At 42.0% G+C, this 72,089-nt stretch overlaps 1 protein-coding gene and 2 pseudogenes across 1 annotated transcript; 2 read left to right on the top strand and 1 right to left on the bottom strand.

The window, feature by feature from the left end:
• Window positions 1–31,847: 31,847 nt before the first annotated feature.
• LOC147419011 (uncharacterized) lies at window positions 31,848–32,981 on the top strand (annotated as a pseudogene).
• A 3,077-nt stretch (window positions 32,982–36,058) lies between these two features.
• Window positions 36,059–36,673, bottom strand: LOC147419012 (uncharacterized; annotated as a pseudogene).
• Window positions 36,674–39,348: 2,675 nt separating this feature from the next.
• On the top strand, window positions 39,349–41,382 carry LOC147419013 (trans-cinnamate 4-monooxygenase-like). Its single transcript, XM_086505399.1, has 3 exons — window positions 39,349–40,262; window positions 40,381–40,511; window positions 40,645–41,382. The coding sequence occupies exons 1-3, from the start codon at window positions 39,355–39,357 to the stop codon at window positions 41,235–41,237; spliced, it is 1,632 nt and encodes a 543-aa protein (XP_086361525.1). The 5' UTR covers window positions 39,349–39,354; the 3' UTR covers window positions 41,238–41,382.
• The last annotated feature ends 30,707 nt before the right edge of the window (window positions 41,383–72,089 follow it).

Here is a 72,089-nt window from a genome sequence, read left to right on the forward strand (position 1 = left end):
GAAATAAAATCATAACTGATGAGCTTGTGCAGGGTTGACGTTATGCCATGGGCTAGCATAGAGTCCCTACGATGCCATGCGGCAAGCCATTCAGTATGTCCAGAAACCTGCGCAACCGCACGGGCATCCAGATGATTGCCTTCTACGAGCTGCGGGCTCACAAATGCCAAAAGTGCGGCATCAAAACCTATGATGGTGGCTACCAGTTTAAGGCTGACTACGTCACACACCTGCTGTAACTACATTGTATATATGGATAATAAGCCACGGATTTTTCTTGCTCAGCCTAATCTAAATCTTAATCCTCTTATGAAGACCTTGCTCAAAATGTGACTTCTTTTTGTTACCCTGTATTCTACTAGAGTTTTACTCTTTGGTTACTATTAATGTGAGATTTTTGTCGTTCCCTACCTAGATGCATATATGGGAAATTTCTTGAGAGAGGAAGAAGAAAAAGTAGTAGAAGAAGAAGAGAATTTCAACCTCCTAGGAAACTATCACAAGAGACATTAAAGATATATCCAATGAGGAGAGTTGAACTCAAGATCTCTTATGTGTGTGTGTGTGTGTGTGTGTGTGTGTGTGTGTGTGTGTGTGTGTGTGAGAGAGAGAGAGAGAGAGAGAGAGAGAGAGAGAGAGAGAGAGGAATGAATCTCATTTAGGCTTGTAGAGTTTACAAGACACAACATTGACTAAATTAAATTTTGCACCTAAAAGCATCGAAGACGCAGTGGCTTTGCTTATGTCCTTCCAGCTTGAGGGTGTAGACTACACATCTAGTGTTATAAATATTAGCAATGTGGAGCAACCCCCCCCCCTTCCTCTCTCTCTCTCTCTCTCTCTCTCTCTCTCTCTCTCTCTCTCTCTCTCTCTCTCTCTCTCTCTCTCTCTCTCTCTCTCTCTCTCTCTCTCTCTCTCTCTGGGTGGGTGTGCGTGTGTGCACCACATGTCACCATTTTCTCTTGTTGACAACATAAAGATAACGTCGTGCCAAGCAAAAAGGAGGCAAAAAGAATCCAATTAAAACAATGCATCTATTAGACACCTATAAGGCATGTTATGTGTTACAACCATGGGTCCACACCCTCAACACGGATAGAGGAGAGAAAATCTTGTCTAAAATTGATGTTTCATGGCTTCGAGTGTTCACTCTTTGTGGTGGTTCTCGCTCAATTTTTCCATTTGCTCGGTAAAGTTTGCTCGGTGTATGGTAAGACTCAGTGCTGGTAGGAGCTTTTTTTCCACAATAGAACTTCTTACTTCATAAGTGGCAATGGAATCATGTTGTGACCAAAGTTCTTGACCACTTTGTCAGGCTTTATTATTAGAAGAGCAGCGGGTTCCAAGACCTTAAGATCGTATAGCATATACTCCTTTGTAATGGGTCCGAAATCTTTGCTATCCATTGCTTCATCACTTCCTTTGCATCTATTAGCTCTTCAATTTCTTCAAAATCATGTATCCCACCCTCAATAGATGTACTTGGTAAATCTATCAAGGATGGTATACTCTTATTGCTTTCACCACTTGTGTTGGTGCCTGTGCTGAACCAGCACTATTGTCTTCTCTTGCAAGGCATTGATTTTCATTACTCATCTCTTTCCTTTGGAGCTCTTGTGTATGTTTCTTAGCTTGGGCAGCTTGTGCCTTGCCAATTGTTCCTTTAATTCTTTGATCTCTTGATCCTTTTGAGCCTGTATGGCCATATGGCCTACTTTCATGATTTGTCAACTCGTACTTTTTTTGAGCCAACTTGGCTTTGACCGTTTTGAGCTCCTTGAGGACTGCAGATGGTTCTTATGAAGTAGGTACTGGAGCAGGGGTGTCTTGCATTACCAAAAATTGTGATAGTGTGTTTTTTACCACACTATATGATTCTCCTAGCTTGGTGTTATTTTGTTGCTGTTTCTCCAACTGTTCTTCTAGCCATTGTTGCGCCACTTGTATCTTGCAATTTGCACTGATCTGGTCTTGGCTATCTTGAGCAAGGTCACCGTTTCTTTTCCTCTCTTGTTCTAATTATTCTTGTAGTTTGCTCTAGCTCTCTAGAAGACTTTCTGTTTGATGTTGTAACTTTGTGTTTTCCATCTTTGCTGCTTGAGGCTCTGCTTTTTCTTCTTGAGTGTCCATCTCCCTAAGGTTGGGCACTGTTGTTTGCAGTTTATTGAAATTGCAATTTGATAGCTTCTAAGTGTTGCTCCAAATAAAACTCCCTTATTAGCCAGTCAACATCTTCAATAACAGCTCTTGAGTGCAGTGGTACTAGGTCTCATTCTTGATTTGTACCTTATTGATAGGTCCCAGGTTCTGAGTTTTTTCCTGGTAATGTGGTACTTGGTTTTGACCTTCTTATTCATTCTAGTGTTGATCAGTCTTCACGCATTTGTCTTTCTCCTTTTTTTTGTAATGCCACTATAGCTTTTTCTCTGTCTTCTTGAGCCATATAAGTCTTTTTTCTTTTGCTTTGAAGGATCCGGCTCTTGATATTCTTTTTTTTTCCTTCTTATCCCCATCCGCAGGATTGTCTTATTGGTTTCGATCAGCTATTTCCTCCTTTGGTGGTTCATCTTAAGTGGTCCCATCCCCCTTTGGGGAGTCTTGTAGGGCCTAAATCATCCATTTTTTGCCGCGTTGAATTGTCCTCCTTTCTCTGCTTGTCTTTTCTCGTTAGCACTTCATGGATGTGTTGTCTAAAAGTGTCGACAAGCTCTACTTCCTCAGCCACTTTTTTGCATTGGTATTTCTTTAGCTTCTCCATGTGTTCAACTTTTCTTCTTTATCTTTTTGTCTAGCTCTGAGAGTCATCTTCGTCATTGAAATTAAGCCTGCTTCTTGACTTTGTTTTTCTCTTCTGCCATTTTCTTTAGTCTCTTCTCTTGCAATCTCTGAGCTTCCTCCACTGATCTTTGTGTTTGTGTCTTAAAGTTGGGCTCTATGTATCATGATGGTTTTTGAACCTTCAAATGCTGTGAGATAAGTCTCAAGGGTAGCTCCATCTCTGTGTATATCAGGTCCTTCTTGTAAGTAAACTTGTGCCCTTGCTGCTTTATGAAGGCCTTGTCATTGTCTATTGCCTTAGTCTTGTGGATAATGTTGTGATTCCCTATCGATATGTGTAGAGCTTGGCTGATCAGGTCATCGATGATCCTCACCTTGACCATTTCTCCATCTTTACTTGTGAGTGTACTGGATGGAGCTCATCATCTTGTGCACGTTCTCTCTTGAAATTTGTTCCCCAAGCAGCAAGTCAAAATAATGTGTCTAGCTGCAAGCACCTGGACCCTTCAATCACTTCCCTCTATTAGCAATGGCCACAACTCTTTGGAAAATATGGTTGTCTTTACTTTAGTGCCGTCTGCAACTTGGAACTTTCCAATGAATACATAAGCTAGAATCTTTGCTAATTCTTCTTCGAAGAAGTGTGCTTTCTCAATGGACAAGATGTCAATGACCTCCTATGGTGCTGCTTCCCATTGCTTTTGATGTCTTTTGTGAGGCATTTTGGCATAAAAAAACCAACTCGTTAGCTCTTGAAATTTGTCAAAAGGTCATCAAAAAAGTCAAAAAATGCAAACTCAACCATAAAATGAAAAATGAGCATAACTTGATCAAAAAAAATCCAAACTTGACCAAACTTCACCAGTGCATCTAGGAAAACTACAGGCACTAGGTCATGTTGTCACATGTCACATTTGAGCCTGAGATACATGGATCATGATCCATGTTGGAACACATTTTTGACTTCTAATGACACCATCTAATTAAGCATGATATTGTGATGCTATGGTTCAAAACTTTTTGAATTTGGATCATTTGTTGGAGATCATGCTACTTCTTGGAAATTTTCTGCAGTCTTGGAGAAATTTTAAATTTCTACTAGGGTTTTGAAATCCATATGACTTTACTTTAGGTTTAATCTTTGTTTGGCAATTGGGACCCGATGGTAGGGTTCCGGCCTAGAAAAGTGCAAAAGGTACATGGATCGAGATCCATGTTTATTGGTAGCCTCTTGAGGTGAAAATTGGGTACACATGTTCCTATAGCCTATCCTAATACACAGGTGGAATCTTTTCAAATTTGGAAAAAATTTTCCCAAGTTTTCTCCATCTCATAGTTCTTGGTCCATTTTGGGCCGACTTTACCATATTTGGTTTCTGAAGCCATCTTTGATCTCTCTCTATTTGAGAATCTTCCAATGTTATGATTCAGAGTTGAAATTAGTCTAAATCCTAGTTGTCTAATGATTTTCACCACCCACTGTATGGGTTGTTTTGGACCTCCCAATCTTGTTGGCAAGCAAGGCCTATTTTGCAAGAATTTTTTGCACTAACTCTGATTTCTTGAGCCAACATCTCTTTCAATAACAAGCTTTGCCCAAAATCACAAACTCTGGCATCGGTAGTCTAAAATTGCTAAACTTTGATATATGACCCAATTGATGCAATCAAACACTAAAACTTTGACATAAAATCCTATAATTGACTTTACCGATATATTGCACTAATTTTCTATCAAGTGCTCTCATCAGGGACATGGATTGAGATCCATGTTTGGCAACCATTTTTTACAGAACTTTGTGGGATGGCTTTGGGCATGTCCCCTAACCTATTAGTCCCCTTATCTCTAAGTTTAGATCACTTTTTCTCATCAAAGTTAGCAATACTTGAAATATACATAGTGGGGTAGCTATTTTTGCGTGGGTTTTTGTAGCAAAAACTATCTTCACCCCAAAACATTATCCTCATAGCATGATCCCTTGGCCACATTCCATTCCAAGGAAAATTTCATTACATATGCACAATGTGAAAAAGCAAAAGATGTGGTAAGGGTGTTTGCATGGTAGCATGCAAACACCCACAATCATCTCATCCTATAAGGGCCCAAGCTGCCAATTGTACAAGGTTCCATAATGATTATTTCTTCTTGAGATACCCTAGGCATAGGAGGTGCTAGCAAGAACACGGGTCCTTTACCTTGTTGCAAGTATGAAAGAGCATTGCTAACAAAATTCTCATGGTCTTTAGGGCCCCCAAATGCATATCCATATTTTTCGGCATCTCTTGGATATAGAAATATACATAAAAATAGTAAATAATGTTCAAAAGCAGTTGAGGTCAAGTATGAAGTTGATAAGAGTAGATATAACAACTTGTAAATCCATAAAAACATGCTTGTTTAGTGTGCTAGATTCATTGACCCCAAGAACTCTTAAAACTTGCGCATTTGCAGTGATGACAACTTGCAACTCCATAGGCCTCTCCAAAGGCACATTTCCACTAGCCTTGCAATTGTTGCAAAAAAGTGTTAGCCATTGAATAAAACTTCATATCAACTTATGCTTATGGAATTTCCTTGGAAATATTTTCTATTTGACTCTCAATATCCTTGATTCTAGCTTGTACAAAAAAGCATGGCTTGTTCCAACTCAACATGTTGACTGTTGAACGTATCCATACTTGACTTGGATGAAGCACCTATAAATTTAGACTTGTTGAGTGTTTACCCTGAGTTATGTGTTAACACTCTTGCCATTTTGTTGAAAGTATTTTGATTATGTGCTCCCGCAAGACTAATTGAGGTCTCAACCACCACTAGCCAAGCAATTGTGTATTTGGACTTGTTAAGTGCCAACTCTACCCATGACAATTTCAAATGTAAAGGTCCTTGAAAATAATGCAACACACTCACCATTCAAAGGATGCTGCAATTGTCTCCACATAGAATTTCTACCAAGAGTCAGAGGGACGTGTATCATTTACATACAGAGCTCCCACAAGAATATGAGCCCCTGAGAGCAAGAAAAATTGGTAAGCAACACACCACTTTTGAAGCTCCAAAGGAAAATTTTAGGATACAAGGCAAGAAAAGTGTGGACCTTTGAGTCGGGCTATCTCCTCAGATCATATATTACACAATCCATCTCCTCAAATTCCCAATCAAATGCTCAAAAATATCCATCCACGCCTTGCTTCATACCATCCAGCTTACACATGATGTTTCCTTGATGCACATAAATGTACATATTGATAATATTTGGATAATCAATGCTTTTTCAAACATTCAATTGCATAAATATCACAAACTTCACAAATACTTCCCAACTATTGGTGGGGGAACATTACTTTCCTAAACCATACATAATCCCTCTCAATACTTTTTCAAATATTCAATTGCATAAATGTCACAAACTTCACAAATACTTTGACATTGTGCACAAAATTCATCAGAAATAAAAGTAAATATCTTAGTAGCCAATTGAATATGTATTCAAATAGTTCTTAAAAAATTTCCATACTTTGTTTTGCAACGTCTATGCAATAATTACTATGTAACTAGCTAATGTCTCAATGTGTGTGTTGTTGGATGTGTTTTCCCTTCCCCCCTTCCAACAGGTATAGGTGCTTCAATGACAATTGGCTTGATAGTTATTTTTAGCAGTTTATGTTAAAGAATATGATGTTAAAGAATATGTCCATTGTGCTATGGGCGGCTGGACACTGACTATACTATGTTGTAAATAGACTTTGGATAATAGTTCAAAGAGAGAAGAAGAGAAGAGCAGCTCGTTGAATGGCTGCTACAGGGTAACGATTGTGTGTGTGTGTCTCGATGTGTGTTGGTGTGTGTGTGTAGTCTTCTTTCCTACCTTCTCCATCACATGCGCACTCTACAAAGTGGTATCAGAGTTCAGTATGAGGAGCTACAGTCAATACACAGGTTTCCGCGGCTCTGGAAAACAGCAAAAAAGAGAGGTTTTTTGGTCATACTTAAAAGTATATACTTATCGTAATGCTAAATGGTGGGATTTTGATTGTCCAAAATTTTGCATACTATCTAAAAAGACCTTAAATTCACATTTCTAGTTAATGGATCTTTATACTAATGTAGCTTTAGTGTTAAGCAAGAATGCCTAAAGGCTTTGTCCATACTACCAATGCCAAAAGGTTTAAGGAGATGTTAGTATATTGTCTTTGTAGTAGTGAATGCATACTTAACATAACATATAACCAATTGTAGTTACTTCACACACAAACTTATCAAATATACATCACACACGTTCTTAGGGCAGTTCCATCATGCATACGCACCATCTTGTTTCCTACTTCTTTGAAAAGGGTAATGCAATGGGTTTGATCATGTACCAAAGAAGAAAGAAGCTAGAGCCAAGTCCACATCAAAAAATTGCTCTTTTAGTGGGAGTTGTTACCAAATTTATGCCAAATTTGGGCACAACAAGCACTTAGAGCCAATGAAAAGTGTGATAAGAATTTTAATTCGTACAAAATATTTGTGCATTTTCTTTGGACACAAAGACAAATGTGTAGTTGGCACCATATTATGTAGGGAATGTGGACAACAAAAAGTCTATACAAGCTATGTCTTTACTTCCACTCGTGATGTAGTGTCATGGAAGTTGCAAGAAAGTACGTCTCAATATACCACATAAGTGGATTATTTTGCTATTTTAGATGCCAACAAGGAATATCTATGGCTTATTGGTCTAATGGAACATTTGGGCTCAATGAAAAAGTTCCAATTTTGTGTTGCAATAGTCAAAGTGCTATCCAACTAGCATGGAGTCCAGTGTTTCATGCGAAGATTAAGCCCATTGATGTGAGCTATCAATTATTTTATAAGGTTCTTTTGAGGACAAGGGAATAGAGCTTGTCAAGATTCACACAAATAATAACCATGTTGTACAGGTCTACCCTCCGATCAGGTTTGCATATTGTTGAGTGCTTTTTGACATTAGGTAGAGTTACAGAGTTTTGGACTCTATATACCTTGTATTTATGTCCATAGATTTCTTAAAAACACATTGGCATTTAAGTGGGAGGTTATTGGGTAAATGCTTCTCTCCCTTATCCTTTATGCCCGGCCACCCACATAGATAGCCTCATTGACATACCAGTTACCCATTCACTACTTATATACACAATAGCAAGAATAAGAAGATGCAAGAGATTGCTATTGGAAGATCATCCCATGAATGTGTGTCTACTCTCTCTCTCTCTCTCTCTCTCTCTCTCTCTCTCTCTCTCTCTCTACATGTGCATAGATGCACATGTAGAGAGAGAGAGAGTACACATAGTCTTGGGTAGAGTTATGCAATAGGAAAACACTATAGTTCCTTATCTCATTATGTATAATAAAATAATGTAATTGATATGTATATGGTTACTTATGTGGGTGGTTGGACATAAAGGGCCAAGCATAGTGGTCATTTACCCGACACATAGTGGCCATTCACCCGGCAATTTGAGGCCGTTCTCTTTCTATTTGATTGGGCCGGTGGACGTGTGCAAGCCCTAACCTAGAGCCAGTCCCCAAAGTAGGAAGGGAGATATAGATTCGGAAACCTATATTAAGGAGGAAGCATGAACGAGATTAGGTAGATTTTGAGAAGAATAGGAGCAATTCTAAAACAAGATGAGGCATAGGTAAGCTACGAGTAAATATTGGATAGCTAAGCAATAATGCCCATAAAATAAGCCTTATAGCTCATTGTAAAGGCTTAATTTTGAATTTCAAAAATATGGATAGTATGCATCACAACCTTTTTTGAAAGATTCCTTAAATCTCACTAATGTATAGTGAGACTCCACTCTTAGTTGTTAAAAATGTGCACGCCTATCTAGGTTGGTGTGTACGGGCTAGGTTTGTATGGGTTCTCACTCCTACCCCTTGCCAGGTCACTTGCCATGGAACCTTCTTTTTTTTTCATCTAAAACTTGAGAAGGCACACTTCTCTACTAAGTACACTTCAACACAAGAAGCATCTCAATTTGTTGTATCCCAAAAGATCTACACCTTGGGAAGTAAGATATAATTGTGCAAACAAAGCTCCCCTTTGTTTATAAACATATAAATGAGACCTTTTCCATGTCATGTACAGCCTTCTTTGCACAATAGTTACATGCACATGGAGGTCGCTTGTGGGATGCATAGCCGGTGGCAACTATGGTAGATAGAGGGCACGATGGGGCCTAGAGCGTTTACTAGTTATGACACCTTTGCATAAAAGCCACAACAAATGTGTCTTTCTACTTGTGCAACTATGCCAATTTTCATGCATAGTTCTACTATCCTCTATGTGTTTCTTCATGTGACCATGATGGAGACATATTTATCAAAAAGTAATTGATAATTGTGCCTCATGTGATCACCCCCTTAGGAGCAAGATACATGTCTTAAGGACATCTTATGTGTGTCAAATGAAGATACTAAATCCTAATGATATTTTCAGAATCTCTTGCCATCCAAGCCTATTACTTCTCATTAAAAATGCACATTAATGAGTTGCAAGGGACCTAGCCCTAAGCCACACCCACCCAACCAAAAACGAGGATCCATGATGTCATGCCTAGGGTAAGACCGTGCAAGCCAAGGGCCCGGATGGATTGATCTAAGACCAAAGGGGATTGTACCATGCAACTCTCCATCCAAACTTGCTATATATAGACTCATAGCCTGATAAAATATAGCACCCCTTGACAGCATGTCCGTCGTGGCTCTTGGTCTGCCCGGTCTTACCCTACGCGTGACATTTCTCCCCCCTTGGAGAAATGTTTATGTCCTCAAAAATGAAGTGTTGATATCTTCATAACAACACTAATGTTTTTTTCATTGGCATCCTTCATGAATCCAGTTATCCATTTGATCGGAACATGGTTCAGAAGGAGGTTTGATGAAATCTAGAGGATCATCTTGATTTTCCACATTGTTGTCCCTTTGCAATCGTCTTGTGCAAACGATCCATATCAGCCAACATAGCATATGGACTCCATTTAGAACTCGCTAGAGTATGCTAAACGATTTATCACAAGTAAGATGTATCTAAAAGAGTACCTCTTTTCACTTTCCATGAAAGTAACTGGCTAACGTAATCCATCGGAAAATTATTAATCCTTAATATTATTCTTCATTAGTAAACAATCCCACCATAACATGTGTTCAAGGGTGAGAACTTATTTAAACATGAAGAGGATAAACTTAGTTGCCAACATGCTTTGTCGTATGGTAAGCAAACTCCAACTAGAGAGACATCCTTTCCAATTGGATTGCTTGGTGCTAACTTATGCGCTTAGTATATCCTTTAGCACAAAAGTAGTACTGGTAATCTATCTATCCTCTTTGGATGATAGGCAGTACTGATATGTGTATCCCCACTATTTACAAACAGTCCTTCAAAATGACTGGTGAATAGGGATCACAATTCCTTGCAACATTGTTGATTAATCAAAAATGTTAGGAACAACCATCTTAATTAACTTTAGTGAGCTGATCTACAAGCACCCAAACCAAGCCATGACCTCTATTGGTGACTGGTACATCTACAATTAATCCCATAGAGATATTGCACATATAGTACGAAATGCTTTACAAGCTACTAGTGTCATGAATGTGCATGCCCGCTCCAAATTACCCTTTTCTAAATACTAGGACCCATAACACCTAGTGTGCATGTATTTATCAAAAACAAATTCAAACCTACATACTGGGGGGGTGCACTATGTAGTCATGTTAATGTATAACGTGAGCTTGATAGGAGGATCTTAAAATGCAAAACATTTAGGAAATTTCACAGAGATACATTAAAATAAGGGGATTTTCATATTCAATTTTGAAAAAAAAATCCTAAAATAAGGGGTCATTTTATTTATTCAGACATGTTAAAAGAGGGGTTTTCTTAATACCCCACAAACGCACGTTATATAGGGGGGTACGTACTGAATAGTGAACCCCCCGTGCCTGCATATCCATGACCATACTTGCCAATACTTATGGCTTACGTTATGCTCACAACCCACTGGAGAGAACTAAATACTTTTCTCTCCAGCAATTAAGTGAAAATCGTGGCAACTTAGTTGGACCATAATAGAATGTGAAAATTAATCACATCTAGGTGCCAACAATACAACATGTTCATGAAAAGAAGATAACTTAACTACATGTATAGACAACCATCCATTAAAGTTGTTTAACAACACTTGTAAACTTAACAAGTCTTAGGTATTCGATAATTTTTTGCCACTGAAATTGTTCTTGATACAACGTGCTCAAAATGGTCTAATAAACGAATTTGACCAACGAATGGGGGCTTGTCGCGACACATGATTGAAATAACAGAGGCTAGTATTAGTCTCAGAGATTCATATTCTCCACACGTGGAATATGTCTCAAATAAGGATTTCCAAAAAAACAACATCTTTCAAGTACGAGATGTACTTGTGTGTGGAGGTAACTATAAACACTCGGTGACATGAGTGAGAGGGACCCTAGTTATCCTTGCTCCACACTAGATAAACCAAACTCCATGAGTTCCTAGACCATGTTATTCCTCTTGTGGCAACATGTGCTAGACAAACCTCTACCATGTAGGTCCTTAACTATATAATGTAGAAATGTATCTAGGACACTACATCCCAAAATCCTTTGCTCCTACATGACTGTGTCATGTCTTTGAAGAGCAAATTGGATGAAAATCATTGAAACTTATAAATCCTACTTGGAAAAATCAATCAAAACATATTCAAAATGAGATAAAACCAAGTGAGATGTATACTGGAGGTTGAACATAGTGGTCACTTACCCATAGTCAAATGCACACGACCAAATCTCCCATCTAAAACTTCCTAGTAACACTAATTGAAAGATTAGTGAAAATCAAGAGTATTGCAATGGTAACCCTGGGTGTTACCCTTATAATCCAAAGCCCTTGGTTAAAATCTAGAATGGAAAACCCCTTGGTTAGAATCTGTATGAAAACTGCTCAAACTAGCAGCCAACAGTGACCAACACAGTCTATCGTGTCTTATAGTTATTGCAATCAACTTGGAAAGTTGAATGTTTTCACTACCCCTTGGCAGATTGAAATGTTTTTTCCTTGAAATTATAACTTTGATGAGATCAAATTGTGACCCTCAACACCTATGGAGTGACTGTATACTAGCTGGGTCATATCCCTAAAATTAGCACACCTAGAGACACAATCAGTGCTGCAACTAAGCATAGATCATTTCATTGTTGGGATCTTATTCACAACTAAATCTTGAAGGAATCGTATCTCTCCATGAACAGAAGAGCCCCAAACATGGTAGTCATACTAAAGTTTCTTGGGTGTTCAAACAAGATATTGCCTACTTTAAGGCTCTCTTAGTCTATTCATGTCGTCCCTTGAATTATTTTCTTGATAGTGAGGCCATGCCTACTTGCTATCCACAAAAAGCATCATCTGTATTGCCAGAAATTGGTGCACAAAAATTGTCCACCATTGTAGTCATATACAACAATCACAAGCAAATATACCAGCCTCAACTCTTACTGAACAAAGTAGTTGATGTTATAGCGAAAGCGTAAACCATGATTTAGTGGAATGATGTCGTAATAATGGCATGCCATATGATGGCCCTTGGTGTGCGCTCCTTGCCGCACTGTCGAAGCAAGGGACTTTCCTAACACTGTGTGCGAGCCACAGACGGCTCCAAGCACACAACTAGCTTAACTAGTAAGCTCAAAAGAGGGCAATGGTGTGTCACTCACCGCTCTATGCTCCTGCCGTGGAGGATTCCTCGCCCCGAAGAAGAAGGAGATGCCGCTACATCGCGCTCAACCGCTTCACCGCCTTCGTGCCGCCGCAATGCTCGATCACACACACACACTCTCTCTCTCTCAAGTACACACACACACACTAGTACACAAGGAGATGGAGCAAGAGCACTCTTCTTGCATTGCACAAATGAGAGAATGAGTGAATTTTAGGTTTAGTTGGCTTTTATATGAGCTCACCCCATTCACACTTGGGCGCCCATGCTTAGCCAACTAATCCCTTGAATGTCCCAGTTAGAGTGCGCCTCTCATCGGCGATCACTCTTACCCTTTTCCTATCGGACCGACAAGCCCGGTACCTAACTCTACCAAATAAATAATACAATGTCCACCATAGGTTACAACGTCCGTCTCGTAGGTGATAGGGTGTCCGTGAGCCGTGAGGGTTAACATGCCCCCCTTCCTGATGTAGATTCCGTCCTCGGAAGCTATTGAGTTGAAGCTCATTGGTCAAGGTGGAAGAGCATTTGAGATGAATGTCCTTAGCCTTCTTCAGTCACTGCAAAATCAAACAACATTGCACAGTAATTGCATTCTCATAAGCGATTAAAAAGCATATGCAATTTTAGGCAGACAATTGATTGGTAACAGAATTTTAAACAATTTGTCAGCAATAAGCATTAAATTGCAATGTAATCAAATGCATAAACAGATGTAAAGGTAAAAAATTAAACAAGTCTGGGGTCGCTAATTTAACGGTCGAAAGGCACTAGAGATCGACTATTAATACCATGGGTAAGCTTCTTAATTTTCTCTGGTTAATTAAGTTGTTTAATCGCAAGAGCCAAGTATTTCATGTTCGAGGGCTGACTAGAGGCTATACCTAGAGGACCTTGTAGTTAAGCTACGATAAAAGGAATTTCTCATGAAATCATCGCCTGACTAATTACCTTTGCTTTGACCCCCCAAAGTCTTTTCACAGTGATTCAATTTTGATGTGTGTGCTTATTTTGTATGCCTTGGGTTTTTTTCTTTTCAAGGAAAAGCACCCACACTGGGAACCTCTAGGGCTCTAGTACCATAGGCGATACATGTGAGTGGAGTACCAATTTAAGCAGGGATTTCTCTTCCAGGTTAAAATTTTACATTGTGGCACTTTGATATTTTTTTGTGTTGTTTGTTTTCATCATTTTAATTTTGTAGCTTTGGGGGGTCATATAACTCTGATACACCTCCCCAGGCTCATTACACTAGTAAAATCCCTTTATAATACTTAAGCTAAAGGTCAATAGGATCAAGCCCACTAGAAAGCCCTAGTACATTTCACACAATGCTGCCTAAATCGGATTAAGAACCTAAGTAACCATTGCTTATTAGGAAGGCATTCCCCATGGTATTAAGAGAAGATTTCTAACACCTAGCTTGGTCAAACTAGCTTAGTCGGACTGCTTGATTTTTAAACCTAGACAAGTGATTATGACAAAAAATTACATTGAATTAAATGTTTGATACTAAGCAAATGCGGTGAATATTAGGCTACCAATCACAATTAAAGCAGACAAACATGGATGCAAAATAGATAGGGGCAATGCTAATGGACAAAAAACACTTGTTTGTGTTGATGGTCGCACTTGATCTGAAGTGTGAACGAGAGAAAGGTTCCATGAAGGTCCAAATCCTATCAATAGCAACATGCTCCTGTACACACTAGGAAACAAAAGGAATACCTCCAGGAGGCACATTAGTGGGAAAAGGTACCAACACTTATTGAACACAACAAAAAACATAAGGAACCCTAACCTAATTATTTGCACTCCCCCTAGAGAGTCAAGGGAATAGGATATTGTAGATCCATGAGACCATATGTGCCATCCGTGTAGTCCTGTAAATTTTCTTCTTCATCATAGGTGCCCATGTTTACTAAGAAGGTCACTAGACGCCTATAGTCATCTTGGTCAAAAGAGTAGGCTTGTGAAATGGGAGAAACACTCTCTACTAAGTATGGATCAGACATGGTCAAGAGACGTATCAGCCATTCTAACTCCTCAAAATTCCTCTCACATGCTAGCGTACCTATCAAATCTCATTCACATGCAAGCACCGGAAAGACCATGTGACATATTTGTGAAAAGTAACGAGGGTACCTCTCACCCAAGGCAGGAGTGGATGACTCTAGCGTACTAGCCATATCTGTACACGCAAATAGATGATGGTTAGAGTGCAAATATTACAAGGGTCGTGTTCTTGTGCATAATTTGTTTTTATGATTTTTTGTTATGGCTCTTGCTCTTTTACTTTTTTATCTTGTTTTTGTGAGTATAAGGCTTTATATATACATTCCCTAAGATTGGAGATTAAGAGGTCAGGGAGAAAGGTTGAGAGGGAAGCAAGTGAATAATGGATGTCCACAAACACTCCCCCCTTCCTTGGGTAGATCATACCGTTTGAAATGATGTCGTCACCCTTTGAAACAAGTTGTTCCAAGTTGTTATAGGTGAAGATTTTTGCCAGTAGTTTTCTATTACCTTAGGTGCCTCGTCGAGTTGCAAGGGTGGTAAGGTACTCTCCCAGGATCGAACTTGAAGTGGTTCATCAGGTGATTCTTGAACACTGGAAGGTGTGGATTCCTTTGTAGCTTCATGAAGGTCCACTATTGTAGGTGGAGGCTGTGTAGAAGCTTTTATCTCTATGGATGTATTACATGAGGAGCTAGAAGCTTCATGGAACTCCCCCCTTCCTGAGCTAGGTGGAATAAATTGGTTTTGCCTTGGAGCCCAAACTAGCTCTGGACTAGGTGTGTAGCATTCTGTGATCTTTCCCTTCCCACGGTCTGCCATTGGCTTTAGCGTTACACTGTTTGACTCATATGGGTTTGTTGTCGATAGGGAAGGACACATTTTACGTTTAGGTACCCAAATTTGCTCATTTTCATCATAGTAGCCTTGGGCTTCTAATAGTCGTTTTGGAATCCATCGTGATTTGGTCTTGACTCTCCTAGAGCGCGCTCTTGGTTTTCCAGGGAAACTTTTTCTTGGAATGGATGGGAGGTTTGAGGTAGTTGGAAGTAAGGCCTTGGGGACCCATTGATATGTACTCTTAGGTCGTGCAGGTTGAGTACTTACAATATTACTGCTTACTGCAACTACAAGTGTTGAAGTGCTAGGTTCATGGGTAGCCGGCAAAGACGAGTTAACCACCTTGGCTTGTGAATGTTGGCTATCCTTCAACTTTGCTAGAGTTTGCAACGTAGGTGACTTTGCTTGAATGATAGGGGTAAGAATCGGTGGTCGCGTCGTGACACTACCATTATCCCAATCAATAGTGCATTTGGTTGCCAACATCCACGTGCGTCCCAAGTTTACGTTGCCTTCCATAGCTCCCGCGGGCATGACTAGAAACCTCTGCACTATGCTTCCATTGTCATAGACAACAGGGGTCTGAAGGACTCCAAGAATAGCAGTTTTCTTTTTATTAATGCCCTTGACTTGCATCGTACTCTGGGATAGGGTCGGTTTCCCTAATTGACACCAAAATCCATAGGATAACAAATTGTGTTTAGCTCCCGTATCTAATAAGGCATTGTATAGTACTTTCCCATAGGGGCTATTTAGCTCAATTGGGTATCGTAGGGGTGGCTCAGATTCTAATGAGTCGTCATCTGTGTCCTCAAAAAATGCTTGCGTGATTCCCAGATTAGCCTCTCGTTGGCGTCTAAGACATTGTTTTCGTTCTCGAGCCTCAACTCTTGCTTGGATTTTTCTAAGCTCTGCTTGTTCCTTGGCAGCCTTCTTTTGATGGATGGCTTGCAACTCTTCCTGGCTTAGAGGATCATAATATCTTTTGAATTTACTCCCATTAAGGAATCCAATGGTTTCAACTCCATCTAGAGTCTCCACACGAATGGTACCTTGCGGGGTAATTTCACACACTCGATATGGTCCCTTACCAGCGTATTTCAATTTCTTCTTTTCATTACGTACCCCGTACATAAGAACTTTATCACCAACCTTGATGTATTTATCCTTTAAATGGCTATCAAACAACTTCTTTCTCCTATCCTTCTCCACTAGAGCATTTCGCACAGCTAATTGCCTCTCTTCATCTAGCCTTTCCAGGATATATAATCGCTCCACTAAGGGGTTACCATCCCAACCTTCTTGAGAAGCTACTCGAAGACTAGGAATGACAAACTCCCATGGCATAACTACTTCTTGGCCATACACCATCTTAAACGGTGTGCAATTAATAGCAACTTTATACGCAGTACGATAAGCCCATAAAGCTGATGTAAGCTTTAAGTCCCAATCAGTGCGATGAGCCTCAACTGTCTTTGTCAAAATGGAGATGAGAGTTTTGTTGGTACTCCCAGCTTGGCCATTTGCTTGGGGATAATAGGGTGTAGACTTGTGGTGAGATATCATGAAGTTTGATGTGAGTTCTTTTATTACTTCATTTATAAAATGAGTTCCATTGTCACTCACAAGTTCAAAGGGGCATCCAAAACGTGTGATAATGTTCTCAAAGAGGAACTTAGCTGTTGTTTTTGTATCCGCCTTTCGTGTTGCTTTTGCTTCAACCCATTTGGTTACATAGTCGGTAGCCACAATGATATATCGTGATTGCGTGTTACGTGCAGCCGGACTAATCGGTCCTACAAAGTCTAAGCCCCACTTTTCAAATGGTTGGGTTACCTTGATGGGATGTAGAGGCATCCTATCCCTTCTTTGTGGCTTCTTGAAGCGTTGGCATTCACATCACATCCCTTTGCAAAAAGTGATGCATCCTTAAACAGAGTGGGCCACCAATAGCCTGACTGTAAGATCTTTCGGGCAGTCAACTTTCTTGAAAAGTGACCACCAGCTACGCCCATGTGTGCCTCTTGTAGAATATATAAATACTCATCCTCGTGGGCACATCGTCTAAGAACATCATCTTTTCCTCTCTTATAGAGAGTTCCAGCCAGTAAGCAATAGGGTTCGCATTCCTTGATTAATTTTCGAGCTGTATCTTTTTGCAGCTCTTTGGGTGGAAAACCATTAACTAAGAAGTTAACAATCTTTTCACTCCATTCAGGCATTGTCTCAACAATGAACAAAGGAGTATCAGGCAATTCATCATCAACCCCCGTATGAGCTTCGCCATTAGGGATACGAGATAAATGATCCGCCATGACATGTTTCCTCCTAGGCCTCACAACAACGGTGAAGTCAAACTCAAGAAGAATTAACAAGCATCGTGTAATTCGACCTGTGGAACACGGCTTGTTTACCAAATATAGCAATGCTTGATGATCAACATAAAACACAAACTTGGTAGCAAGAAGGTAATAGCGAAATTTCTTTACTGCGTAAATCATAGCTAGACCTTCGCGCTCTGTAGTAGTGTAGTTCATCTCGACATCATTTAATTGGCGACTTGCAAAGCTAATAGGGTAGTCCAATTTATGTTCTCCTAGTTGAGTTAGAACACACCCAATAGCAAAGTTTGATGCATCAATATGCACATGAAAAGGTACATTCCAATCAGGTGTTCACAGGATTGGAGCATTTGTTAGGGCCTTCTTTAATAACTCATAAGATTGATGACATTCTTCCGTCCAGTGAAACTCGATAAGAAGCTTGTACAATGGACGCGCTATCTCGGCAAATTTTAAAATAAACCTTCGATAATAACCAACATGGCCCATAAATCTTTGAACTCCTTTATAGTTCGTAGGTGGTGGCAAATCGGCAATGGCTTTAATCTTACTCTCATATGTGGATATCCCGTTCTTGGACACTATATGCCCTAGAATGACTCCATGCTTAACCCAAAATTGGCATTTGAAAGGGTTCAATGAGATGCAATAAAATCTGCACCTTTCAAATATTTTTCGTAGATATAACAAAGGCTTCTCCGAAGAAGAATAAACACAAAGGTCGTCTAGGAAAGCTTCACAAAACTCCCTTAGAAATTCTTTAAACGCAGTGTTTATTAATTGTTGGAATGTAGCAGGGGAATTTGTTAAGCCAAAAGCCATAACACGAAATGCAAACACTCCAAACTCTGTGATAAAAGCAGTTTTAGCTTGGTCCTCTAATGCAATTGTGATTTGATTGTAACCAGAGTACCCATCTAAAAAGCTATAAGCTTCCTTGCACGCAACTCTTTCAAGCACATGTTCTGAATATGGCAAGGGATAATGATCTCTCCTAGTGGCTGCATTAACTTTCTTGAGGTCCACGCACACTCTTAGTTTCCCATTCTTTTTTGGAACAATGACTATTGGAGAAACCCATTCTGAGTGCTCAATAGGGTATATGAATCCACATTGGATAAGTTTTTCAATCTCCTCTTGTACAATTTTGGCGTACTTAGGATTCATTGGATAGGGTCGTTGTTGGACGGGTTTAGCAATGTTGATCATGGGAATTGTATGTTGCACCACAGAAGGTGGAACGCCCTTCATGTCATGATATGTCCAAGCAAAGATATCCTTGTATTCCTTGAGGAGCTCCTTAAGTACAGCCTCTTCAGTTTCGGTAAGGTCTTGAGCAATAAAGACTGGTTTAGACTCCTCACCTGGTTCTGCTAATTCTATCTCTTTAACTACCGCTGGACCATCATAGACTCCACTGCTTCCATTGGTAGGTATTCGTTGGGCTTTGGCATACACAACCTTTCGCTCCCCCGTGGTATAAGATTTAAAATGTTCAGGAGCCGTATGTAAGTCAGCAGGCTCTTGTCCTGACAGAGACCTTTCTTTTAGTTCTGCCTCCTTTCGTTGTTGTGATAACTCTCGGTTTTGACGTCTTCTTATAGTTCGACTCAATTTCGGCTCTGTAACCTCCAATTGAGCGAGGTCAATGGGTCGCGGGCTGCACCACATGACACTCTGGAGATGTTCACCCCAATTGTCTACTAGCTTTCAATGAGCACCACATGCCCCTAGATAGCTAAGCCATTCTGCAGTAGATCTTTCCTTGTTTATCCTAGCTCTCACATTTGCTCGATATTGTTGTCTCTTATATGACCTTTGTTTCTTGTTAAGGTTTTGATTTTGGTAAATGTTTGAACTCGACACGCCTGATAGGTCTTCGCTTGTATCTTCTTCACTCTCATATAAATTACCATAGATGGTCGTACTAGGCCTTGAGTGTTTAGTTTCTATACATGGTTCACTCGATGTTTCCTCAGGTTCTGAATCCATTTCTCCCTGAGATTCCATTTCTGATGTGTATTGGCCTGAAGCCTTTGAGGAATCATCAGTTTCACTCTTAGGTAGGTGTGCCTCTTTCTTATTATCGGATGTTACATGCGCTACACCTAACATGTTTACTGGTGCAATGTGTGGTATCTCTTCCCCATCTGGTGTTACCCAGGTTGTTCCTCTAGCTCCCCATGTATCTATAGTTGCCGCTAGGTGTACCCAATCGACTTTGTCTGACCTAGCCATTCCGGGTAGGATATCCATATAAGGAGAGTTCTCCCCAATATCCGTGTCTTCGTTACACGTGTAACAATACTGTAATGGAGCTGAGTGAATTTTTGTGTCTGATCGATTATCAATGATGAATTTATTTCCTAGAGGATGCGTTCGACCACTTAAAAGATCAACTCGAATGACAGAGTCTTGGAACTGTAAGTAGACGTGGTTTTTGGACCAGTCATGCACTATTTTTTCTTCCCTCATGAATGGATGCCCTAAGATCATCTCAAATGACATAGGATGCTTGGAAAAATCCATAACAATGAAATTCTGCCTTACCTTGTGTCTCAAGACCTTGATCCTGAGATCCTTTAGCATTCCAATAGGCGTAACAATAGATCCATTAGCCATTTTTACCACTACGCTTGTGGCTTCAAGGTGAGGTCTCCCCATAGACTCCCAACAACGCTTGTGGCACCATCGTCAAGGACCCCCTTTACAGTTAATCCTTTAGTAGTGATTGGTAGAGTAGCATTAGATTCATCACCTTCAAAGTATTGCCCCAACTTGTTAACATGTATTTCTATAACAAGGTTCTCATCTAGGTTGGGTTGTGGATCTATGTGTTCCTCCTCTATTGGCATCTCCGTAGCTCCATCCATCTGTGAAAATTGTGGTAGCCCAAACTTTAGTTCTCCATTGAGGAAGGCTCGAAGAGTTGAGACTAGCTCAAGGTCTTTATATAGTTTGGACATGATGGTGGTTCTAACTTCTGAAGACATGAAATCCATCAATTTCGCAATGTTTAACGGCACCTTTTGGACTTCATTCCCTTGATGTGGGGAAGATGGGATCTCCATTTCTTTGATAGGATCAGGTAGTCCCTCTGTAAACATTCTTTCCATCAAGAAGTGAGTACGCCTACTTTCCCATGACTTTAAGTCACTTTCTTTTTGGATGACACTAGGTATGTCCAAGGGTCTATGGACTTGGTGAGGTTGTTGTTGCGTAGGGAACACGGTGTCTGTAATTTGGATCTTCCTAGGTGCTGGTTCTAGATCCCTTTGGATATCTTCTACCAAACTCCTTAATTGCTTGACTCGCTCAATCTCCTCTGTAGGGTTTGGGTAAGTTCCTATCTTCTTTTTGGATCCTGGCCATTGTGGCTCATGAAGATCTTCCTTGTTGGTTTCTATGTTAGTGGTCATTTTGGTCTCCATGGTTTCACCTGAATCAGAATCTTCTTCGGCGTCATTCATATATACGGGTCATCACCAGTCCCTATGTTGGTCTTTGAGCTGGGGTTTGACTTCGCTGCTTTTTGCGATCTCTTTCTTCGTGTTTTCTTCTTTTTTTGAGATTGGGCAATTGATGCCGTGTCTCTTTCCTCAAGAATATAATTTTGTTTTTGGAGCATCGATCGTGTGAGTGCGTTTACTGGTACTATGTTTATAGTTGGTGGTGTCCCATCAACAATCTCTATTAAGCTCAATGGTGTGATTTTCGGTGCGTTTGGATTGCTAGGAGACTGTGCGATCAAATGATCTATGCTACAACGATTACAAGTGAGTATTGGCATTGCCAATGCACTCCCTTGACTTGTTTGCATTAGTGCAGCATTCTTTTGCATTCTAATGGGGCACTCAACTACTCGATGTGGTCCACCACATTCATAGCACTGAAGAGGTGGTCTCTTAGCAGTGTAGTTGATATTTTGGCCTCTTGCCGCAAGAGCAGCTACTTGATATACAGGTTTTACTTGTCCCCAATGGTCTTCCATATAGTACATGGGGCACTCCTCAAGCATGTCGACTCCATAGGTGATACTAGAGTCTATGTACTCTTCGCAATCTACATAAGTACTAGATGACTCGCAACCTATTTGGTTCATAGGTGTAACTCTTGGATGAGGGGGTTGCAGTCCTAGCACTGGAGGTGGAAACGGTGTGGTTTGGACCACATTTTGGGTTCTAGGGACCATGTGCTGTAATGGCAACTGTTGCTCCATGGGTGGGGTAGGCATCAATGCACGAACTCGAGGTGAGTCTGCCCAAGCTATAGGCAGTCTATTTTCCATGATGCGTTTAAGCATTAGGCAATCCTTCGCTTGATGGCCATACCTACCACACGCGTTACAAGTCCCGTTAAACTTTACTCTGAAAGTAGGGCATTCACTCGTAGTATGTGGGCCCAAGCAAATTGAGCACCATTGTTGCTCCCTTCTTGGATACATATGAGTGTTTTGTGGAGCACGATTACCCCTAAGGCTTTCTTGGATGGCCTTGGTGAGATCTTACAAAGTCATCTCAGATATCGTTTACTCTTTCACGATTGGCTTTATCTTCATTGGCTCATGCCCTGACGCTTGCGAGCTACTAGACTTCGGCTCGGCAGACACTCTTTCTCTTGCAATCATTAAATTATCCTCCAATTAGATTGCATTCATGGTGACTGCTTCCCAAGTAGTGATACCTCTAATGACTAGGCCATTATAGATACTTTCATGTCGTAGTCCCCTAATGAATCTATCGAGCAATTGGTTGTTGTTGAATCGCTCGTTTGGATTGCATCGAGAATTCAAATTCTTTAGGCGACTAATGAAGTCTCTCACGGATTCACCTTCTTCTCGTTGGGCTTTCTGGAGCTGAGAGGCTACACCCCAAAGTACTCCCTCTCGTATGTATTCTTTTAAGAACAGTCTCCTAAGAGTAGAGTAGATCATTTTCTCTTCTACTCTTAAGGTTCTATACCAATCTCCAGCCTTTCCGCTTAGGGTCAAACTCAAAGCCTTACACGTAGATCATTGTGCTCTTCCAAGGAATCGCACACATGTTCAAAGACTTCCATATGCTTTCTAGCATCTCCGTCTCCACTGAATTTCTGTGTGAGCTTAGCTACTTGAACTGCCTTGCTCCTAGGCTCTCTATTAGGTGCACTACGCATGTTTTCCGCAATAGAGCAACCGATAGTTTGAGAAAATGCTGCCAAATCTCCTATTTGAGCAGGTATAATGGGTGTATGTGCTCCTGGAACCACATGTGAGATGGGAGTTGGCCTTGGCCTTGGCATATGCGCGGCTCTTGGGTCCCATATTTCGTATGGTAGTGTACCAGACGGTGGTCCAAAGTTTACAGGCGTGGTCCTAGGCATAGGGGGTGCCTGATATGGCATGTTATTATTAAATGGCATGGCTCCACTTGTATAAGAGCTTGGATAATGCCATTGTGGATTGTAAGCTCTTGGAAGAATCGGAGGTGTAGGAGCTACATGAGGCTGAGGTACGACAGGTGCACATGATTGATACATACATGTAGGTATAGTTGGGGGCATTGTGCTACTAGGCATCGTCGCAGTATTAACAAATGAACTCCATGGTGTACTTCTTGTCATGCTCACCACTTGGATATGCATGGTAGCCGTAGTGTCATTAAGAGAAAGATGAGCTAGATCTGGGAACGTAAAGCTGCCACTTGTGGGCTCAGATTGTACTGAGGCTCCTGGCGAAACAACATATGGAGGATCAATGGGGCTCACTGAGGGAGTCTCCATTTGTGATAGGGTCGGTTGGTTGGCCTTTCCCGTATCCAAGAATCTCATTAGGCCTGTTGAAGCCATGTTGATCCATGTGTTCTGTCTTTCTAACTCGACAATCCTATGGAGGACATCACAGACTTTCTGTTGTTGCTCATCTATGCTAGTAGCACCCGATGTGGATTGTAGAACATCTAACCAACCCACATGATAGGTGTGTCCTGTGTACTGATCCGTTAAAGCTTCTGCTTGTAGTTCATACTCCCAATTTTTGTTTAGGAATATCCCATCTAGGCCTGGCGTGCTGGAGGTTTCCCTCGAAGTGGAAGCATTATTGCTCCCCATCGCTTGCCCCTCCGTGACTGCTACATTGGGAGCACTCGGTTGCTCGGCTGGCATGATTGTTGTCATAGGAGCCTTTGCTTTCAGGGCTCGACTTTGTTCTAGCCTTCGTAGGTTCTCAATTTCCCTCTCCCTTGTTGCTTGCATATAGTGTTCGATCTCTTGTACTTCGGCAAGACTCCTACCATCGGGTAGTAGAACCTCAGAGGGAGATAGTCCTAAAGGATCAGGAGGTGCAATGGATGGAACATTCACATGCACACTCTCAAGAAGCATAGGGTCTATTTTAGGCATGAATGACGAATTTACTTCCCCACTCCCTTCATTTATTTCATTAACCGCATGTTCGGAGCGAGTAGCTCTACTAAGGGTCTCTTTTAGGCGGCTAAACATGCTGGACCTGGGCCATGGGCCCATGGCATGCATGTCTTGACTTGAACTATCAGGGTTTGGTGTAGGATACCCCTCCATGACTTCGTAGTCAGAGGAAGAATCACTAGACGCGATATGAGGATCTTGGGTCGCGCTACCTTGAGTCCATGTTCATATGACTTTGATCCCCTAGAAGTGTTAGTGAGTGCCCGTGAAGGCTGCTCACCTAGTATTTTTGGGTGTTTTGCAACCCAAGTCTTTTCTTAATTTTATTTTATTTTTATTTTTTGGTCCTTTTTTTTATGACCCAGCTATAGAATAGAACATATGATAGCTCAAAACGAGCGTCTCGGTCAGAGGGACGTGCCGTGCTTTACAGCCCTCCGTTTGGTCACTTTATGCCCTCGGAATCCCTAAAACCGTCAATTTCTAGTAGGGAACTAGGCTCAAATTAGAAAGTCTAAGGGTGCAAGTGGGAAGAGAAGGGAGGAGAGTGGAGGACTTTCCCCACATGCTCTCATTCCCTCTTGAGGGGGTAGGGTATATATATAAGAGTGAGTCTAGTATATATCATAAGACTGAGGACTGAGGCCTGGGCCTGGGCTTGGGCTTGGGGAAATGATCCCGATTAAAATTTTAGTGTAGCCCCCCAGTCACTCACTCTTAACTATTTTTGAATTTTTTACAAATTTTTATATTTATTTTTATTTATTTTTTTAAGGCGATGACCACGCGCGTTTTAGGTGACCCTTTCTTGGCCACACACATTGTCAAAACCTACCTAACCTCTCTGTCGACAGCTCACAGCTCACTACCTTATCTACTTACTAACAGTGCTGCTAACCACTAACTAATCTACTAACTAATCTGTTAACCACTCTGCTAACTGCTTACTGACAGTGAGCTAACTGTCCACCTACTTCCTCTCTCACTACCTTACTGTGCAAAGACTGTGTGCAGGCAAACCTTAACAGAAAACTGTGTACAGACTGTGTGCAAAAAGAAATTGCTAACTGTCTACCTACTTACTCATTCACTGCGAACAAGCTAATGACTACTAATTGTGCAAAGACTGTGTGCAAATAGAAAACACAAGATTATGCAGAAATCACAGAACTTGCAGACAATACAGAAATTAACAACTTGCAGAAAAATAACTCATTCCTCTTCCTCTTCTTTCCTACTACAAACAACTCATAGAAGAAGCACAAAGTGCCTCTTGGGCTTAGTGCGAGGCGATTCCCCGGCAGCGGCGCCAAAAATGTGCGCTTCTTTCCGCATTGTCGAAGCAAGGGACTTGCCTAACACTGTGTGCGAGCCACAGACAGCTCCAAGCGCACAACTAGCTTAACTAGTAAGCTCAAAAGAGGGCAATGGTGTGTCACTCACCGCGCTATGCTCCTGCCGTGGAGGATTCCTCGCCGCGAAGATGAAGGAGACGCCGCTACGTCGCGCTCAACCGCTTCACCGCCGTCATGCCGCCGCAATGCTCGATCACACACACACACTCTCTCTCTCAAGTACACACACACACACTAGTTCACAAGGAGATGGAGAAGGAGATGGAGCAAGAGCACTCTTCTTGCATTGCACAAATGAGAGAATGAGTGAATTTTAGGTTTAGTTGGCGTTTATATGAGCTCACCCCATTCACACTTGGGCGCCCATGCTTAGCCAACTAATCCCTTGAATGTCCCAGTTAGAGTGCGCCTCTCATCGGCGATCACTCTTACCCTTTTCCTATTGGACCGACAAGCCCGGTACCTGACTCTACCAAATAAATAATACAATGTCCACCGTAGGTTACAACGTCCGTCTCGTAGGTGAGAGGGTGTCCGTGAGCCGTGAGGGTTAACACTTGGATTCAATGACTGTCTCCACAATGTGAGCAGATGCCATACATGCCTTGCACAATGTGTACTAGCATGGATACATCACAATTGGTCATTGAAAACCATAAATGTGAGCTTATATCCTCTTATTTTTTAACAATGCATGCCATTATCTTTGGTTCTAAGCCAATGGATAGTACTTGGCAAGAAATGGAAGCCTTGCTTCTCATTAAAAATGTCAAAGCACTTTCTTTGCACTACCAAAAAAATCATGTCCACTTTAAAAATTAAACACAAAAAACAAGAGGAACTTGAAATTGGCTAACCTTGTCGCCCCCTTGAGAACAGTTGCCTTCATTTGGAGCTATCTCGTAGACATGTTATCTCATTTGGAGCTATCTCGTAGACTTGAAATTGGCTAACCTTGTCGCCCCCTTGAGAACAGTTGCCTTCATTTGGAGCTATCTCATTTGGACCTCCAATAATAAGCAAGTAGACATGTTGCCAAAGTTCGTATGCTACTAGCATATTCCAAACTGGAAATATGTCCTAAATTTCAGCCTTGCGTTCGCATAAGTTCATCAAGGAGAAGAGACATAACAGAGTCTGAGTGCTCTTAGCTAATAGGTGCTTCGGTTGACACAAAAATGTCAAAAAGCAAAAGAAAATCGGCATTGTCAATCTTTCATAGAGAAGCGGCCTTGCCAAATCATGAACAACTTATTCAAAATTATGAGATTTCCCAATAGTACAAGAGATATCTCCTGAAGCGTAGCTATAAATTCCATCTAATTGGCAAGCTCCGCTTGACCAAAGCAACATTTGCTTGTTAAGTTGGCATGGTGGAAAGTCTTGCAAAAAGGAACAAGTTCAAAAATGAAACTTAGATTTAAGGTACTTATAATTTTTTTGTAATTATCGCCCTTGGCATTGGAAGTTGTAGCATCATGTGACATGTGTGTGCTTTCAATGTACTTCGTGTACTTATTTTACTTGCACTCTGGCAAGATGTAGTTGCTTTGGAGTAATGCACCCAATGCATATACATAGATATGGAGCCATGTTCCTAAAACCTTGCTTTTCCCCTCTGCTTGATAGGAGGACATATCAAAGAAATAGAGATCAAAGAAATCTATGGCCAACCAAATTTATGGAGCCATGCTTCATAGGTCAAACATGTACCGTGATGCACTATCGATTTTTGACCTTGCCGAGGAGGATATCGTACTAGAAACATAAAAATAACAAGGGATCTGGGACATCCCATCTCCATAGGCTATTTGGAATTCCCTTGTGAGGTGGAAATTGTGAGGATAGTTGATAAACAAATGAGCAAGGGATTCCTTGGTGAAGTTTACACCTACAACACATCCCATCTAAAATACCATATTTATTGGCTCTTGATCCTATCCATACCACCTCATGAAGGATTAGCCACATGAGACGGCTCTACTAAATAGATAAAGGATAAGCCCACAAGCATTTGAACCTATAAGCCCATTGGTGGGCATTCCAAGAAATTGCCCATCTAGAGTTCAATTTTGAAACAAAAGAAGGGTCCATTTTTTACTTGACCATCTATGTAGTTGAAGATGTTCTATAGATACTGGCTACAGAGAATGATACTGTTGGAGAAGTTCATGTTTTGTTAGCAACCTGCCATCCTTGACAACTTCCTTCTAGTATCTAATCCAGGCTTGTAGCAGGTATGTTCCCTTCTTGTGAGAAGAACTTTGTTGTCCTTAAGATAGTGACCACGCCCTGACTTAACATTGTGTTCATCTTTAATAAGCTCAAAGATCAAAGGTTTATGATCATACATCGAGCGAAGAATCAGTTTTGCAACTCACTTGCTGCCAATGATCTTGAATAACATCTCCAAACATGTAAAATTTGTCTAAGCTTGCAGAACTAAAATAGCTATCCTGATGTTTGTTAGATCATGTAAAACCAGTGTTCTGACATATCAACCAATGTATGTTTATCAAACATCTCCTCACCATTCCTTCTCTCTACCTTGTATGGCCTGCGCAAGGGAGTTCCATCTGTCATTGATGTTAGTGACCATATTGAAATCACACGTTAACAAAATAGGGGAATCCAAGCAGATAAGTTTTCACCAAACAATACCTCTCTTAGAAAGCATAAACACGCACAGCATTACAATTGAAGGGTTCCTTTAAGGAGATTGCAGCTACCCCTTTGACTGTATTGCACTTCAAAGATAAAGTGTTCATGTTGGCTAGCAATTTCCACCATTGCACCTCCCTTGCCAAAGACATGGGTGGAAATACCAGCTAAACTTACTACTGATTTTTTAAAAATTAAAAATCAAAGCTTCACCTCCAACTTTAACCTATTTTAAATAAATAAAATCAACTCCAAGTTGAAGATAAAAAATCTACTTCTTCAATAAGCCCTTTACACTTAAAGGGAACACCAATGACTTTAGAACTCATATCGGAGGGTCTGAGGACTCTTCCTTATTCCTCTAGGTTTTCCAAGGTGTTTTTGAAGGAGTTCTTCTCTTCAACCTAAGTCATGAAAATATCAACTCAGTTAAGACGTGAGTGGGTCATTTTGTGTAAGGTTCACTTATCCTACTCCTCCAACTCTTTGATGAAGTCCTCTTCACTATGGTCTTCTTTATCCTTTCCTTTTTCAAGGACTTTGGGTTGTGAATAAGCTTGGGTCTCAGTAATGTAGATACCCTCTTCTTCTGAGTATTCAGAGTCTATAGACATGCCTTTGATATTTTCTGAAGGACTTTCAGGTGGAATGAGGTCCTCAGTTTTGAGCTCTCTATTCTGGTTTTATAGTTAGTCTTTTCTATGTCTTCTTTTCTTGGCTCCAAGGGATGAGAAGTGGAGTCCTTATCTTCATTTCTATCAACACCCTCGATAATTGAAGAATCAAAAACCTCATCCAACAAAGAACCAAATCTGTTTTCTTTTCTACTGTCATTGTGTTTGGTAGCAACTTTGTTTGTGTTGATGCCTCTTCTATTGACTTGTGAAAGCCCTAACTTGCTTCCTTCTTTAGATTTTTTTGCATCCTCTTACTGTTTTCTAATGAGCTCATGACAGCCCTTGATAAGGTGACCCCGCTTAAGATAATGGAAATAGGTAATATGCAGATTCTTGTAAACCACCTATTGATTATGCAAAGTTTGGACCAAGTCATCCTTCAGTAGGATAGTTCCTTAAGAACCACGTCAGTATCAACCTTTATTAGTAGTGGAGGGTCCCATTTTAGGGCTTTTGTCCCAATACGTTACCTACTTGAGCCCCAACATGATTTAGCTTGGGGTAGAACTCCGTAGGGAAAATAGGAAAATCCATCCAAATTGGGACTTTTGAGGTTTTTCTACCTTTGGATCAAACCACGCAGCTTCGTACCCACCATTGTCTGCAGCTCGGCTCACACACAGAGACATCATGAATCTCTTTTGAAAGAAGGCCACTGCCAAACTTGAACATGTGCATAGGGGTGTTTCTAATAAGCCTGACCTCTACTCATTATTTGTAGGGCACTAGATGCATTTTCAAAGAAAAAAAGATGATACTTATTAGGAAAATATTGTACATGATAGGGGAAAAGGTTTTCTGGATTCCCACTCTTGAGTTATCCATTGTTTCAAGACTTCCACTGGAGGCCTTATGTCATGACAGGGCGGAATGACCACCCTTTCCTGGAGATGCTTGAACTTGTTCTCAAGCTTAGTAGCTCCAATTGTTACAACATCTGCCACTACTTTAGGGTCATTAGGGCTACCTTTTGAGTTATTGGAATCATTGACATTCCGCATATTTCCTTTGTTTGGGTTACTAGTCCTCTCCCCATTTTTAATGAAAGTGTCATGTTGCAAAGAATGAGCTTACTTTGTGTGTAAAAGACCTACAACATCCCCCTTGTTAGATGTAGTCCTTTGATTGAGTTCAACATTGTTCCAAACATTATTAATAACTGAGAAACGTCCCTGATCAGGGTTCAAGGTAGGAAGGGTACTTACCTTATTATATAGAAGTAGATTGGTAGGAGATGAGGGAGGGCAGTGAATGTCATCCAGCTACCTTTGAGCTACATGTCTCACTTACCTTGAGCAAGAATTTCCAAACAAGGCCTCGTCGACAACAGATTAATGGGAGTTGGTCTTGCTTGTAGGACATTAGCGTAAGAGCAGGGCCTCGCATTCTGAGACTGCACAGATTGTTGAGCGCTTCTTTGCACGATGTTAAGGCTTGGACCTTCACTAGGAAAGGAGGCATGGAATTGAGGTAGAGCATTAAGGGGTCGTTGTGCATGGGCATGGCTTGTCTCAAGAATGTCTGATTATCCTACTATGCCATTGATAAGAGCCTTGGATAGGGCCATGTTTCAACACATGACCCCAGGTGGCGAAAGGGTTGAGCAGAAAGAGAAGAGGAAAGAAAACGAAAGACATGGCCGCGATGGAGAGGATGCATGCAGAGTTTACTCTCCTTGTAGAAGCCTTGGACCTCACCATCACTTTTGGCTTTTTAAAAGAAACCCTTAGTGTTGGGCTGGGTTAGGGGGACTTTCATAGTTTTCAGTGCATGATGGACACTTACCTTTCATTTCACATCCTCAAACATTGCAGTATTGATAAACGATTCTCTCATTTGAGGATTTCCAAAAATCACTTCACTAAATTGTTTAATTATCTTCTATGCTTATTTGAAAGCATTAAAATATTCTTTTGTTTTGATTTTTAATGTGTCTTTTTATTTTACTTCCTTTTTGTTTTATTTTGTTTCAAAATACTAATGTGCAATGTGTACCATTTACCTTATTATTGGGGTATATAAGCCATTTGCGAGTAGCGAGTACCGACTAGAAGAACATTAAAAATTGGACTGATTGAGACTTACCTTAAATGTTATTTAAATTTTATTTATTTTCTCTCACATAGATTTATGTAGACCATAATAAACTTTCACATTGTTCTTTTGGGACTCCATAAGGCCATTGTAAAAGGGTTACATTTTGGGTGCAATTGTGGACCATTGGTTAACAAGTGAAAGGGTCACGACGGCTTTCAAAAACAATAAGAAAGTGATAAAATTGTTAAGTTGAATTAAATTGATATCAATGTTTGGGAAAGGATTGCCTCAGCTTAGTCTTGAGCCGATTGAAAATTGCGAGACTAACTAACTGCAAACCATGGTAAACGGAAGAAAATTGATTGATTGAAATCAAGCTATGAAATGCAAGAAATGTAAAGCCATGTGAAGTTGTGAAATGAAAGGTGAAATAGAAAGAACTAATTAATATATATGTGTGTATATAGAATTTATTAGAATTATGTAAAGTGAAGCTTCACTTTAGCATTCTAAAACAATAGAATGAAAAAAAAACATGTCTGCGTGTGTAAAATTTACTAAAATTTATGCAAAGTGAATCTTCACTTTAGCATTCTAAAACAATATAATTAAAGAAAAGTAAAGACATGTCAAGATGTGAAATGAAAGGAGTCTCCGTAACCCAACACAACACTAAGGGTTTCTTTTAGAAACCAAAAAAGCTTGTTTATTAGTGATACATGTCGACAAACTATCTTTTTTGCCTTTCTAAAAGAAGCCTTAGAGATGTCTTGGCTTAGGATACTTTCAATGCTTGAGACTTACCTTAAATGTTATTTTGGTTTTAAAGTATACTTTTAATTCATCTTAATTCTAGTAGGGGGTACCCAATCATATTAAAGGTGAAAAAAATATGAATCTAACTTGATACGGCGCCTGTTTGTCCTCACCAAGTGACGGCATAAGAAGTGGCGAAGGCAAGCAGATAGCATGGCGAAAGCTTGTTCGTCCTCGCCAGGTGACGACGCAAGAAGTGGCGAAGGTAGACAGGTGCAAGAAGGCGATGGGTAGAGGAAGCGCCACGCGGAAACACTAAGGCGGATGCAGATTTTAATTTGATTTTGCTTTAAAGATCGACCGGTGGAGAAGCGTGACGTGCTCGGTGGAGTGGTTATGGGAGAATTAATAAAGTGGAAGTAAGTGAAGGCAAGGGTTCGAATCCCAGTGCTCATTTTGCAACGGTGATGAATCCCCAAAGGGCATGAAGAGAATCTCACGGAATCTCCATATGAATTGAATAAATCACGAACATACCAGTAGTTACATACATACTACATACACACACACATATATATTAATTAGTTATATATGTATATATATATATATAAACCATGATAAAGAAAAGAAAAACTGATGCAATGATGTCAAAACTTACCTCAAAATCTTACAAATTTCAAAAAATTTACTAGTATATTTGGTTTGCTTCTAAGTGAGGAGGACACTCGATCGCTTAATAAAAGAGACATTCTTGAATAGTGCTTCACCTTATATCTACTAACATACTATGGCGCAGAGGGGTGCACTTTACACGTGGTGCAAACTGCGATGTTCCAAAAGAGGGAGAGAGAAAGAGAGAGAGAGAGGTGCCCTCAGGCACGAGTGTGCTCTGCATCAACACTGTGTATGTGTGTGTGTGTGTGTGTGTGTGTGTGAGAGAGAGAGAGAGAGAGAGAGAAAGAGAGAGAGAGAGAGAGAAACACGATTCAAAGTTCAATGGTTGCGTGCTCTTTTGTCACTACGGTGGAGCCTCTGCACCATCTTCCTCGCTATCAATGTTCACCCCACATGGAGAAGGTCACCCCCTCTTTCCCTATGCCACCATGGTACAGCTCATCAACCCCACCCAAAAAACTCCTCGCTTTCTTCACAGCTCTAATGCGGATGTCTCCTCTTCTATCCGAGCTCATACCTCCAATAGCTCCCTTCTCTCCTCGTAGGATCATCAAAGCTCATCTCTCCGACGATGAAAATTCCTCCTCCCTCATCGGCAAAGCTCATCTCTCCGACGACGATACCCACCCTCCCTCCACCAAACTTCACAACTCCAATGGAGAGCTCAGATGAAGAAGTGGGGTACTTTGAATTGATGATCAAGGTGTGATTCAAGGTAGTTTATTCCAAGTTTCCAGATGGCAGCTTAATCTCTCAGCATTTGGATTCATTTGAAGTGGGGGTCGGTGCTGTGGATGTGAAGGGGCCATTGGGACACATTGATGAATACATGGGGAGTGTGCAATACCATATTGAAGGGAAACCCTCCTATATGAGGAAATGTGCAATGGTGGCAGGAGCGATAGGCATTGCCCCCATGTACCTGCTCATAAGAGCCATATTGAAGAACCTCGACAAGCAAATGGAAGTGCATTTGTTGTTTGCGAACAGAACAGAGGAGGATAAAATGTTGAGGAAGGAGCTAGATGAGTGGGCAGCTATGCACAAAAGATTGTATTAAGTTGTCTATACTATACAGTGCAAGGGGATTACTTCATTATTGTCAAGCATGTAAGGCATGGTCACCTATATGTAGTTCCGATCCCTCTCCTTTCTGAGCTTACCTGTGTGAGTGCAATGCGATGGCTAGCAGAGTTGTTGACATGAAGGAGTACCCCAATTCACAACTGGCCTCAAATCCTCAGAAATTAAGGTGATTGTGGAGAGTGGACATCTGTTGCTACTCTCATGGGAGCGGAAGGACGAGGAGCAACCAACAGATGTGAAGGTGAAGTACTTATTGATGGAGCGGAAAACTCTCAAATACATGAGGAAATTCAATTTTCCAAGTAATGCGAATGTGGAGAACATCTCAGGTGCATGCCCGCTCTCAAGGGAGTGGAAGGAGGAGGAGGAAGTAGCAGATGTGAAGGTGAAGTACTTATCGATGAAGCGGAGAACTCTCAAATTCATGAGGAAATTCACTTTGCCAAGTGATGCAAATGTGGAGAACATCTCAGTTGTGTGCCAGGATGGAGTCCTCACAATGATGACTGCCCCTAAAATCCTTCCACCTCCTCCACGAGTCATCTCTATCAGTGTCAAGTAGTAGTTGTCTGACGGCCTCCTTTTATCAGCTTAAACACCTAGAAGATGGCGTTTGTCTAGGCCTTTCAACTTTGTGGGTTCCTTTCACCAATGTTGTCTGGGCTGTTTTCAACTGATGCAAAGCGAGGGTGTCTCTCTAGATGCAAGATTGTCTGATGGAGTGCATTGATTGGCAGATATGTCCAGCAGGGTCAGGTCAAGAAGAGAGTTGTTTTCAGCTGATGCAAAGCGAGGTGTCTCTCTAGATGCAATGGCACATCTGCCAATGGGATCCTAGGACGTAGCTACATTCATGTGCGGACCACCTCCGTTGATTCAGTTTGCATGCTTGCCCAATCTCGACAAGATGAGCTCAGATCAAGAGGTGGGGTGCTCTGAACTGCTGATCAATGTGTAATATAGTGAAAAAAACTCCAAAGAATTGGAAGTATAGGGTTGGATTTATAACAGAGAGAATTTTGAGGGAACATTTACCAATGGGATTGTCGGGCGTAGCTGCATTCATGTGCTGACCACCTCCGATGATTAAGTTTGCATGCTTACCCAATCTCGACAAGAATGTTATGACAAGAGCCGATGCTATTAGTTTTGAGAATTTTTTTTGCCAAATTTCTAGACGATAGATTGGGGCTTCCAGATTCTTGACTTGCAATTTGAAGAGCTCTAGATTATAATAGAGACTGTGTATGTGGCATATGCTCATGTGGACCTTGCAATTATAGCCATGTGTGATGATATGGTCTCTTACAGTGTATGCACAAAAGACTGCAATAAGTTGTCTATACTAGACAATGCAAGGGAATTACTTCTTTATTGTCAAGCACGTGAGGCATGGCCGCCTATATGTAGTTTCGATCCCTCTCCTGCCCGAGCTTACCTACGTGAGCGCAATGTGATGGCTAGCATAGCTGTTGACATGAATGAGTACCCCAATTCATAGCTGGCCTCAAATCCTCATACATTAAGGTGACTGTGGAGACTGGAAATGTGTTGCTGCTCTCATGCGAGCAGAAGGATGAGGAGGAACCAGGTGATGTGAAGGTGAAGTACTTATTGCTGGAGCAAAGAACTCTCAAATACATGAGGAAATGCAATTTGCCAAGTAATGAAAAGGTGGATAACATCTGAGGTGCATGTCTGCTCTCAAGGGAGCGGAAGGAGGAGGAAGAAGCAGCAGATGTGAAGGTGAAGTACTTATCGATGGAGCGGAAAACTCTCGAATTCATGAGGAAATTTACTTTGCTAGCGATGCAAATGTGTGCCAGGATGGAGTCCTCAAGATGATTGTCCCTAAAATCCCTCCACCTGCTTCACGAGTCATCTTTATTAATGTCAAGTAGTAGTTGTCTGATGGCCTCTTTCATTAGCTTAAACACCTAGAAGCTGGCATTTTGTCTGGGCCTTTCAACTTTGTGGGTTCCCACCAAAGTCTTCTAGATGCAATCACATATGCTCTGGGCTGTTTTCAGCTGATGCAAAGCGAGGGTGTCTCTCTAGATGCAACGTTGTCTCATGGAGTGCGTTTATTGGCAGATATGTCCAACAGGGTCAAGTCAGGAAGAGAGTTGTTTTCAGTTGATGCAAAGCGAGGTGTCTCTCCAGATGAAATGGAACATCTGCCAATGGGATCCTAGGATGTAGCTCCATTCATGTGCGGACCACATACATTGACTCAGCTTACATGCTTGCGCAATCTCGACAAGATGAGCTCAGATCAAGAGGTGGGGTGCTTTGATCAACTGCAGGAGCGACAAGTATTGCCCCTATGTTCTTGAAAGAACGTCGTGCTTGGCTCTACCTTGCTGTACATGTATGCTATATGTGGGAACTTCTTTAAGTACAAAAGTGTTTGAGGAGCTCCTGTCCGGAGTGTGGTCTCTTGGAATGCACTGATTGTGAATATGCCCAACTTGGGAAGGGCCAAGAATCTTTGGGCTGTTTTTGGTGGATGCAAAGCGAGTATGTCTCTCCAAATGCAATCACATACACTTGCATCATGAAGGCATTAGGGTGAGGAAGCTCTAGAATGTTTTCAACATATGCAAAGTGAGGGCATCTCTTAAAGCAATCACATACACTTGCAATTCTGTTCGAGATGTCGTCTAATGCACTGATTGGGGCTGGTGCCCAAGATGCTGATGTGGCCAAAAGGATTCACGATAATATTGTAAGCCAGTGGTTGTTGAAAAAAAACGTTGTGCTTGGCATTGTCTAGGTCGACATGTATGCCAGATGTGGTGCATTTCATAAAGCACAAAAAGTACTTGAGTAGCTTCCTGTCCTAGGTGTTGTCTCTTGGAATGCAAGGATTGTGGGACATGCCCAACTTGGGAGGTCCAAGAAGCTTTGGGTTGTTTTCGGTAGGTGAGAAGCAAGGATGTCTCTCCAGATGAGATTACATAAGCTTGACACTGCCTTGGTTGACATTTACGCCAAATGTGGTGCACTTCATAAAGCGCAAAAGGTTCTTGAGGAGCTCTCTGTTCGGGATGTCGTCTCTTGGAATGTGCTGATTGTGGGATATGTTCAACTTGGGCAGGGCCAAGAAACTCTGGTTTGTTTTCGACGGATGCGAAGCGAGGCTTTTCACTCTAGCAAGATGTATGGGTTGAGCCACCAAGGGATGTTTGTAAACAATCAGTCATTGGAATGAGAACCATAATGTAATAGCATTCGTGGCTTGCCGTGGTTATACTGCCTTTATGCATAAATGACATGCATACTCAAAACACATGAGCGTGTGTTGTGTGTATGTGTGTGTGTGTGTGTGTGTGTGTGTGTGAGAGAGAGAGAGAGAGAGAGAGAGAGAGAGAGAGAGAGAGAGAGAGGCATGGTTCTTGAAAGGAAACATCATGCTTGGCTCTGCCTTGCTGGACATGTATGCCACATGTGGTGCACTTCATTAAGCACAAAAAGTGCTTAAGGAGCTTCCTGTATGGGATGTCGTCTCTTGGAATGCATTGATTGTGGGATATGCCCAACTTGGGCAGGGCCAAGACGCTTTGGGCTGTTTTTGGCAGATGCAAATGAAATCACATATACTTGCATCTTGAAGGTATCAAGGTGAGGAAGCTCTAGGCTGTTTTCAGCAGATGTAGAGTGAGGGAATCTCTCCAAATGCAATCACATACACTTGCAATCCTTTCTGGGATGTTGTCTCTTGGAATGCATTGATTGTAGGTAGTGCCCAAGATGCTCATATGGCCAGAAGAATTCATTATGATATTGTTAGTCAGTGGTTGTTGAAAGAACATGTCGTGCTTGGCATTGTCTAGGTCGACATGTATGCCAGATGTGGTGCACTTCATAAAGCACAAAAGTACTTGAGGAACTTCCTGTCCAAGATGTCGTCTCTTGGAATGCATTGATTGTGAGATTTGCCCAACTTCGACAGGGCCAAGAAGCTATTTTTGGCATGTGTGAAGTGAGGATATCTCTCCAGATGCAATCAAATAAGCTTGGCACTGCTTTGGTTGACATGTATGCCAAATATGGTGCACTTCATAAAGCACAAAAAATACTTGAGGAGCTTCATGTCGTCTCTTCAAATGCACTGATTGCAGGATATGCCCAACTTGGGTAGGGCCGAGAAGCTCTGGGCTGTTTTTGACGGATGCGATGCGAGGCTTTTCACTTCATATGCAATAACATACTCTTGCATCTTGAAGGCAAGGGTCACGGTCAGGAAGCTCTAGGGCTGTTTTTAGCAGATGCAGAAAGAGGGCATCTCTCCAAATGTAATCATGTACGCTCGCACCTTGAGAGCATGTGGCATTACACAAGATGTCGATATGGGCAAAAGAAATCACAATGAGTTGTTGAAAGAAAACGTCGTGCTTGGCATTGCCTTGCTGGACATGTATGCCAGATTTGGTGCACTTCATTTGGTGCACCCCTCAAATTTCAAAAATTCCCAAAGTCGTGGTTGTGAAATTAAATTTCTCCAAAAATAATTTTTTTTGTAGCTTTTCATAAGAAGATTGATTGTCTATCAATACAAGATGCTATAACAAAAATTTGAGTTGGTTATGTAGGCTTTGGAGATGAATTGCTTCATTATTTTCAAACATAATTGCCTGATAATTTGTGATAAATTACATGCTAAGTACTCAAAAACAGATCTCAATTGTCAAAAAAGGATAATGATTAGAAAATCTTGATCAATCCAGTCAAAATAGATACAAGGGTGTTTTGGGGATTTTTGAAATTTCAGGGGTATTTTGGAAATTTCTACAAATTAGAGGGGTATTTTGGTAATTTTTCCAATAATATATTAACGTCTTCAAGAGGCCAAAATGACCTATGAAACACAAACTGGTGAATCTCATACCATGTTTGGGTACGAAAGAAATATAAAATGAAACAAGAAGTGCTACTAGCAGAGAGAGAGAGAGAGAGAGAGAGAGAGAGGGAGGGAGGGCAAAGAGCAGCAAGACAGAGCGCACGAGACAAGAGACAGATTGCACTAAGAGAGAGAGAGAGAGAGAGAGAGAGAGAGGGAGAGACAAGTCGTGACTACAGACGTGTGCGCACACTTATAGGGTCCATGTTCGTGATCTATATGAAGAAAGTTGTGAACTGGGTTGCTGCTTGGAGGATATCGAGTTTGGACTTTGTAGAAGTTGTACACATGTTCCAGATTGTGAACTGGGCAGCATGACGGGGTCATGGCTTGGGATTCCTTATGTTTTATCCCTTATGTTTCTGATGATTACTTTCTTATCAAGAAGCCTCTTTTTTTTAATAGAACGATTGGCTCCTATCTGGAATGAAAACCATATTGCACTCTTTGTGTGTGTGTGTGTGTGTGTGTGTGTGTGAGAGAGAGAGAGAGAGAGAGAACCATGCAAAAAACTAATTAAGATCATACAAGCACAACTTATGAATACCATGTGTGTATTAATTTAATTTATGTCATAATAAGAGCGAGCGAGACCCGTCGATAGACGGGTCGCGCAAGCTAGTAATTATAAAACTCAACTTAAAGATTTTATTACTTTCTTATTGTTTTAGAAAGCCACCCTTATCCTTTCACTTGTTCATTTCCTAAGATTTTATTACTTTCTTATTGTTTTAGAAAGCCACCTCGATCCTTTCACTTGTTCATTTCCTCGTGTGCTCCTCCTTAGAAAAATTGTGCACGTGCCAAATTTCAATAGTTTTACAAAAAGAAGAGTGGGCGACTGGTCATTGGTCAACGTCTTCGCTGCTGGTTTTTGAAGAAAGCCATGCGCCTGGCGTCAGCAAAATGACGCCATTTTGATGACGTATTTTGATGACGTTGGAGAAGGCGGTTTGGCCACACGCGCACGCAGACAGGAAGGCTACCGCCCAAAACGTGGTCAGCCCACCAAGAAACGCCTCTACCTACAAATGCTCTCTTCTACTTCAGTCCTCCATGCTCAGCTCGCCAACGACCACACCCACCACACACACACACACACACAAAAAGTGCGCGCGCACTCACACATACAGACATCTGGCCATGGCGAGCTTCCTGCCCCCCATCACCTTGCCCTTCCCTCTGCCCGCTTCCCTTGAGGCAATCCTCTTCTCCCTCCTCGCACTCTTCCTCGTTGCCCTCGCCGCCTCCCACTTCTTCAAGCCCAAGCTCCGCCTCCCTCCGGGCCCCGTGGCCGTCCCCATCTTTGGAAACTGGCTTCAAGTCGGTGACGACCTCAACCATGAAAATCTGTCACAGCTTGCCAAGAAATACGGCGAGCTCTTCCTCCTCAGAATGGGCCAACGCAATTTGGTGGTAGTCTCCTCCCCGGAACTTGCCAAGGAGGTTCTACACACACAGGGTGTCGAATTTGGCTCCCGCACCCGCAATGTCGTCTTCGACATTTTCACTGGCAAGGGGCAAGACATGGTCTTCACAGTCTATGGAGATCACTGGCGAAAGATGCGGCGCATCATGACGGTGCCCTTCTTCACAAACAAAGTGGTGCAGCAATCTAGAGTGCATTGGGAAGAGGAGATCAATTATGCTATTGAGGATCTCAAGACCAAGCCTGGTGCGGCCACAACAGGAGTGGTCGTACGGCAGCGCTTGCAAATGCTCATGTACAACAACATGTACCGTATGATGTTCAACCGCAGATTTGAGCGAGAGGATGATCCCCTCTTTGTTGAGCTCAAAAGGCTGAATGGTGAGAGAAGCAGGCTTGCGCAGAGTTTTGAGTACAACTATGGTGACTTTATCCCAATTCTCCGCCCCTTCCTTCGCAAGTATCTTGAGCTTTGTCAAAAGGTGAAGGATGAGCGACTGCGCCTCTTCAACAAGTACTTCATAGAGGAGCACAAGTAAGTGAGCTCAAATTGGTACATCAGAACGCAAACCGTTTGTGCACAGTAGGGCTTTCATGAATGTCTTCTTCCTGGTTTTGCATCTCATCTGATGTCCTCCACTTTTGTTATGTAGGAAGCTTATCAGTGTGAAACCTCCTTCGAATGACGAGAAGTGCGCTATTGACCACATGCTCGATGCTCAGAAGAATGGAGAGATTACTGAAGACAACGTTCTGTACATCGTTGAAAACATCAATGTGGCAGGTAAACAAGCAAATTTGCAAATTCCCTGCATTTAAAGATTCCGATATGCATTTTCTTCTTCTGTTCTGTCAGGCTACATATAACATGTTCAAAGATCTCAACTGACATCTTTGTTTATTGTATGCCTGTGCAGCCATCGAGACTACCTTGTGGTCCATTGAGTGGGGCCTAGCAGAGATTGTCAACAATCCCGACATTCAGAGCAAGATCCGTGATGAGTTGAACACGGTTCTAGGCAAAGGCATGCCCATCACTGAACCCGATGTGTCAAGGTTGCCATACCTGCATGCTGTGGTGAAAGAAACAATGCGATTGCACATGGCAATCCCTCTCCTGGTGCCACACATGAACTTACATCAGGCAAAGCTTGGCGGGTACGACATACCCGCAGAGAGCAAGATATTGGTGAATGCATGGTATCTGGCCAACAATCCAGAGTTGTGGGAAAAACCAGAGATCTTCAATCCAGAGCGTTTTTTGGGTGCAGAGAAGCTTGAAGCAAATGGGAATGACTTCCGATTTGTGCCATTCGGAGTGGGGAGAAGAAGCTGCCCAGGGATTATCCTAGCCATCCCCATTGTCTCTCTCGTTCTCGGGCGCCTTGTGCAGTCCTTTGAGCTCCTCCCTCCCCCCGGACAAAGCAAGGTGGATATAACTGGCAAAGGAGGGCAATTTAGCTTGCACATTGCCAAGCACTCGGTCATAGTGTGCAAACCCATCAGTTAAACCATCCAAAAAAAAAAAGTAAACTCATTACTGCCAATTAGCAGTTGTGATTGCTCCCGCGAACGCCTATGTAACAATGTGAATTACCTTGTAACTTAAATTTTGTCGACAAAATAAACCCTTATAACCAGAACTTTGTTGAAAACACGATTGTACCTCTGATTTTTCCCTTGTATAAGTACTGCTAGCTTAGAGTTTGGCCTTGGATATGATGAATGCACACATGATTTGCACTATATCAATAGTTGTGCAAGCAAGTTAAGTGCAAAATCTGCTCAAACATTCAAGCACATAAGGTTTATATATATTCAAAACAGCATCAGTTTATAGAAGTGCTTCCATACTTCCATAACAACACGAAAACAGCTCTGCTGAAGGAAAACCGGTTATTGCCTGGTCCATTCCTTCTTTTAAAATGTCACAAATAATAACTGTCTTATCCATGCGGCCTATCATTATGTCGCAAATGCATCCGCTGGCAGGTAGTAAGGGTATGCCAATGTTCCCGGCAGGACCTCGCCCTCCGCAAGAAACATTATCATGCAGTACAAGTCATACTGCCTTTCATTATGTCGCAATGGATGCAGCCACCAGAGACATAGTAAGAGCTGTCCCAATGCATGCTTACATGTGAAATAGCCGCAGCAGCACCTCAACCGGCCTGAGAAGGTGAGAGCATCCTAATGCAACCCAAATCGTTTTGCCTTTCATTATCTCACAAATGCAGCCGCTACATAAAAACACCTCAGACACTGCATCACCTTACATTGCCTCACACGTAGAGCACCCTCAGACATTCAGCATCTAAGCAGGTTACTGGATGTTGCGAGGAGGAGTGCGTACAACCGAGCAGGGCCTTGAGTACAATAATGGGTGCCGTTGAAAGAGGAGAGGAAACAAGAAGGGCGTTGAGGGCGTCATTGCCGTGACAAATTGGCAATTCCTCTCGCAGCGAAGAAGTGCGCCATCACTCGGCCGTCCTGTCAAACTCGTCGCCAGTTTTAGCAGGCGGGCCACACTATCTCAGCTTCAAATGGGATCCACGGCTGAGGTGATTCGGGCCGTTGGATGCATTGGAAAATTTGGGGAGAAAAGGACATTGGGAAAATTGGGGGAGAAAAGGCTTGTAAATTCGGGACATTGGGAAAAATTCGGGTAGGCTTGTAAATTCAGGGTGGTCCGCACCACATGTCTTGGACCCACATTTGGTAAATTCACGGAGAAAAAGAAATTCAGGTAGTCTTGTAAATTCGAGACGGTTTACACCCCATGCCTAGAACCCACGACCTCCCCACTATGAGCCATGTGCACTAACCATGTGTTCCTTGAGATATAGGGGGATTTAAGTATGTCATGTTGTAAATGCGAGCTGATTAGTAAATTCGGAGCAAATTTGTAAATTCGGGGAAACCGTTAGGCTTGACGGTCCAGGTCCACGTTTGACGTGCCCCCGTTTTCCTCCTCCACCATTGGTCCTATTTGAACATGCTCGTGTGATATAGTGATGAGGAAGGTAACAAGGGCTCGAGACTCAAGTTCGAATAACAGTTGATGTTGGCGCTCCAATGTTTGCCAAAAACTGGGGTTTAGTGTATTTTTTACTGAAAATTTTGCAAATCCCTAGCTAGATTTTAAGCTTGTCTTGGAAGAAAACCAAAAAAATGTTTCTACAAATTTTAGTGTATATACCTACAAATCCTTCAAATTTTGATATATTCCTTATCTTCCTCGAGTACGTCGGTCACTAGCCAAGCAATAAGTATCACTACAAGACGTGCTTAAGGCTTGTGACGACCTTAGCAACAAAAATACACTCGGATATGTTTATCCTCGGTGTCGCTATGAGTGTCGCAACAATACCGTCGCTATGGGTGTCGCTTAAGTTGTATTACACGTTAAACATTAAATGTATTATATGTGTTTAATGATCATATAATATGTTTGATCAAAAGAAACGGCTATATTATATGATGACACGTCACTGAATTCGGCTCTCCGTATTGTTTCTTCGCACTTCGATCGAGTTTTTTCTTCGATCGAAGGTTTCTTCTATCAAAGAAACCCTTGATCGAAGTGCAGAGTTTATATATGAAACCACAAGGGCCCTCCAACAACAATTCACACAATCAACTATCAAACCATTTGAAAAAGTAATCTTCTCCAAATAAAAAATAAAAAAATTTAAAAGATTAAAAAAGTAAACATTTTAGTTGTTCTTTAAATATTAGAATTGTGCTCTTTCTGTGTTCGAGTTTTCTCACACTTAAAGAGGAGAAGATTAGGTTTTGTAACCATGTATCACTGTGTTGGAGTATATACTCACACTTGAAGATGGGTACGTATCATAAATAGTGATTATTTACCTTTGTGCTAGAGTAAAAGTGTTTACTCTGTTAACTCTGTTAAACATAAGCAAGAGAAACATACAAACTGCAAAATGTCCACATACACAAAGACAAGACATGAAACTGCTTCTCCTTCATTGCTTGTGTCGAATAAGATTACAAGAGGTTATCTAGGAAGTTTAAACGGCATAACTTCCGCGATCCCATGAAACTCCCAAGAAAACCGTTCGGATAATAAGAACAAAATAGACAAAAGTAGACTTTAACCTTACAAATGGGAAATAAGTAGGAAATGGCTAAGTATTCCTTTTACACGGGCGCTGCCCGGTGACTTGAAATTTCCTCAAAATTTGACATGATACTCACAATGCCTTGATCTAAAAATCAAAGAGTTTCATTGGGAGGACTTCGCCCTTGCGAATTTGGACTGTAAGCACTGAGTCGAACCAAAGCGCTTGTCGCATCAAACTGCCTTACATTATTGGAGTGCTTCCCCCTGTCTTCACCATCAACGACTCTATTTTCTTTTCCACAAGAATTATCGGACTGCCAGCTTCCACATTGTCTTGCAATGACTAAGTGGTTAAAACCACTATTTGATCCACTAGCATAGCTTGTTTTGCTTCCATAGCCATCACATGTTCCTTCAAAATTTTATTCTGAATCTTTTGCCTCCAGCAACAACTCCTTATCTTCTACCTTTAAGAAAATCTTCTCCAAATCCTTCACCGGTTTCTACAGCCAACTGCTCAGTGTCCTTTTTACTCCACCCCATAGCTCTTTCGACTTCTGTTGTAATTGGTGCTTCAGCTCTTCGACTTCATTTGTAGTAAGCACGACACCCTGCATCTCTATAGTATCTTCAAGAACTTCCTTCTTGAGAGCACTCCGCTCCATTACATCTGCTTCTATAACATCCCTCCATGCCTTGAATTCATCTAAAATCACCTAGAACTCCAGTAACTGCACCACCTTGGTCGTCTTGATCTGCTTAATCTCTGCTTCTAACTCTGCCACATACTTCTGCAACTCTCTATATTGTTGATCTTCTACTTGCAGAGATTCCATTGTCTTTGTATTTTGTTCTGCTCTGTCTCTTGCAAGCTCTAAATCCTTCTTCTATTTCAAATATATTTTTGAATAGAATTCACACACCCCATTGCATCCTCTACATCCATGATCATGCACATTGGGGTAGAGAACCCCTTCTCTAGAACATGCACAACTCGGACATAAACTTCAACAGCCTCAGATTGCATTTTCTTCTTGACAAACTTGATTTTCTTACCCAACCTCTTTCCCTCAGTAAAATCCGCTTTCAAAACTGTTGATTGCGTGTGTGGTGGATTATCCTCCATCTCTGAAATCTGGACCTTGCTCAGTGGTGTTTTGGCCCAACTGAGTCTTCTTTTTTCTCAGCAACAGATTCTCTTCTAATTTTTGCACCTTCTCAACAAACCTTGAAGCATACAAATGCAAACCTACCAAATATGGTGTTAGCCGATGAATATGCGTATTCCTACGCTTATCCATATGATTGTAGACAGGCAATCTCTGAAATAACCACGTTGCCCAATCCACAGGCACATTCCTTTCCTCTGTAAATAGTGGTGGAAAAGCATCCTTATTCATGTAAGTATGCTTTGTTATCAAACATACTCAATCAAGATACCACTTGATGTGCCTTCTCTGCATCAAATCCGACTATTGAACCACATAATAGTTCTTTGACCCTGTAGGTGCCCTAAGCTCCATGCGCATAACCTGGTCTATCACCTTCATCATTGTAGCATCCTCCATCACCAAAGGTCATCCAAACACGTTGGACACTACCACAGGGGTAATCTTGATGCCTTCTAACATATCTCCTTCCCCTTATTGCAACATAATCAAAATCTCTAATGCATTCTCTATTGCCCCCCAAGCTTTCCATGGCTTGGTCACGAACTTCTCATGTGAAAAGATCTACAAGGTTTTCCTGTGTGTTGGCACATAAGCCAATTTGTTCTCTCCTACTGAGAGCCTCTCCCTGACATAGTGGTAATGCACCTCAATGTGCTTTGTGCGAGCATGAAAAACTGGGTTTCCTCGCAACTGCCAATGCGCTCTGACTGTCAATGTAGATAGTGTTGGCAATGTCCTGTCCAACACCCAAATCATCCATAAGGCATCTGAGCCATACACACTCAACCGTAGCTATGAAGATTGCCATGTACTCAAACTCACAACTCGAAGTGGCCACAGTAGGTTGCTTCTTACTCAACCATGATATACATGAATTGCGAAGCATGAAACAAAAACCACTTGTGGACACTCGCGTGTCAAAACAACCAGCCCAATTTGAGTCTGAAAAAGCATGTAAGTCTGGCAGCAATGATTCCCCTTGGGATAAAAAAATCCAAGATGTAAAGTGCCACTCAAGTAGCGGAAAATCCTCTTGATAGCCTGCCAATGCTTAGACCCTGGGCTATGCATAAATATGCTTACTTGTGAGACTACAAACTGAATATCCGGCCTCGTGTTGCATACATAAATGAGGCATCCAACCAGGGATTTTAATTACGCGATGATGCATTTTGTTAAATGTTAATTATTGTTGTTATTATCACTATTTTTTTCATGTTAATAACATATCTAATGTCATGACCTACGAAAACCGATAGAAAACGTAGAACCGGCGGGACAACTAACAATCCCGGCAAGCCCGACGGGTTTAATATGAAACCCGACGGGCCCGGCAGAACAAGCAAGAATCCCACCGGGCCCGTCGTGTACCCCCTCCATATGTGGCGGCTCTATATAACCCTTTTATAGACATCACATCACATCACCTCTTCCTCTAAATTTGGTCATCCTTTAAAATTTAGAAGAAAAACTAAAGGTAAAAAAATGAATAGTCTTTAAAAAAAATTAAAACTTAATGTAACTCTGATCATGGATCATTAGTTCTTTTTTGGACTGAACTGATTCTTGAAAGGAGGTAGAAAGGTGAATCTTTGGATCGGTATCTCTACATGACTGATCTCATGTTTGGTTCACCGTTATATTTGCTAAATTGATTGCTATATTGATTAGAACTTCTATCATGGGTGATTAGTCCTTTTTTGGACTGAACTGATTCTTGAAAAGAGATAGAAAGGTGAATCTTTGGGTCGATATCTCTACTTTTGTGATGGACTGATCACATGTTTGATTCACCGCTGTATTTGCTTGCTATTCCGATTAGAGATCCAATCACGGGTCGTTAGTTCTTTTTTGGACTGGACTGATTCATGAAAGGAGGTAGAAAGGTGAATCTTTGGGTCGATATCTCTACTTTTGGGATGGATTGATCACATGTTTGATTCACTGTTGTATTTTCTTGCTATTCCGATTAGAGCTCCAATCATAGGTCATTAGTTCTTTTTTGGATTGGACTGATTCATGAAAGGAGGTAGGAAGGTGAATCTTTGGGTCGATATCTCTACTTTTGGGATGGACTGATCAAATGTTTGATTCACCGCTGTATTTGCTTGCTATTTCGATTAGAGCTCCAATCATGGGTCATTAGTTCTTTTTTGGATTGGACTAATTCATGAAAGGAGGTAGGAAGGTGAATCTTTGGGTCGATATCTCTACTTTTGGGATGGAATGATCACATATTTGATTCACCGTTGTATTTGCTTGCTCATGTTGAGTAGATTGAGGTTTATTCCCTTCAGGCTTCACTACTACGCTTGTGTGTTATATTGATTATAACACTAATGTTTGGTTTGAATAATACTTGAAAGAAGAGATAGCATACTGAGCTATGTTTATTGGTATTGCAGGCATCCAATAAGTATGTCTTCCATCGGGAATGTGAGCGGTGATGTTGGTGTCTCAAGCCTGGCTTCCTTGAGGAGATCTCCTACCTCGATGCCAGGTCTTGCTTTGCAGGGCACCACTTCGCAGGGCAAGCGAAAGGCAGGTGGAAAAAGTCCAGGACCCGAGTGGAATTTTGCCACAAATTTAAATAAGTATCAAGATTGGAAATGTAACTTTTGTGGCGAAGAGAAATCTGGAGGAGCACCAAGAATAAGGGATCATTTGCTAGGTGGCAATACCAGAATCCAAGGAGGAAAGTGCAAGGGCTTAGGTGCAGAAGAAGCAGCTATGCGCTTAAAAGATTTAATTGGTAAGCTAATTTCCACGAGCAAAAGATCAAAACTCTCTACTTTCGACCATCACACCCCAGTATCGATAAGATCAAACCAGGAGGAGGGATCCTTGGGTGTAACGCCCACCAATGGAAGCACTCAAAGCAGGGAACCAACTTCTCATATCGATGGAACTACACCTCCAAACCATGGATCTCCTGACTTTCAGGTAGGATCGTCAAAAAGTAGACAAGTTAGCTTACAGACGAGCTTCAAAACGCTTGCCTTAGAAGAAGCACAACTTGCACTAGCTAAAGCCGTCTATTTCACTGGGGGATCATTGGCCATTGTCACCCGTGATGCATGGAAGTCGGATTGGAAACGCATTGGGGAGTATGGTGCTGGATTTACCCCTCCAACATATCACCATATGAGAAACCAACTGTTGGATAAATGTTACACAAGCACACAACAGGATATTCAAAGGGTATTATTAAATGCAGCAGAACAATCTGGATACTCCATAGTTAGTGATGGTTGGTCCAACGTTCAAAGGAGTCCATTGATCAACATCATGCTTGTATGTCCTCGTGGTGAATGTTTTATCAAAGCTATGGATAGCTGTGGTCAAATAAAGTCTGGCAGTTTTATAGCTGACATCATTGGCGACGCAGTTGAGGAACTTGGAAAAGAAAATGTTGTCCAAGTAATCATGGACAATGCCAAAAATTGCAAGGCTGCAGGTAGGATACTTGAAAGTCGCTTCTCTCACCTATATAGTGCTGGTTGCAGTACACATAGCTTGAACTTGGTATTGCAAGATTGGTGCAAGAGTAATGACACAGAGTGGTTCAAATGGATAGTAGACAATGCTCGCTTAATAGTCAAGTTTTTTTTGAAGCGTCAGAGGGTTCTTCACATGTACCGTCAGAGGATATCTACTATGTTAAAATTGCCGTGCGAAACTAGATTTTGCACCAACTACTATACGGTAGAATCACTAATAAAAAATAAGAATGCTGTGATGGAGACATTTGTTTGTGCCACTTTTTCAAAATGGGAGGCCGGTCAAAGGGAGAAGATAAAAATCAAAATAGGGGTGATCAGAGATCTACTAGCTGATCGCCACTTCTGGGATGATGTGGTGGATGTGCACAATGTCATGATTCCAATTATGCTTGCATTACGCCAACTGGATTCTGTCGTGCCTAACATAGGTAAGGTGTCGATGGCTTGGTGGAGTGTTCAAGAAAGCCTTGCAAATCCAGAGGAGCCCCAGGAGCCAATTGTGAAGCCTTGGAAGACACCATTCACTCAAAAGAGGAGAGAAATTCTGAGAAAGTATGTGCATGGTCGATGGGTTGGAGCACATAGTCCACTACACAGCGTAGCTTTCTTATTGGATCCAGAGTATTGGGCAATGGAAATAGACAAACTTGATGAGGAGGTGCTGGAAGACTTTTATGATGTGATAGGCAGGTTTTATGCTGATCCTGATGAGCATGCATCAACTGTTACTGATCTTACAAAGTTTAAACTCAAAGAGGGTAAGTTTGGTACAAAATTTGTGCAGAAACTTGCCACGGAGCAACCAGCGTGGAAGTGATGGATGATGAATGGTGGTAGTGCACCCACCCTTAAACGCCTAGCTGTTAGAATCCTAGCCCAATGTGCATCCAATTCAAGTTCTGAGAGAAACTAGAGTACATATAAATATGTACATTCCACCATCAGAAACCGCTTTCTAAATTCAAGAGCTGAAAAATTGGTGTATATGTACTGCAACCATCGGCTATTGGCAAGAGTACAAGCTGAGAACTACAAAGAGGAGATTCCGCACTGGACTTATGATGTAACCAATGATGAGGTGGATGAAGACAGTGAGCTGCAAGGGGAATCTCATGAAGTAGAAACTACATGTACTTTAGAAGAGATTGAAGAGAATTTGGAAATTGAACCAACTTTGATTCATCGCAGCAAGCGACGGTGGTTTAATTAATAGATTATCGAATCCATTGAGTGACTTCTGTTTAAGTTCAGAAATTATTTATCTTATAAGCTTTTTTTATATTTAGCTTAAGGTTTAGACATTTGCTCAATAATAAACGAAGCCCTTAAAAACCTTTACAAGGCCACAAATCACTATTAAAGCTTCATAATATACAAAGCCCTAACAAATCTTTGCATTATTACATATCATAATTGAAGCTGAAGTGAAGACAATTCACAATTCACAATTCACTAATAAATTCTCACAAGACAACGAGTAAATGTTTTCAAATGTTACAAAAACTATCCAAGTGATAGTGAAATATTTGTGAGAATATCTTCATTCTCCTGTTTACGCTAACCTTTAAGCTTATTATAGTCTTCAGACATTTTGAACATTGCATATAGCTTTTTGATATCTCATACTCACATATAGCACAATGAAAGCTATTCATCATGCTTTGCAGCAAACATGATATATGGTACATATGTCCGCATGGCAAGTTGAAGTGACCACACCACTCATGAAAGAATGATCTACATATGGGGCAAGGACCACCGTGCTCACCAGAAGCTGGAGGGGCCTCAATAGATGTTGGGTGCTCAATCAATGTGGCAACATTTTTTTTTTATAGTCGCCTCTAACTCTTTCACGTGGCGAGATAGCACCTTCACCTCCCTTTGCAAGTCTCTATTTAGGGTTGCTTCTGCATGAGAGCCTTGTGTAGCTTGTAATGCTTGCCTGAGTTGAGTTTGAAGCTCCTCCTTAACTTGGTGCACTTCCATTGATGCACCTTCTAGTGCCAATGACATCTCTTGCCGTGAGACGGTGATTGCACTGCTGCGAGTGTCCTCAACCGTCATATGAGGTGTCCTTGAGCTGAAGTCCATTGCTTCACCCAAGACATAATGCATGTATAACATCTTGGCAAACCACAATGGAAAATCCATATGATTCATAGGATGACGCATAACATCGAGATATATGTTCTCTCCATTGTCTCATATGTCTGCATTAATGCATTGTGATAGCTTGAGTCGGCCTTTCTTGATGTTGTCATCTGCAACGCCTGGCCATATGGATTTGACCATTTCTCGGTCAATCCTAGAGTTCACCTCTTTCCATTGTGTACCCACTAGGTTGGCCCACTGGGAGCAACGAGCTACAATTCGAGCGGTGTCATTCACTCCACCGCCTTGACACATGGATATGAGACGCTCAAAAGTGCGCTTAGCCCTTTGATTATCATTATCCATATCCTGATTAAACACTATACTTCAGTTACGGCATACAAACTTAATGATAATTAATTGCTATAAGAGTAACACCATTTTACGACAATCAATTGATATAAGAGTAACCACCATTTTACGACAATCAATTGATATAAGAATAACCACCATCTTACGACAATCAATTGATATAAGAGTAAACACCATTTTTTAAATCAAGGAATTGTCAATCAGTGATTCCACGTGGCTTATTACTTGAAACTTAAGAGAAAAAACAAAACTCATAGAAAATTTGTTGTCTACTATTGAGATATAACAAAGTGTTTTTATTACTCATACATCATCCATGGTGCATAAAACCCAAATTTTAAAAGTGCTTTTATAAGTTAAAAGTCTCAGAAAACCCTACTTCATAAAGTGCATCATATATCCATTAAAAAAAGGCTACACTCATTTCAGAGGGAGGGCGTAATCATCGTTCTGGCTGGGCTTCAAATCTTTCTAATTCTTCGTCCAAAAGTGCCAAGGTCTTTCTCTCTGTGGATTTCTTCCTCACCCAACCTTCCACAACAATCCTAAATATGGCTTGTACCTCCACTGAAACCTTATGTTTGAACCAATCTGTGTTGTAGTAGTCAGAGAACTCTCCACAAAACTTACAAAATTGCCATATCACCCATCCTATGGCGTACACATCTGTGGCCTTGGTCCATGGGCACGGGTGATTGCCATCTAGTAACTCTGGAGCTCGCAAAGGATAAAGCTTTTGCCAGTTTCCATCGGTATTGTTGGTCTTTTGTGTCTCTAAGCCAACACGCATAGCCAATCCCCAATCAATTATTCCAATACGGGGAGTGAGATCCTTGGTAAAGTCCAACATGATGTTCCATGGATGGAGATCATTGTGGATCACTCCCTCGTCATGTGCGAATCGCAATGCCTAGGGGAATATCAGAAACCATGGCAACGTTACAGAGTGGGTAATACTCCTCACAATCCCTCTATGGTTGAGATCTACCCCACTTTCTGATGCAAAGCTTTTCCACTGATGCTTGGCCTGTCCTTTGAACTCCTTGGCACAATAAGTATTCGTTGCAGGAAGGAAACTGATCCCTTTGATTTGAACTTGCCACCCTGTGCCATAAGCCCCTGACCCAAGTTTCTTGATCTTCTTAATGGACTTATTTGGAATGCCCAGAGTTATACTACATTCAGAATTGTATATACTGCTCTCCAGGTGACTGACAGAAGCAGTAGAACCTGATGTTCCCTCAATGGCAGCCTCCTCAATAAAAGGTTCTCCAACTTGGCTACTCCCCACAACTCTGGTGACAGCCATTCGCATTTTCTTGCTTAGGCCAAACTGTGTGTCTATGTGGGATGGTTGCCTTGACCTCTCCTTTTTAGCTCTCCATCTAGTGTTCCAATGCTCTAGCTTACCCTTGTCTACTTCTTGAGGGAATTCCTCTTTCAAATCAGAGGCCACCTTGGGCAAATTGCCCACCCAACTACTCAGTAATGAGTTTATTGATTCGGTTGTTTTGTCTGGATATAACAACAACATTTTGCGGGCAATCTCACTGTATAATGATTGCAATCTAGACACATTTGCAACAATCTACGCTATATCGTCGAGATCTAGTGCACTGACGATCGTAATCAACAATTGTCTAATTTTCTTTTTGAACTCTATCATTGAAGTAGCAGAAGGATCCATTTTGCCTGCAATGGTATTATTGCAAACAACACATTGTGAAATATAACTATGTGCCACTGCATTTGGATCTTTTCTACGTGAAAGAAAAAGTGTAATATAGACCATAGATCTCGTACGCTTTTGCAGTGACACACCTAATCGCAATTGCAACCATGTGCCAATGCCTCACCGTACGACAACTTACAAACAGATGCTCCTGTCATTCTAGCAGCAACACACCTAGTCGCAATTGCAACCACGTGCCGAAGCATGAATGACTGGGGGCAACATAAAACATAGTCACCCTACGCTTTTGCAATGACACACCTAGCCGCAATTGCAACCATGTGCCAGTGCATTCACGCACGGTGACTTCTTTCAAACAGATGCTCCTGTCATTCTAGCAGCAACACACCTAGTTGCAATTGCAACCATGTGCCGAAGCATGAATGACTGGGAGCAACATAAAACATAGTCATCCTACACTTTTGCAATGACACACCTAGCCGCAATTGCAACCATGTGCCAGTGCATCCACGCACGGTGACTTCTTTCAAACAGATGCTCCTGTCATTCTAGCAGCAGCACACCTAGTCGCAATTGCAACCATGTGCCGAAGCATGAATGACTGGGAGCAACATAAAACATAGTCATCCTACGCTTTTCCAATGACACCTAGTCGCAATTTCAACCATGTGCCAGTGCATCCACGCACGATGTCTTCTTTCAAGATTCAAGCATATGAAGCATTATGAAATTATTTGAGCACACATTCATGCATTAGATGCTACCGTCAATCTAGCAGCAACACACCTAGTCGCAATTGCAAGCACGTGCCGAAGCATGAATGACGGGAAGCAACATAAAACATAGTCATCTTGCTTTTTTGCAATGACACACCTAGTCACAATTGCAACCATGTGCCAGTGCATCCATGCACGGTGACTTCTTTCAAACAGATGCTCCTATCATTCTAGCAGCAACACACCTAGTCGCAATTGCAACCATGTGCCGAAGCATGAATAACTGGGAGCAACATAAAACATAATTATCCTACGCTTTTGCAATGACACACCTAGCCGCAATTGCAACCATGTGCCAGTGCATCCACGCACGGTGACTTCTTTCAAACAGATGCTCCTGTCATTCTAGCAGCAGCACACCTAGTCGCAATTGCAACCATGTGCCGAAGCATGAATGACTGGGAGCAACATAAAACATAGTCATCCTACGCTTTTCCAATGACACCTAGTCGCAATTTCAACCATGTGCCAGTGCATCCACGCACGATGTCTTCTTTCAAGATTCAAGCATATGAAGCATTATGAAATTATTTGAGCACACATTCATGCATTAGATGCTACCGTCAATCTAGCAGCAACACACCTAGTCGCAATTGCAAGCACGTGCCGAAGCATGAATGACGGGAAGCAACATAAAACATAGTCATCTTGCTTTTTTGCAATGACACACCTAGTCGCAATTGCAACCATGTGCCAGTGCATCCATGCACGGTGACTTCTTTCAAACAGATGCTCCTATCATTCTAGCAGCAACACACCTAGTCGCAATTGCAACCATGTGCCGAAGCATGAATAACTGGGAGCAACATAAAACATAATTATCCTACGCTTTTGCAATGACACACCTAGCCGCAATTGCAACCATATGCCAGTGCATTCAGGCACGGTTACTGCTTTCAAACAAATTCTCCTTTCATTCTAGCAGCAACACACCTAGTCGCAATTGCAACCATGTGCCAAAGCATGAATGACTGGGAACAATATAAAACATAATCATCGTATGCTTTTGCAATGACACACCTAGCCGCAATTCCAACCATGTGCCAGTGCATCCACGTACGATGATTTGATAAAAGAAATTTTAAACCTTTAAGTTTTAACGCAAAAAACTCAAAAAAACATCAATAAAATAAGGAAGGGTTTTAAAAATTACTGCTACACTGCTTTGAGAATGTGGAAAGCTACTAGAAAGTTTGGTGAAGACTTTTCAATGTACCTCTTTTGTGAAAAGACAAGCACCAGCGTCACCTTTATATAGCCACGACGGGCCCGGCGGGCAAATAGCTTTACACAGCATGACCGCCGGGAAGATTCACTAGCCCAGCGGGCCAACTAATTAGCCCGGCGGGCTACGAGCCGGTCTCCAGGTCTCCCTGGAGGTCAAAAAAGATGAATGTCAATTAACAAAATATTTGTTATTTAGCATTTCTATTGTTATTAACCTGAAATTATAGTGTGCTCACGTCATTTTGAAATCCCTGCATCCAACATCAGTTTGGTAAAGAGTGACATCTGCAAGATCACCAGCATCATGAAGACTCAATTCTAAACATGTTTCCATGGGAGTGGCAATAGGTTTGCAATCCTCATGTCCAAACTTACATAGCAATGTCTCTATGTAACTTTTTTGACACAAGCCAATACCACCATCACACTGCTTAAGCTATATGCCCAAGTAATGATGCAATAGCCCCAAATCTTTCATCTTGAAAGTAGCATTCAAATCAGCCTTAAATTCTGCAATATGTCTCTCATTTGGTCCAGTGATGATCAGCAAATCATCTACATAAAGAACCACAATGAGAAGTACATCACCCTCATGCTTTACATACAATGTGCTTTTTGTTGGACTATTACGAAACCCTCGTTTGACCAAATGAGTGTCAACTTTCTCATACCAAGCATGATGAGATTGCTTCAACCCATACAGAGCCTTCTTACATCTGCACACTTTGTCCTCTTGTCCTTTCTTGACAAAACCACGAGGCTGTGTTACATAAACTTCCTCAAATATGTCACCATTCAAGAAAGCAATAACAATGTCTAATTGATGTACATCCCAACCAAAATGAGATGCCAATGCACATAGAAAACGCACAGTATTCATACGACAAGTGGGAGCAAAAGTCTTTTCATAATCTATGCCTTTTTGTTGTGCATAACCCTTTGCAATAAGTCGAGCCTTATGGCGATCGATCTCACCATCCGGCTTGCATTTCAACTTGCAAACCCACTTTGTACCAATGGCCTTTTTGCCAGGAGGAAAATCACATAAAGTCCATGTGTCATTTTCTAAAAGTGCATCATATTCTAATTGCATGGCACCCATTCACTTTTCTAAATTCTGTGCTTCATCAAAAGATAGAGGTTCCTCAACATCATGTAAGCTAGACACGCCCAAAGCATAACAATCTAATGCATAAGATGCATGGTGAGATCCTGAACGAGTACGACTAGACAAAGGTGCATCCAATTTACTGTCACGCAAAGTATGCACCATCCATTTTGGCATACCTCTAGCCTGCTCATTTTCAGCCCTTTCCTCATTAAGTACATCATGTACATCTGCATCAGTAATAGGCTGATCTGTAACATTTCTGGAAACCCCCATAGGTTGTACATTTGCCTCATTAGAATTTACATTCGAACTTCCACCACTGAAAAGAGGCAACAAAGTGTCATGAATGTCCTGTGAGCTTACATTATTGTCTCTAGTGTATGACAGCAAGGGCTGAACAGAATCTTCCACAAACACTACATCCCGTGAAACCAAAATACTCTTTGTTTGCGGATGATACAACCTGTAACCTTTGCTTTTAGCACTAGAACCAACAAAAACACATTTGACAGCCTTATCATCCAATTTTTTGCGTTGTGTTTGTGGCACTAAAGCATATGCCAAACAGCCAAAAACACGCATGTGCTCAATAGAAGGCTTTCTATAATGCCATGCTTTATATGGAGTAATAGACTACAAAGCTTTCGTAGGACACATGTTAAGTACATAAGTGGCACACATGATGGCCTAGAGCCAAAAAGAATGCGGCAAAGCTTGACTTTTGACCATACATCGTGCCATTTCCGTAAGTGACCTATTTTTCCTCTTAGCAACACCATTTTATTGAGGTGTATAAGGCACTGTACATTGGTGTTTTGTCCCACAACATTAGGAAAAGTTTGGACTCAAAAATGGGCCTTGTAAGAAATGCCAGGTCCGCTTAGAGAGAGATAATAAAAAGTCCTTAATTTCATTTTTGATATTCACTTTCAAAAAAATTCAGATATCAGATTTGAGGGGTACATTTATTAAAACTCTCAAAAAGTGTTCAGACAATGATAACATACGATGGCTCCGAATTGAACGTCGATTGTCTCAATCTTTTGGATTTTTCAAAACTAAGATTTGGCGCTCAACGAGGTGCATTGAATGTTATTCTTCTTCTCATTTTCGCGTCTATCTTGCTTTCCGCCTGCGCGTAGTCTCCTCCTTTGAGCTCTCTTCCATTTGCTTCACTCTTGCGCTCTCCTCTGTTTTAAGCTTTCTCATTCACCAGGTCATTTCAATGTCATTATCATCTTCACACAGAACTCAGACAAGGAGTCAAAACGATGTGTATCATATGCATATTGAACTGTCCAGAGAATACGAGCCCCTCCACAAGAAGAATAAGCGAGGCATCCTTTCCGAAGCTTCAAAAGAGAACTTCAGATTTCAAAGTTAAAAAAGTGTCGATCTTTGGGTGGATGGCAGGATATATCATGAGCATCCTATCACCAACTCAACTCCACCGTTCAAAAACATAACGTCATTGTTGAACTATGTAGGAGACGGTTATTCTAGTTTATATGGCTACACCAAGCATTTAGCGGCCAAAAGTGATATTCTTAAGCTTGAGAAAGACCTTGCACACAAAGAAAACTTTTGCTTGAAGCAAACTGTGACAGAGTGCGCTCAACAACTGAAAGGCAAGGACGAAAGCATCACGCAGCTCACGCAGGATCTCAGAGAAAAAAATATTGTCTTGGGTCCTCGGTTAAGAGAACGACGCTTACGAGACATTGAACAACTGAAGGTTGGTTCTGGGGGTTTGAAGAAGAGGGTTAAAGCAATCAAGTAAGATTATCATTCAAGCAGGTTTAATTCATCTTTACATTTGTAGTTTTATATCTTACTTTTCATATTTATGCTTAGATCGTTGTTACATCCTCAGTCAAATATTGACAGCAACACACCAACTTCTTCAATTCCTTATGGTCTCATACTAAAACGCAAAGATATCGCCGGACTTTTGGACGATAAGCGCTACTGCAAGATTGTTGCTGTTGGAATTAGGGTTGCAGAGAAACACACACAGCTTGGAGAAGACGAAGGAAGCTCAAGGAACACAATAGAGAGTGTGTTACTTAGTGTGCAATGGAAAGATTGATAGCCCTAGAGTGATGGGCGTATATACAACGCACGGGAGAAAGAACCTCTTGAAGAGGGAAAAAATGCCCCGGCGGTCCTAGTGTGTTCACACACATCACTACCACATGTATATGGTAACAAATCCCCCCTCGAGTGATGCGGTGAACGAGAGCTGGCACATGAGTAAAGGGAAGTGCCGTGCCCTGAGGATAGGATCAGTCCACAAAGGGGAGTAAGCCCAAAGCTTTGCGGAAAGCTTCAAGCTTCTCACGAGACAATGCCTTTGTGAAAAGATCTGCAAGATTGTTGTGTGTTGGCACATAAGCCAAGCTGATCTCTCCTGCTGAGAGCCTCTCCCTGACATAGTGGTAATGCACCTCAATGTGCTTTGTGCGAGCATGAAAAACTGGGTTCCTCGCAACTGCCAATGCGCTCTGACTGTCAGTGTAGATAGTGTTGGCAGTGTCCTTTCCAACACCCAAATCAGCCATAAGGCGTCTGATCCATACACACTCAACCGTAGCTGTGAAGACTGCCCTGTACTCAGCCTCACAACTTGAAGTGGCCACAGTAGGTTGCTTCTTGCTCAACCATGATATACATGAACTGCCAACCATGAAACAAAAACCACTTGTGGACACTCGCGTGTCAAAACGACCAGCCCAATCTGAGTCCGAAAAAGCATTTAAGTCTGGCGGCAATGATCCCCCCCTTGGGATAAAACAAGCCAAGATGTAAAGTGCCACTAAGGTAGCGGAAACTCCTCTTGACAGCCTGCCAATGCTTAGACCCTAAGCTATGCATAAATCTGTTGACCTGTGAGACTGCAAACTGAATATCCGGCCTCGTGTTGCATACATAAATGAGGCAGCCAACAGCAGTTTGGTAAAGAGTGACATCAGCACGATCGTCAGCATCATGTAGACTTAACTTCAAACCTGTTTCCATGGGAGTGGCAATAGGTTTGCAATCCTCAAGTCCAAACTTACATAGCAATGTCTCTATGTAACTTTTCCGCCACAAGGCAATACCACCATCACACTGCTTAAACTGTATACCCAAGTAATGATGCAACAACCCCAAATCTTTCATCTTGAAAGTAGCGTTCAAATCAGCCTTAAATTCAACAATATGTCTCTCATTTGGTCCAATGATCAGTAAATCATCAACATAAAGAACCACGATGAGAAATACATCACCCTCACGCTTTACATACAATGTGCTTTCTGTTGGACTGTTACGAAAGCCTTGTTTGACCAAATGAGTGTCAGATTTCTCATACCAAGCACCAGGAGATTGCTTCAACCCATACAAAGCCTTGTTACATTTGCACACTTTGTCCTCTTGTCCTTTTATGACAAAACCGCGAGGCTGCGTTACATAAACTTCCTCAAATATGTCACCATTCAAGAAAGCAGTAACAATGTCTGATTGATGTACATCCCAAACAAAATGAGCTGCCAATGCACATAGAAAACGCACAGTAGTCATACGACAAGTGGGAGAAAAAGTCTCTTCATAATCTATGCCTTTTTGCTATGCATAACCCCTTGCAACAAGTCGAGCCTTATGGCGATCAATCTCACCATCCGGCTTGCGTTTCAACTTGTAAACCCACTTCGTACCAATGGCCTTTTTGCCAGGAGGCAAATCACATAAATTCCATGTGTCATTTTCTATAAGTGCATCATATTCTGATTGCATGGCAGCCATCCAATTTTCTGAATTTTGTGCTTCATCAAAAGATAGAGGCTCCTCAACATCATGTAAACTAGACATAGCCAAATCATAACAATCTGATGCATAGGATGCATGGCGAGAGCCTGAACAAGTACGACTAGACAAAGGTGCAGCCAATTTACTGTCACGCAAAGTGTGCACCAGCCATTTTAATTGGCATACCTCTAGCCTGCTCATTTTCAGCCCTTTCCTCATCAAGTACATCATGTACATCTTCATCAGTAATAGGCTGATCTAAAACATTTTCAGAAACCCCCATAGGCTGTACATTTGCCTCATTGGAACTTACATTCGTATTTCCACCACTGAAAAGAGGCAACAAAGTGTCATAAATGTCCCGTGAGCTTACATTACTGTCTCTAGTACATGACAGCAAGGGCTGAACAGAATCTTCCACAAACACTACATCCGGAGAAACGAGAATACATTTTGTTTGCGGATGATACAACCTGTAACCTTTGCTTTCAGTACTATAACCAACAAAAATACATTTGACAGCCTTATCATCCAATTTTCTGCGCTGCACTTGTGGCACCAAAGCATATGCCAAACAACCAAAAACACGCATGTGCTCAATAGAAGGCTTTCCTCATGCCATGCTTCATATGGAGTAATAGACTGCAAAGATTTCGTAGGACACCTGTTAAGTACATAAGTGGCACACATGATGGCCTCAAGACAAAAAGAATGCGGTAAAGCTTGACTTTTGACCATACATCGTGCCATTTACGTCAGTGACCTGTTTTTCCTCTCAGCAGCACCATTTTGCTGAGGCGTATAAGGCACTGTACATTGGTGTTTTATCCCACGACTAGCCAGAAATGCATTAAATTCATGAGACATACACTCCCCCCCTCGATCGGAACGGAGGGTGCCCATAGTACATTTCGAGACATTTTCAGCCATAGCCAGAAATTGTTTGAAGCACATAAAAACTTCGGACTTCGCTTTAAGCGGAAATACCCATGCATGCCTGGAGTAATCATCAATGAAAGTCACGAAGTACAGGTAATTGCCCGAGGACGGAGTTTGCATGGGCCCACAAACATCACTATGCACAAGCTGCAACCTGCATGTGGCCCGAACTGAACCATCCTTTGGAAACTTAGAACGCTGCATCTTACCCAAAATACAGCCTTCACAAACGTGTTTGACAGGTGCTTCAAGAGGCGCCAAAGAAGCAACCATATCAGATTTCTGCAAACGCAGCAAACTGGAAAAATTCAGATGACCAAAACGTGCATGCCAAAGTTTTGCATCTGAAATAGCCCTTGAATCTGCAACAGCATTTGCAAAATTTTGTCCACACTTGTCATACAAAGTGAGCTTATACAGCCCACGGCACAAAAGGCCAGATGCAACAATTTCATCACCAAAACTGAGATCATGAACTGTACATCTGTCATCCACAAATTTGACTACAAGTCCAAGTCTAGCAAGTGCGGATACAGACAAGAGATTCTTCTTGATCCCAGGTACATACAGTGCATCAACAAGTGTGAAGGAACTGCCATTAGTAGTAGTGAGCACAATCTTTCCAACTCCCTGAACTGGATAAGAGGCGTTGTTGGCACAAGTGACTGAATTCCCATGAGGGACAGACTCGAGAGAGGTAAACATGCTTTGTAGCACCACTGTCGAAATACCACACATGTGAATCTGCAACAACTGACAAGTATGCATCATGGACAGCAGGATTGTAAGTGCACTCTGCGCTAAACGCCCATTCTGCATCAACATCAGCAACACAGTCTCCTTTCACAGAAGACTCAACAATGGCTGCATTTGTAGTGGAACCACCATTTGCAGTGGAACCACCCTCTTTCTTCTTAGCCTCTTTGGCCTTCAACTTAGGACACGACTTGATCAAGTGATCATTGGCTTTACAATAATGGCAGCGCATCTTCTTTTTGCCCTTATCACCAGAATTTCCAGACGAAGTACTGCCAGCAGAAGCATTAGGAACAGAATTCTTGCCACTCGCAGCAGAACCATAAGAAGTGGCTGCATTACTGTTACCACCCTTTCTTTGAGAAGCAATAAAAGCCTGTTCAACTGTACGCTGCCTAGTCCTGTTTTTTCTAGAAAGTGACTCTTGCAACAGCAATGTGCATAATGCATCAAACTTGACAACTTCAGGATTTCCTTGGGTCATCAGTCTCCAAGTACTAGCAAAAGTCTGGTAGGAATCTGGTAAGGCATCAAGAACAGTCTGCACAAGGGAACTGTCTGAAATGACTTCACCTTAAGAAATAAGCTGCTCATTGATATCCTTGACACTAGCAAGGAAAGTGTCCATATCATCTTCCTCATGCATAATCTTCGACTCCATCTCTTTACGCAGCAAAGCAATTTTAGCCTCATTGCGGCTTGCATAAAGACCTGCTAGAATATCCCAAGCCTGTTTTGCAGATTTTGCTAAACGGATGTGAGGAACAATGGTGCGCTTCACAGACAACGCAATCAATGCATGAGCCTGCGCATCCTTAACATCCCAACGAGCTTGTTCTGCTGTAGGCAAAACAACTCTAACAGCTGCAATCCTTGCAGCAAGACCTTCAACATCCTCAACATCGCCTACATCCACAGAACCAGGACGTACATCAATGCCCTGCACAATGTTCCAGACACCTTTTGACACAAGAACATGTTGCATCATATAAGCCCACATAGGGTAGTTGTCCCCATCCAACCTGTCCTCAGCAGCAAACATCTTGAACACATCTGTGTTGTTGTTGTTAGCCATGGTAAATGCTGCACCTAATGTGAAAACTGCCTGAAAATAGGAGAAATGGAGCGGGAACAACCTGTGCTATATAGCACAAACCGTAGAAGACTATAAGGCACCTGTTATGCAAAAAACGACACTGACAAAAATTCTACACAAAATGACAAAATAGCCTGTGCAGTACTGCCTGTAGTGGAAACGGAGTCCGAAATGAGCCTGCGAACGCCTGCCAAAGCTCAAAAACCTGATAGGTAATGTTGCGCAGAGACAATCCACTCATGCAAAGAAAAATCTGGATTGAACATCGGCCTGATCTCTGTCTCGCGCTGCCGAAGCCCAATGCGGTATAGAAAATGAGATAGTTTGTCTTGGGGGGCATCCTCAGAGCAAGGCACTTCCTCCTCTGCTTCAACATTGAAGGGGTCCATTACGGAAATTCAAAAGCGAAGATAGATGAGAGAGCACAACATCCAAACAAAGGGGGAGCAAGTCATATTTATAGGACTCCCGAGGACAATGATGACATCAATTGACGTGCATCATGGGGCCGGCGTGCATCATGCAGTCGCCGTGATGATTACGCCACGTGTCAGCCGCCGTGGAACTATCGCGCCACAACGCGAAAATGGTGCCGCCACACAAAAAAAGCACCGATATCGCGTTTTGGTGCGACAACTTGTTGTCGCGTCATAACGCGATACGGCCAGTCAAGAGTACTGCGGTCCGCCTCCTCGCGTTGTGCCGTGACGTCTTTTTTGTCGCACCATGCGTACATCATGTTGTCGCCGTGATGATTACGCCATGTGTCAGCCGTCGTGGAACGGTCACGCCACAACGCGAAAATGGTGCCTCCACACAAAAAAAGCACCGATATCGCGTTTTGGAGCGACAACTTGTTGTCGCATCATAACGCGATACGGTCAGTCAAGCGTACTGCGGTCCGCCTCCTCGCGTTGTACCGCGACGCCTTTTTTGTCGCGCCACGCGTGCATCATGCAGTTGCCGTGATGATTACGCCACGTGTCAGCCGCCGTTGAACGGTCGCGCCACAAAGCGAAATGGGTGTCGTCGCTCTACAAAAGCAACACTATCGCGTTGTGGCGCGACAGCCAGTTGTCGCGTCATAAGGCGATACGGCCAGTGCAGAGTATATTGGTCCGCCTCCTGTCGCGTTGTGCCGCGACATACCATTGTTGCTAGCACTACAGGAGGCTATTCATATTAGCGACGCTCACACAGCGACGCTCAAAAAAAAATTCCCGGCGTCGCTATGAGCGTCGCAAATTTCTTTGTAAATTTGCGAGGCTCATAGCAACGCTCATAGCGACGCCGACAGGGCTAAAAAAATAACAGAGAGCGCCCAAAAACTCAGATCTCAGATCTGAGTTTTTCGGCGCCCTCAAGCAAGGAGCAGGTAACGCTCTCCCTCTCTCTCTCTCTCTCTCTCTCTCTCTCTCTTTCTTCTCCACACACACACACACACACACACGAGGAGAGGAAGGAGAGCCAGGTATGCTCCTTCCCTCTCCTCACTCTCATGTTCCCTTCCCCTCTTTCTCTCTCCCTCTCTCTCTCTCACACACACACACATAGTGTTTTTGAGAGAGAGAGAGAGAGAGAGAGAGTACAAACATAAACAAAAACGCACACACACATACATAAACAAAGAATGCACACACACATTGAGAGAGGAAAAGAGAGAGAGAGCATGCATAAACAAAAAACGCACACATTGAGAGAAGAAAAGAGAGAGAGAACATGCATAAACAAAAAACGCACACATTGAGAGAGGAAAAGAGAGAGAAAACATGCATAAATAAAAAACGCACACACATAGAGAGAGAAAGAGAGAGAAACTAATTTAACGTCGTAGGAAACTAATTAAAATTAAAAGACCTAAAGATCTATCCGAGGAGGAGTTGAACTCAAGACCTATTATTCAAGAGGGAAATGGCATAACCAATCTATCATACTTGGCATGGGTGATAGAAAAATTATACCATTTATCTCTTTTTATTGGCACACACATCCACACACGCGCACACACACAAGAAGAAGAGAGTTATAACGTCGTAGGAAACTATCCTAAAAGACGTTAAAGATTAGGTTAGATGTAGACTTACGTTAAATTAGATTTAGGTTTATTTAAGTTAAATTAGATTAGATTTAGGTTTATTTTTAATTAGATTTACGTTTATTTACGCTAGATTTAGATTACGTTATATTAGATTAGATTTAGGTCTCCATAGACTGCGATGCCTGCATGAAGCGGGTGAAGAAAGCCCTCAATGGAATATAGGGTATTGCTGCCTTCACTCATGGTGGGCTCCGTCGATCCAAAAGTACTGGTGAAATGTCTTCAGAAGATAGGGAAGAAGGTGCATCTTCAGGGCGGCAAGAGTCACTACATCCCCGACACAATGACCATCTAGACAACCTCTAGTCATTCAACAGCAACTTCAAAGTTAGTAACAAGAGCAAGAACAGTCTAAAGGGCCAATTGTTGTCGTCAGATGTGGATGGAGATGAGGCAGCGTCACCGCCGGAAGTTAACTCTCACATCTTTAGTGATGAGAATGCCAACTCTTGCCGAGTTATGTGAAAAATTATGTGTTAAATCAGTTTTAAGGTTCTTATAATCCCTGTTAGTTTAGTTCTTTGTTTTTAATATAACATAATTTACGTTAGATTTAGATTTATGTTATATTAGATTAGACTTAGGTTTATTTAGGTTTACCCACACACACACACACACACACACACACACAAGAAGAAGAGAGTTTTAACGTCGTAGGAAACTATCCCAAAAGACGTTAAAGATTAGGTTAGATATAGAATTACGTTAAATTAGATTTAGGTTTTTTTTTAGTTAGATTTACGTTTATTTAGATTTATGCTTATTTACGTTAGATCGAGTCCATGCAAGAATTACTCACGGTTTAGGGTTTAGAGTTAGACGAACAGTGAAAAGATCTACTGTGAAAAGATGTTAAGATGCTGTGAAGTGCTACAGCTAGAGAAGAGGCAAAGGGGTTTTGTCCACTACATGCAGTATCATGTAGACGTGGGTCTGTAGATTTCTTGTACCCACAAATATAGGTATTGACCAATAAAGACGAGATTATAACCCAGTGGTTCTGATCTCTGTGCACCTCTAGACCGAGGTGTGCGGGGATTGGACATGACTAGAGAATGTGAGGTAAAGAGAGAGAGAGAGAGAGAGAGAGAGAGAGATAAGACAAAGAATGCCAATAGAATATTAAATTTGTTGTCCAGGTTATAAGATTTTTATCCTCATTATGAGTAGTGACGAGGATATGGTACCGTCCAACCGAAACACCTATCTCTCAACGAGGGTCTTATGTCCTTGTAATCAATGCAAGCATGCTGTGCGACGGACAAGACGTGTTTCTTTGCAGCACGTTCGCGAATTTGGCGAGTTCGATCCATCTATTATAGATCGAGTTGTTGCCAATTATAACTCGTCGGACTCTGACGCTGGCCAACAAGCAGCAATCTTGCAACCCAATAGACGTGTTCGCAGGCGCTTTGGTCAAGCAGCATATGTGAGGCCACAAGATGTAGCCTCTGACAGCTCGGGGGATGATCATGCAGAGCACATTCCCAACGAGGCAATGTTTGAGCCCGAGATTGATGAAATGATCGAGACGATCATGGATTCAGAAAGGCTTATCTATCATGATATGAAAAGTGAAGCCGATACGCCATTATATAATGGAGCACGTATGTCTAGATTGAAAGCACTCCTGGTTCTTCTCAACATGCAGGCAAAGTTTGGATGGAGTGACACTAGCGTCACAGCGCTTTTCAGGTGATCTGTTACAATTAGTTTACTTTAATAAAACTCTAAATGTATAATGATCTGATAGATTTTTACACGACTGTATCGTATTTTTATGTTGTGTAGATTGCTTAAAGAGCACATACTACCAGCTTACAATGTGATGCCAGATTCCCGAGATGAAGCAAGAAAGATTTTGCGAAACTTGGGGATGGATTACAATTCTATCCACGCTTGTCCTAATGACTGCATTCTTTTCAGAGGGGAATACATAGACATGGAGAAGTGTCCGAAATGTGATTCCGAAAGATATCGAGTAGATCTCCACGGGAAAAAAATTCCACAAAAGGTTTTGCGACATTTTCCTCTGCTTCCTCGCATCAAGCATTTCTTCGAATGTAAGTCCATGGCCGCCCTAGCATCATGGCATGAGGAGAATAAATCTTCGGATGGTGTGCTACGAATTCCTGCAGATTGCGCAGCCTGGAAACATATAGATGGAACATGGTCGGATTTTGCCAGGGAAGCTCGAAATTTGCGCTTAGGCCTGGCTATGGATGGCGTAAATCCATTTGGTCAAAGATCAACATCTTACAGTGTATGGCCCGTTGTCATCGTCAACTACAACATTCCCCCGTGGTTGACTACGAAGAAGGGGCACCTATGGCTAAGCTTGATTGTGCCAGGGCGATATAAAGTGGGTAATATGGATGTGTATCTTCGTCCACTATTGGAAGAGCTACAACAATTGTGGATTGGCATAGAGGTGGTGGATATGAGCCGACACACAGGACGACGGAATGCTTTGATCAGAGGCATTCTAATGTGGACCATGCATGACTATCCCGGGCTAACAGAATGCTCAGGTGATCTATTGACACTCCTCACTCAGACACTGTAAATCTTGTTTTTTCCCATAGTTGATCTATTATCATGTGTATACATGCAGGGCTTCAAACAAGCGGATACAGAGCATGTGTCACATGTGGACCTAGACTGAATGCACGTAGGGCGCCCTCACTGAAGAAGCAAATCTACGAAGGTCATCAAGCGTATCTTCCAGAGAATCATGTGTTACGCGACGGCTTTTTGGGAAGAGAGCCACCAAGGATGTCTGCACAAGCATGGTTAGAGCAGAAGGAGATGTGCGATGACGGATTGCCTCCAGGGATGAAGAGACTATCTCTATGGTACGAGTTACCATACTGGCCCCGACTCATGATCAATCACTTGCTCGATCCAATGCACATATTCAAGAATGTGGGTAATCTACTATGGGACCATCTGACCGGTAAGAAAGATACTTTGGGAGCCAGAGTTGACCTTAGAAATGTGGATCGTATGGAGCAATATTGGCCGCAAACAGCGTCTGATGGATCGATAAAACTCCCTAAAGCACCATGGATTTTCACAGGAGCCCAAGAACGCAAAGTAAAAGAGACCATTCGATCTTTGCGGACCCCCACTGGCGTAATGCACTCGCTCCGAACGTGTTTTACTAAAGAAGGAAAGCTTACCGGTTTGAAGTCACACGATTGGCATAAAATGTGTCAGGTACGTTCATAGTGGACTTTAATATCATTGCATAAAATGTGGACTTTAATATCATTGCTGCACATACTTTACAGTTTATTTTACCGGTTGCCATTGAGGGATGTTTGTCTCTCGACATCCGTAACACAATCTACAAACTTGCAAAGCTGGTGCAATGGATCTCACAAAAGGAGATCAACGTAGACTCCATACCATTCGCCAAACTAAATGCTGCGGAGCTTGTGTGCATGTTTGAGAAACATTTTCCTACTACCATGCTAACCATTCAGGTGCATCTTCTTGTTCACATAGTTGATGAGGTGGAAATAGCTGGCACAGTTCATTCCAGATGGATGTTCTTCTTAGAACGTTTCATGAAAACGCTTAAGGGATATATGCGTCAAAAGGCACGTCTGGAGGGTAGCATGGCAGAAGGTTGGTTGGTATCAGAGTCCGTAGTGTACATTGGAGAGTGGCTAAACGGATTTGATAAAGCCAAGGACACGCTATGGCGAACCATAGATGATGAGCGCATATCTGGGATTGTCATGTGAAATCTCGGTGTTGAGAAGAAGATGACGGAAGATCTAGAGGCTAAAATCAACCGATTTTGCATGCTTCACAATCCAGTGATGCAAAAGTGGATTTCACAATATGAGGATGCAAAGCAAGAGCAACAAAGGGCACGAATCGAGTGGAGACGGGGAAGACGACCACCGATGCACTATCCGACGGTTCTGGAGAGCCTACCAACCTTCATGAGCTTAAGATGGTTGCACAACCAATTGAAAAGCGCACAACAATGCGGTGACGAATTGACTGAGGAAGAGTGGGAGTACTCTCGGGGTTGCGCGACCAAGGTAAGTTTGCAATGTACGACTAGCTAGTGACTTTATTTCTAAACGTTTGAACGGCCACTCATAATCTTTGTTCGTTGTAGTATAAGTCATACACAGCAGCATGGTGTAAAGGTCGACATTTTAGGGTGGAACGAATCGACAAAAAGCGTTTTACTCAAGATTGTGGAAGTTATGCTGAGTTATGCGAGGATGAGAGAGAGATCTCTTAAAGCCACAAATATTGTATTTGAACAATTTTGCTCCGTGTTGTAAAAGCTCTGGCTCTCTAAGTACCTTCCATGGTGTATAACGCTCTTTTCTACTCGCGCTCACATCTTTTGATTGAAAATTCTGAGTTTTCGACTTGCCTCTTCTATTACTCAATTCATTGCGTCATTACGTCATTGTATTTAATGGTCTTTGCGTCATTGTCTACTCTATTCATTCAATATTAAGTTTAAATATTCGTGTGTTTAATGCAGGTATGGATGATGAGGAGTTTCTTTCTTCTTTGTCACCGCAGCAGAGACAGTGGTACGTGGAGCGTCATCGCTCTGGCGCATCATCGCGCGTTCCTACTCCATCTGCATCTCCCTCTATTTCGGAGCATTCGGCGCGCTCCGAAGCTTCGGCGTCGACGAGACGAGCTTCACACTCGTCTAGACACCGGCGCTCTAGTGGTGGCGGTGGCGGTTGTTGTGGGGATTCCACCATCGATGCCTCCACACCGCCTCGTGTTCGACGAGGCTCTTTACCCTCCCCTTCTTTGCCCGCCCTCACACCAGCCACAGCATCTCCATGTACGCCAGGTTTTGCACGGCTGACTGTTCCTAGCAGCTACACACCTCTACCTACTCCGCCAGGGACCACCCCACTGGACACTCCTCGCTTCGGGGCCCAGACGCCGGTGGAGACACCTGACGTCCGTACCCCCATCGACACGCCGCTAGAGACCCCTGCCAGGACACCCAGGTTCACGCGTCACCTGCCAGAGGGCTTGCCTTACTCCGTCGACTTCAACGGCGGCATCATCATGGATGATGACGGCAAGAAGGTGATCTCGCGCATGCGTGGTCTTTGCTCTCAGCTGTTTAGACACTACATACTAAACAAATGGAGTGAACTACCAAGTGATTTAAAAAACAGAGTCATCAGCATACTTCATGATGAGTTTCCCGTTCCAACACGGGATCAGCGCTTCAATGAAGACCTGATGAAGATTCGAATGCGCGAATACTGCAAACACAAGCGTTCCGAAGTGCAAAAAGAAATCAAGCATGGGTGGAACAAGCCAGATTGGCTGGCCAAAGAAGATTGGAAGAATGCGAAGAAAGCAGCGCGCGAGAATCCCGACAAGTGGAAGCAACAAAAGGATGCAGCCAGAGCGCGAGTAGAGGCAGGGAGCTCGCACCACTTGGGGAGCGGTGGATGGGCATCATTTGAGGCCGATTTTGTAAGTGTTTTCGCATTGCTCTTTATGTTCGATAGTTTAGGGTTTATGAGTTTTTTAATTCTAACATAATGAATTCTTTGTATGTTTTGACAGTGGTCGATGACAGGACGTGATCCCACACCGTACGAGCGCGAGTACGCAGGCAGGAAGGGCTTAAACGCCCTGATGGACATTCTCAGTTCTCGCGGCGGCATGGTTAGTATTAGGGTTTACTCTTTTCTATTTTTTGTATTGTTTAATAAATGTCGTTATATGTTTATACTTACTGAAAGCTGTCTTATTGTCTTTTTTTGCAGAATCCGACAGATATGCCGCTTGGACGCGATGAGACATCTGACTAAACGACGTCAGTTTAGCCGTAGCTAGATAGCATTAGTTTAGGGTTTCTCATAGCTTATGTATCATGAGACGGATTTTATACGTCTTTTTGAACCATGTATATTATTACATTTGTCACCGCAGTTCATTTTGCCAATCAATTCTTTATGCCTATGATGTTGTACAATTGTCATTATTACATTTGCCAATCAATTCATTTTGCCTATGATGTGTACAATTGTCAATTTTACGCTTGTCAATTTTGCAAACAATGCGTCTTGTGGGTGACTATTTTGGGTCTATTATCTACCCTTGCACTTTTTTTAAAAAGTGAATCAAGTACAATATGGTTGATGGGTGGCAGGGCATTCAATGTCCTGTCACCAAAAAAAAAAATCTCTCGGGCGTCGCTATAACCGTCGCTATTTATGGCTCTGTAGCATCGCTATAGACTTCTGTGTAAACGTCGCTATGAGCGTCTCTATATAGCGACGCATATAGCGACGGTCATAGCGACGGTTATAGCGACGCTCTCGTAGCGATGCTATTAGCGACGGTTTAGCGATGCCGGGGGTTATAAAAACCCAGTGTATTTCCGTCGCTAACAGCGTCACAAGAGCACACAACCTCTTGTAGTGTAGGCCAACCCGTTGGGGCGCTTTTGTCCCGATGTGCCACGTGGCGCGTAATCATTATGCTCGCACGCTTCCCGTCATACCTCGCGATGTCATGATTAATGCAACCGCCTCTTCTCATTATACTTATTCCGCTAATACAAACACCCCCCCCCCCCCCCGTTTTTTTTCTCACCGTTTTTTCCGAAGTGTCTCTAGTCACTCTGCCTTTTTACCCACGTCCAGATTTCCATATTTCCTCGCATTCTCCTCGTTCAGGTCATGGCCCGCACAAAGCAAACAGCAAGGAAGGTTTATTCTGGCCAGTTTGTTCCGCAGGGCCAGGCTAGCTCATCTACAGCGCAACCGTCAACATCGCATGGGATTCCGGGCAAGACCATGCCGCAGTTACGTGCAACAATGCGAAGAAGAAGATACGAGCAGAATAGGAGCGTTCTACTCGAACTTCGTAAGCTCCAAAAGCACATTTCATTGGCAATACCTAAACTGCCATTCCAGAGAGTTGTTCGCGAGATTTGCGAGCAAAACAACCTGAATTTTCGGTGGTCTCGAAGTGCAATGGGGTGCTTGCACGAGGCCGTCGAGGATTTTTTGTAGAGCTTTTCCAGGACGGCTACATTCTCTCGGCCCACGCCCATAGGACAACATTGATGCCACGAGACATCAACACACTTTGCCTTCTCAGGTTCAGGTATGACAAAACAATACCGCCTGCCGGTATTTCAGACCGAAAGATGGACACTATTCTTAGAATACCACCTATTGACAAGGTCAAAGTTCATGAAGTGTCTACACAAATGTATCGATACAGCACCCGTCTCAACGCCGAGCGGGACACAACAGAAGACGATAGTGAGAGATTGGAGTAGTTACGCCTTGAGATGATGGAGGAACAAATGGCAGATGCCATCAGCGACGCCAACGCTGATGATTTGTCATTGCTGTTTCCCTATTTCCATGTTGGCCTTCCTGTGTGGGGACGCATTCTATATTTTCCTTATCACTCCCACGAGATTGCAATTTTACAGATACGGACAAGGGAACTCACAGACTCAATCATCAATTGCTTGCTTTGGTGCGTGTTATTCTTTTTTTCACAATAAATTCTTTTAATATATTCAATTTTGTATGACACTAATTTCTTTACAGTTTTGTAGTTTCAAATTTGCCTTGGAATATGCAAGATGATGTCGCCTTCCTTGACTCGAACCT

Source organism: Adiantum capillus-veneris, chromosome 29, assembly GCF_014529385.1.
Source record: "Adiantum capillus-veneris isolate H3 chromosome 29, ASM1452938v2, whole genome shotgun sequence".
NCBI classification, from domain to species: Eukaryota; Viridiplantae; Streptophyta; class Polypodiopsida; order Polypodiales; family Pteridaceae; genus Adiantum; species Adiantum capillus-veneris.

Bases quoted from the DNA above. Each gene is read 5' to 3' on its own strand.
- LOC147419013 (XM_086505399.1), top strand. From the start codon at position 39,355: ATGCTCAGCTCGCCAACGACCACACCCACCACACACACACACACACAC. The intron at 40,263-40,380 runs GTAAGTGAGCTC...TTTGTTATGTAG, and splicing joins TACTTCATAGAGGAGCACAA to GAAGCTTATCAGTGTGAAAC. The intron at 40,512-40,644 runs GTAAACAAGCAA...ATGCCTGTGCAG, and splicing joins TGAAAACATCAATGTGGCAG to CCATCGAGACTACCTTGTGG.